The sequence below is a fragment of the Oncorhynchus mykiss genome, chromosome 11 (genome assembly GCF_013265735.2).
Source record: "Oncorhynchus mykiss isolate Arlee chromosome 11, USDA_OmykA_1.1, whole genome shotgun sequence".
NCBI lineage: Eukaryota > Metazoa > Chordata > Actinopteri > Salmoniformes > Salmonidae > Oncorhynchus > Oncorhynchus mykiss.
Window position 1 is genome coordinate 39,609,058 of NC_048575.1, and position 60,948 is coordinate 39,670,005.

At 42.1% G+C, this 60,948-nt stretch overlaps 2 long non-coding RNA genes and 2 pseudogenes across 2 annotated transcripts; 3 read left to right on the forward strand and 1 right to left on the reverse strand.

Annotated features, from left to right (window-relative positions):
* Positions 1 to 17,911: 17,911 nt before the first annotated feature.
* LOC110535016 lies at positions 17,912 to 24,095 on the forward strand (annotated as a pseudogene).
* A 6,897-nt stretch (positions 24,096 to 30,992) lies between these two features.
* Positions 30,993 to 41,398, reverse strand: LOC110535017 (annotated as a pseudogene).
* Positions 41,399 to 46,573: 5,175 nt separating this feature from the next.
* On the forward strand, positions 46,574 to 47,940 carry LOC118937442. Its single transcript, XR_005034792.1, has 3 exons — positions 46,574 to 46,726; positions 47,033 to 47,220; positions 47,737 to 47,940. It is a non-coding gene; the product is annotated as an uncharacterized LOC118937442 (long non-coding RNA).
* Positions 47,941 to 48,552: 612 nt separating this feature from the next.
* Positions 48,553 to 51,193, forward strand: LOC118937443. The gene is made up of 3 exons (XR_005034793.1): positions 48,553 to 49,194; positions 49,282 to 49,377; positions 50,360 to 51,193. It is a non-coding gene; the product is annotated as an uncharacterized LOC118937443 (long non-coding RNA).
* Positions 51,194 to 60,948: the final 9,755 nt, after the last annotated feature.

Genomic DNA, 60,948 nt, shown 5'->3' on the forward strand with positions numbered 1-60,948 from the left:
TCAGTCAATCCAGAAAATTTCAAGACATTTTCTTCAAGTGCAGTCGCAAAAACCATCAAGCACTATGATTAAACTGTCTCTAATGAGGACCACAAGAAAGGAAGACCCCGAGTTACCTCTGCTACAGACTTTGAATAATCTAAAATATATTTATTTCTTTAACACTTTTTTGGTTACTACTGGATTCCATATGTGTTATTTCATAGTTTTGATGTCTTCACTTTTATTCTACAATGTATAAAATTGTAAAAAAAAGAAAACCCCTTGAATGAGCAGTTGTGTTAAGTTACATCATTATTCTAAAATTGAATTAAAAATAGTTTTTTTTAGAAAGTTTTGCATATTTATAAAAAAAACAACAACTGAAATGTCAAATTTACATACAGTGCCTTGCGAAAGTATTCGGCCCCCTTGAACTTTGCGACCTTTTGCCACATTTCAGGCTTCAAACATAAAGATATAAAACTGTATTTTTTGTGAAGAATCAACAACAAGTGGGACACAATCATGAAGTGGAACGACATTTATTGGATATTTCAAACTTTTGTAACAAATCAAAAACTGAAAAATTGGGCGTGCAAAAATTATTCAGCCCCCTTTTCTTTCAGTGCAGCAAACTCTCTCCAGAAGTTCAGTGAGGATCTCTGAATGATCCAATGTTGACCTAAATTACTAATGATGATAAATACAATCCACCTGTGTGTAATCAAGTCTCCGTATAAATGCACCTGCACTGTGATAGTCTCAGAGGTCCGTTAAAAGCGCAGAGGGCATCATGAAGAACAAGGAACACACCAGGTAGGTCCGAGATACTGTTGTGAAGAAGTTTAAAGTAGTAAGTGTTGTGTAGTAAGCTGTTAGTAGCCCATGTGCCTCATCCCAATAATTTGGTCTCCTTTCCCCTCCTAATTTCACCTATATTCTGACTTGGTGGTGCACATGTAGCCTATAGCCTGTTTTAGAGAAATATAAACACTGAATATTGTAAGAGCTTTCATTGTCTGCTCATATTCCCCCTTTATTTATCCTACGGTTCTCATTGGCTCTCATTTTGACTGTAGTCTTGTGGCGCGTGTGGATGAGGGCACACACCTAGTTATTTATCTCCGGTATTGAACATACTACATTCCGTCTTAAATGTTGTTGTTTATTTACATATTAGGGTACCTGAGGATTGATTAGAAATGTTGTTTGAATTGTTTGGACGAAGTTTATTGGTAACTTTTTGGATTCCTTTGTATGCATGTTGAACTAGTGGAATGAGTGGATTACTGAATCAAACGCGTCAACTAAACTGACTTTGGGGATATAAAGAAGGACTTTTGTTGTGTAGCTGGGACCCTTGGGATTTCAAACTGAGGAAGATCTTCAAAGGTAAGTGATTTATTTTATCGCTATTTCTGACTTTTGTGAAGCCTCTGCTGGTTAAGAAAATGTTTTTAATGCTTTTGTATGTGGTGCACTGTCCTCAGATATTCGCATGGTATGCTTTCGCCTTAAAGCCTTTTTGAAATCTGACAAAGCTGTTCGATTAACAAGAAGTTAAGCTTTTAAATGATGTAGGACACTTGTATGTTCATGAATGTTTAATATTACAATTTTGTCACTTGAATTTGGCTTGCTCCAGCTTCACCGGATGTTGTCGATTTTGATCCCGTTAACAGCATCTGTGCGCTAAGAGTTAACTGCTGGCTACTCTTCTTCCATGGCTTAACCCAACCAGAAAAGGTCACAAGTGTTTCCCTAAAAGCTGTCTGGGTTTAAACATATTCTACTGTACAGAAAGTTCATATCTTAATCAATTGATAGTGACAGAATTAAATTACTTCACAATTAAAGTCAATTTTTGGTTTCCTCGGCTATAGAAGGTTGTAGCTCAGCCTCGGTGTCAAATAAATGAAACAATGATATCCCCATTTGAATTGTTGTCACGTCTTCCCTGGGTATTTTACAGCTTGTTTCTAGCATAAAGCATCATGGACCAAAGCGCTATAAATAGTCGGATCTGTTTTGCCATTTTCTTTAATAAAAGGTAGGCCTATGGCATACTCTCTCAAACCTCCTCAATTCGAGTCCTGATTTTAACTTCACAGCCCTTTACTGACACAGAGGCAGGCTCTTTTAAAGGAATTGGCCGGAAAATCTATGGATCTAGCAGCCTATATCCTAATTCCGTCTGTCAAACAGGTATGCCTATCTCTTATTTCTTAGGAATAAATATACCTCAACACAAAGCCCTCTTGTTCGTTGTTAGTAAAGTCTCATTTAAATGAAGAAGGTTTAAATGAATTATGCCTAGGCTACTCCAATTTGCCTACTTTCAGCACCATGAGCTTTCCATTTCTGATTGATTGTTCCGCGGCTGATGCTTCAAATTTCAGCACCACAAAACAAGTTACTCGAATCTGGCTTATTGTGAAGTCAATAACTCTCTGAATATATGATGTGCAAGAAACATATCGTTTTTATTCAAATACACCATAGTAGTAGCAAGCTATCAAAGTTGACTCATTTTCATCTTTGCGCTCTCCTTCTCAAATGGAATAAAACATAGGCTATAGGCTAGTCCAAGGCAAGATATTGTTTTTTTGGAATAGGCATAATCCCCCAAAATGTGTGGAAGAATTATTTGACTCCTCCTGAACTGCCACGGTTGGGCTACTCAGCACAACATTGGGTATGCGGCACATAAAAAAGTTTTGATCAGCAGGCCGGGGCTCAGGGTTGCAATATCCACTGCAGTGAACAATGCAGCATAGTTTAATTTACACCATTGCAGCAGCTATCTTAGAAATATAACTTTGTGCTTCTCCGAGCCTGCACTTCATAGCCTATAGGCTATGGATCATTTGATTGAGACCACACTAAATAGCCCATAGCCACACTTGATTTTCGCGCCCTGCTGAAAATCAGAGATGAGGGACGGCATCGGGCACAACTAATTCTAAAATAATGAGAAATATCAAAATTGTATCAATTACAGATTACATGACCCTCCTCTGGTCTAGATAATATATATATTAAACCCTACCATTGACTGAAATTTTAAAAGTATGACCCTTCTCCATTTTCCTCAAATTAAACATTCTGTACATTTTGATCCATCGTTGAACATATAATTATTACAGTTTACAGTTATAACGAAGGTGAAATCTTATAGTTAGTCGTTTTTATAATTGTATTATAGTATATTTAGAAAGCATATAAGTTATTTCAAGCCATTTTCATAGGATGTATTTCCTATTAAAGAAAACTATTTACCATACAGTATTTGTACTGTGCCCTTGAGCCTTTCTTGAAGTATAAAGCATTAGGGTTTAGTATTTTTTTTAAATTTAGTCCAGGGGAGGGTCATGCCACTTATAATCGATTAAATGTCCTATTGCTCAGTGTTTGATAATTAATTGCTTATTATATCTCGATGTGTGTCCGATGCTGCCCCTCATCCCTAACTCTCTGCTGGGCGCTAATATCAAGTGTGCCTAGTATGGTCTCAATCAAATGATCTATAGCCTCAGGGCCGGATTAATGCAGGTGTTTACCGGGGCTGAAGCTCCTGTGCCCAGGCTTGTGAGGGAACCAAGAGGCATAAAAAGGATTAATAATAATCATTAAGGAAATATATATTGTATATTATATATTACATACGGTACCAGTCAAAAGTTTGGACACACTTACTCATTCAAGAGTTTTTCTATATTTTTACTATTTTCTACGTTGTAGAATAATAATGAAGGCATTAAAACTATGAAATAACACATATGGAATCATGTATTAACCAAAAAAGTGTTAAACAAATCAAAAATATATGTTATATCTGAGATTCTCCAAATAGTCACCCTTTGCCTTGATGACAGCTTTGCACATTCTTGGCATTCTCTCAACCAGCTTCATGAGGTAGTCACCTGGAATGCATTTCAATGAACAGGTGTGCCTTGTTAAGTGAATTTGTGGAATTTCAGGACGACTGATCCGTGTAAAGGAAAGAATGAATGGGGCCATGTATCGTGAGATTTTGAGTGAAAACCTCCTTCCATCAGCAAGGGCATTGAAGATGAAACGTGGCTGGGTCTTTCAGCATGACAATGATCCCAAACACACCGCCCGGGCAACGAAGGATGGTTTCGAAATAAGCATTTCAAGGTCCTGGAGTGGCCTAGCCAGTCTCCAGATCTCAACCCCATAGAACATCTTTGGAGGGAGTTGAAAGTCTGTTGCCCAGCAACAGCCCCAAAACATCACTGCTCTAGAGGAGATCTGCATGGAGGAATGGGCCAAAATACCAGCAAGTGTGTGAAAACCTTGTGAAGATTTACAGAAAACATTTGACGTCTGTCATTACCAACAAAGGGTATATAACAAAGTATTGAGAAACTTTTGTTATTGACCAAATACTTATTTTCCACCATAATTTGCAAATAAATTCATTAAAAATCCTACAATGTGATTTTCTGGATTTTTTTCTCTCTCATTTTGTCTGTCATAGTTGAAGTGTACCTATGATGAAAATTACAGGCCTCTCTCGTCTTTTTAAGTGGGACAACTTGCATAATTAGTGGCTGACTAAATACTTTTTTGCTACACTGTGTGTGTGTGTGTATATATATATATATATATTATTGCCTCCTAATATTGTACAGTATGTGTGTCCCTTCATTGGCCTGGGCTATTGTTTGTTTGAATTCAAGACCAGATTGATCTCAGTATGACAATAACCAGGTGTCCATCCAACCTTTTTACGCGAGTAAAGTACATGTCGGGAAAAAAATGTGATGACAGGCATGATGGAAACAAACATTTTCGGTAAACTTTCCAAATGTGAACAAAACTAAGTACTCTAGACAAGGTGACATCTTTTTAAATGGGTAAAATGAATTATATGAGAAATGTCAATGGAAACACTTATGCACAAATATTGATACAATAGCCATCATATCGAAGTGTGTGTCATCCTGAGATGATATGTTGTGTGGTCCTACCACTATGACTCGGGAAAGCATTAAGTTTATCTGGCTACAGATTATGGACGTTACATGATTGTGAATGTTCAAGATGATGAGCTTGATGGCCCTTTCCAATAAATATCGAGGGTCTTATTCTGGTGACATCAACATTGATGCTTGTCTGTTTGACAATACAAATAATCTCGCTGTAGGCTGGGCCGTCCTAAGAGTGAGTGTAAATGGTAGGCATGTCCTCTGCTATCCATTTGATGTAAAAATTATTATTTTGGGTATAGGGGAGGGTCACCTTTTTTTTTGCAAGCGTTCACGGAGGGTAAAAATATTGTTGGAGGAAAAATGCATAGTCTGGAGACCGCCTTGAATTGTACATATTGTTTCATACAATAATTTGTTCCTGTAGGTGCTGGGAAGCGATATGAGGGGGAGACGGTCATGACTCCCTCCTCAGACCCTTTGGCAGAACGCCCAGAAGATGTTGTATAAATTAAGAACGGAGACGTGCTAGAGACATGCTGGAACCAACCCTAGGAACCATTCCTATGTAGCTTGTCTATGTAAGCAGTATATAAGATAACTAACGGGACTGCCTCGGGAGAGCTCGCTTTAGACTGGTATTTTATGCATTTAAGTTCTCCTACGACCTCTCCAGCTTGCTGATAATAAAGAATGATTAATTTAATATTGACCTGTGTTGAATTTCCATGACAATATTGTGATGGAACATTTTATGTTTGTGCTTTTCTAATAACCGTTTTCTGTGTTCATGCAAGTGACTGACTGAGCGAAACCTCACTATCAGTATCTGCAATTTGGCAGTACGCTCAGACCCTTGTTTTGAGAATGAAAGATATCTCAAGTTTCAAGTTCTCAGCTTAGAGAGAAGAAGCCTCATGAAGTATTGGTCTGTCACATGCATGAACAAAACGTTACTGATAAATTATTATGAATAATGAATAAGCTAAATCATGCAAATATCACTTTCTGTGTAAGTATATAAGATAACTAATAGGACTGCCCCATTAGAGCTCCTGACAGACATTCACTATGGTGCATCAAGTTTGTTGGAATGTTTCCTGCGTGCTAACAATAAACAATGATTGATTGAAGATTGACGTCGAGTGTCCCTGTGTAAGAAAATCCACATCAATATATTTCACTGAAGGGAGGGCCATACATGTTCATTTCAGAGAGGTCAGATTTTCTCCAGGTATCCCTCATTATAAACAGTGGTGTAAAGTTCTTAAGTAAAAATACTTCAAAGTAATACTTAAGTCGTTTTTTAGGGTATCTGTACTTTACTATTTATATTTTTGACAACTTTTACTTCACTGCATTCCTAAAGAAAATAATTAAATGTTTACTTCATACATTTTCCTTGACACCCAAAAGTACTTGTTACATTTTGACAGGAAAATGGTACAATTCACACACTTATCAAGAGAACATCCCTTGGTCATTCCTACTGCCTCTGATCTGGCAGACTCACGAAACACATGCTTTGTTTGTAAATTAATGTTGTAGTGTACCCCTGGCTATCCGTAAATAAAATAAAAAACAATATAATTGTTCTGTCTGGTTTGCATAATATACGGAATTTGAAATTATTAGTACTTTTACTTTGACTTTTGATACTTAAATACATTTTAGCAATTCCATTTACTTTTGATACTTGAGTATATTTAAAACGAAATACTTTTAGACTTTTACTCAAGTAGTATTTTACTGGGTGACTTACTGGGTCACTTCTACTTGAGACCTTATTAGAAAAGGAATTATTAGAAAAGGTACTTTTTACACCACTGATTATAATAAAATGTACAGTCTTTTAGTGTTAGAGAAAATGTGCATATCTCTCGATCAAAACGTCTGCCCCCATAGCTGTGGACTTCTTTCTCACAGAGCTCTACTAAGCTATATGGAATTGCTACTAAGGCTATATGGAATTGTTTTAAGAATAGCATACCAAGGATCATGTTGCTATTTGATTTTTAATTTTAAGACCCCTTGAAGTATCAAGAAAATATATAAAATAATTTCACTGAACAAAAATGTTCAGCAAGTGCTAGTCCCATGTTTCATGAGCTGAAATAAAAGATCCCAGAAAAGTTCCATCTGCATAAAAATATGATTTCTCTAAAATTTTGTGCATACATTTGTTTACATCCCTGTTAGTGAGCATTTTTTCCTTTGTCAAGATCATCCATCCAACTGACAGATGTGGCATATCAAGAAGCGGATTAAATATCATGATCATTACACAGGTGCACCTAATGCTGGAGACAATAAAAGGCCACTCTAAAATGTGCAGTTTTGTCACACAACACAATGCCAAAGATGTCTTAAGTTTTGAGGGAGAGTGCAATTGACATGGTGACTGCAGGAATGTCCACCAGAGCTGTTGCCAGATAATTTAACATTAATTTCTCTACCATTTGCCTTGATACATTTATCTAGCATCTCACATGTAGGGTTTTCCACAATGTTTGTTTTAGAGAATTGCTGATGTCAACGATGTGAACAGAGTGGCAGTGCGATTATGGTATGGGCAGGCATAAACTATGGGCAATGAACACAATTTGTGTTTTGTCGATGGCAATTTGAATGCACAGAAATACAGTGATGAGATCCTGAGGTCCATTTGTTTTATAAAGGTATCTGCTCCCTTTGTTGTGAGCGACATTTGGGATTTGTCTTGTGGGAACGTAACAAAATGGGGGCTCATCCGGGATTTTGTTTCCCATGAGTATGATAGTCGCTCTAATCACCTACTTAGAAGCTCTCCTGTACCCAGATATTTGAGTGTTCAAAATACACTCTTGTGGTAGTTTTCTGTCAAACAAAATCACAAAGCCATGTTGAGTTCGCAAGGGAGGGTCAGTTAAGAACAAATTCTTATTTACATTGACTTACCAAAAGGCAAAAGGCCTCCTGGAGGGACAGGGGCTGGGAATAAAAATAAATTAAAAATAAATATAGGACGAAACACACATAACGACAAGAGACAACACAACACTACATAAAGAGAGACCTAAGACGACAACATAGCATGGCAGCAACACAACATGACAACAAGATGGTAGCAACACAAGAACAGGGTTCAAACATTGTTGGGCACAGACAACAGCACAAAGGGCAAGAATGTACAGACAACATTAAATCACGCAAAGCAGACTGGGTCTTTGAATGAAGAGATTGAGATAAAACTGTCCAGTTTGAGTGTTTGTTGCAGTCCGTTCCAGTTGCTAGCTGCATCCTTACGGCAAAGCAATCCAGAAAAGTCACCTCCGACTATGAGGATTCAGTCTTTATCTACACTGCCCAAAGATAAACTGAACTGTTTTTTAAATATCTGCCAGTTTGTCGTTACTGCCGTGAGAAAGGACATATTTTCTCTCAGTGGCCGAAGTTGAAACAGAAAAATGAGAGAGAAAAATATGTTTTTCTGACAGGTGTATAAAATCGAGCCCACAGCAATCTCCATTTCTACTTTTAAACTCGGAAAAAACAGAGATGCTTGTTCTAGGTCCCAACAAACAAAGATCTTATGTTGAATCTGACAATTAATCTTGGTTGTACAGTCGTCTCAAATAAAACTGTGAAGGACCTCGGCGTTACTCTGGACCCTGATCTCTCTTTTGACGAACATATCAAGACTGTTTCAAGGACAGCTTTTTTCCATCTACGTAACATTGCAAAAATCCAAAACTTTCTGTCCAAAAATGATACAGAAAAATGTATCCATGCTTTTGTTACTTCTAGGTTAGACTACTGCAATGCTCTACTTTCCGGCTACCCGGATAAAGCACTAAATAAACTTCAGTTAGTGATAAATACGGCTGCTATCCTGACTAGAACCAAAAAATGTGATCATATTACTCCTGTGCTAGCCTCCCTACACTGGCTTCCTGTTAAGGAAAGGGCTGATTTCAAAGGTTTACTGCTAACCTACAAAGCATTACATGGGCTTGCTCCTACCTATCCTTCTGATTAGGTCCTGCCGTACATACCTACACGTACGCCGGTCACAAGACGCAGAATTTCTAAGCAAACAGCTGGAGGCAGGGCTTTCTCCTATAGAGCTCCATTTTTATGGAATGGTCTGCCTACCCATGTGAGAGACGCAGACTCGGTCTCAACCTTTAAGTCTTTACTGAAGACTCATCTCTTCAGTGGGTCAAATGATTAAGTGTAGTCTGGCCCAGGAGTGTGAAGGTGAACGGAAAGGCTCTGGAGCAACGAACTGCCCTTGCTGCCTGGCCGGTTCCCCTCTCTCCACTGGGATTCTCTGCCTCTAACCCTATCCCTATTACAGGGGCTGAGTCACTGGCTTACTGGTGCTCTTTCGTGCCGTCCTTAGGAGGGGTGCGTCATTTGAGTGGGTTGAGTCACTGACGTGATATTCCTGTCTGGGTTGGCGCCCCCCCCTTGGGTTGTGCCGTGGTGGAGATATTTGTGGGCTATACTCGGCCTTGTCTCAGGATGGTAAGTTGGTGGTTGAAGATATCCCTCTAGTGGTGTGGGGGCTGTGCTTTGGCAAAGTGGGTGAGGTTATGTCCTGCCTGTTTGGCCCTGTCCGGGGGTATCATCGGATGGGGCCACAGTGTCTCCTGACCCCTCCTGTCTCAGCCTCCACTATTTATGCTGCAGTAGTTTGTGTCAGGGGGCTAGGGTCAGTCTGTTATATCTGGAGTACTTCTCCTGTATTTTCCTGTGTGAATTTAAGTATGAGCTCTCTAATTCTCTTTCTTTCTCTCTCTCGGACGACCTGAGCCCTAGGACCATGCCTCAGGACTACCTGGCACGATGCCTCCTTGCTGTCCCCAGTCCACCTGGCCGTGCTGCTGCTCCAGTTTCAACTGTTCTGCCTGCGGCTATGGAACCCTGACCTGTTCACCGGACATGCTACCTGTCCCAGACCGGCTGTTTTCAACTCTCTAGAGACAGCAGGAGCGGTAGAAATACTCTTAATGATCGGCTATGAAAAGCAAACTGACATTTACTCCTAAGGTGCTAACTTGTTGCACCCTTGACAACTACTGTGATTACTATTATTTCACCATGCTGGTCATTTATGAACATTTGAACATCTTGGCCATGTTCTGTTATAATCCCCACCCTGCACAGCCTGAAGAGGACTGGACATATTCTGGTTCCTCTCTAGGTTTCTTCCTAGGTTTTGGCCTTTCTAGGGAGTTTTTCCTTGCCACCGTGCTTCTACACCTGCATTGCTTGCTGTTTGGGGTTTTAGGCTGGGTTTCTGTACAGCACTTTGAGATATCTAAACATGGCGGTGTTCGCCTTAGCAATCTCACTAGGATAAAGACCACCTCCATTCCTGTCATTATTGAAAGAGATCATGATACCTCACATCTCAAAATAGGGCTACTTAATGTTAGATCCCTTACTTCAAAGGCAATTATAGTCAATGAACTAATCACTGATCATAATCTTGATGTGATTGGCCTGACTGAAACATGGCTTAAGCCTGATGAATTTACTGTGTTAAATGAGGCCTCACCTCCTGGCTACACTAGTGACCATATCCCCCGTGCATCCCGCAAAGGCGGAGGTGTTGCTAACATTTACGATAGCAAATTTCAATTTACAAAAAAAAAAATGACGTTTTCGTCTTTTGAGCTTCTAGTCATGAAATCTATGCAGCCTACTCAATCACTTTTTATAGCTACTGTTTACAGGCCTCCTGGGCCATATACAGCGTTCCTCACTGAGTTCCCTGAATTCCTATCGGACCTTGTAGTCATAGCGGATAATATTCTAATCTTTGGTGACTTTAATATTCACATGGAAAAGTCCACAGACCCACTCCAAAAGGCTTTCGGAGCCATCATCGACTCAGTGGGTTTTGTCCAACATGTCTCTGGACCCACTCACTGTCACAGTCATACGCTGGACCTAGTTTTGTCCCATGGAATAAATGTTGTGGATCTTAATGTTTTTCCTCATAATCCTGGACTATCGGACCACCATTTTATTACGTTTGCAATTGCAACAAATAATCTGCTCAGACCCCAACCAAGGATCATCAAAAGTCGTGCTATAAATTCACAGACAACACAAAGATTCCTTGATGTCCTTCCAGACTCCTTCTGCCTACCCAAGGACGCCAGAGGACAAAAATCAGTTAACCACCTAACTGAGGAACTCAACTTAACCTTGCGCAATACCCTAGATGCAGTTGCACCCCTAAAAACTAAAAACATTTCTCATAAGAAACTAGCTCCCTGGTACACAGAAAATACCCGAGCTCTGAAGCAAGCTTCCAGAAAATTGGAACGGAAATGGCGCCACACCAAACTGGAAGTCTTCCGACTAGCTTGGAAAGACAGTACTGTGCAGTACCGAAGAGCCCTTACTGCTGCTCGATCATCCTATTTTTCTAATTTAATTGAGGAAAATAAGAACAATCCAAAATTCCTTTTTGATACTGTCGCAAAGCTAACTAAAAAGCAGCATTCCCCAAGAGAGGATGACTTTCACTTTAGCAGTGATAAATTCATGAAGTTCTTTGAGGAAAAGATTATGATTATTAGAAAGCAAATTACGGACTCTTCCTTAAATCTGCGTATTCCTTCAAAGCTCAGTTGTCCTGAGTCTGCACAACTCTGCCAGGACCTAGGATCAAGAGAGACGCTCAAGTGTTTTAGTACTATATCTCTTGACACAATGATGAAAATAATCATGGCCTCTAAACCTTCAAGCTGCATACTGGACCCTATTCCAACTAAACTACTGAAAGAGCTGCTTCCTGTGCTTGGCCCTCCTATGTTGAACATAATAAACAGCTCTCTATCCACCGGATGTGTACCAAACTCACTAAAAGTGGCAGTAATAAAGCCTCTCTTGAAAAAGCCAAACCTTGACCCAGAAAATATAAAAAACTATCGGCCTATATCGAATCTTCCATTCCTCTCAAAAATTTTAGAAAAGGCTGTTGCGCAACAACTCACTGCCTTCCTGAAGACAAACAATGTATACGAAATGCTTCAGTCTGGTTTTAGACCCCATCATAGCACTGAGACGGCACTTGTGAAGGTGGTAAATGACATTTTAATGGCATCGGACCGAGGCTCTGCATCTGTCCTCGTGCTCCTAGACCTTAGTGCTGCTTTTGATACCATCGATCACCACATTCTTTTGGAGAGATTGGAAACCCAAATTGGTCTACACGGACAAGTTCTGGCCTGGTTTAGATCTTATCTGTCGGAAAGATATCAGTTTGTCTCTGTGAATGGTCTGTCCTCTGACAAATCAACTGTAAATGTCGGTGTTCCTCAAGGTTCCGTTTTAGGACCACTATTGTTTTCACTATATATTTTACCTCTTGGGGATGTTATTCGAAAACATAATGTTAACTTTCACTGCTATGCGGATGACACACAGCTGTACATTTCAATTAAACATGGTGAAGCCCCAAAATTGCCCTTGCTAGAAGAATGTGTTTCAGACATAAGGAAGTGGATGGCTGCAAACTTTCTACTTTTAAACTCGGACAAAACAGAGATGCTTGTTCTAGGTCCCAAGAAACAAAGAGATCTTCTGTTGAATCTGACAATTAATCTTAATGGTTGTACAGTCGTCTCAAATAAAACTGTGAAGGACCTCGGCGTTACTCTGGACCCTGATCTCTCTTTTGAAGAACATATCAAGACCATTTCAAGGACAGCTTTTTTCCATCTACGTAACATTGCAAAAATCAGGAACTTTCTGTCCAAAAATGATGCAGAAAAATTAATCCATGCTTTTGTCACTTCCAGGTTAGACTACTGCAATGCTCTACTTTCCGGCTACCCGGATAAAGCACTAAATAAACTTCAGTTAGTGCTAAATACGGCTGCTAGAATCCTGACTAGAACCAAAAAATTTGATCATATTACTCCAGTGCTAGCCTCTCTACACTGGCTTCCTGTCAAAGCAAGGGCTGATTTCAAGGTTTTACTGCTAACCTACAAAGCATTACATGGGCTTGCTCCTATCTATCTCTCTGATTTGGTCCTGCCGTACATACCTACACGTACGCTACGGTCACAAGACGCAGGCCTCCTAATTGTCCCTAGAATTTTTAAGCAAACAGCTGGAGGCAGGGCTTTCTCCTATAGAGCTCCATTTTTATGGAACGGTCTGCCTACCCATGTCAGAGACGCAAACTCGGTCTCAACCTTTAAGTCTCTACTGAAGACTCATCTCTTCAGTGGGTCATATGATTGAGTGTAGTCTGGCCCAGGAGTGGGAGGGTGAACGGAAAGGCTCTGGAGCAACGAACCACCCTTGCTGTCTCTGCCTGGCCGGTTCCCCTCTTTCCACTGGGATTCTCTGCCTCTAACCCTATTACAGGGGCTGAGTCACTGGCTTTACTGGGGCTCTCTCATGCCGTCCCTGGAGGGGGTGCGTCACCTGAGTGGGTTGAGTCACTGATGTGGTCATCCTGTCTGGGTTGGCGCCCCCCCCCCCCCCCCCCCCCCCCCCTTAAGTTGTGCCGTGGCGGAGGTCTTTGTGGGCTATACTCAGCCTTGTCTCAGGATGGTATGTTGGTGGTTGAAGATATCCCTCTAGTGGTGTGGGGGCTGTGCTTTGGCAAAGTGGGTGGGGTTATATCCTTCCTGTTTGGCCCTGTCCGGGGGTGTCCTCGGAGTGGGCCACAGTGTCTCCTGACCCCTCCTGTCTCAGCCTCCAGTATTTATGCTGCAGTAGTTTATGTGTCGGGGGGCTAGGGTCAGTTTGTTATATCTGGAGTACTTCTCCTGTCCTATTCGGTGTCCTGTGTGAATCTAAGTGTGCGTTCTCTAATTCTCTCCTTCTCTCTTTCTCTCTCTCGGAGGACCTGAGCCCTAGGACCATGCCCCAGGACTACCTGACATGATGACTCCTTGCTGTCCCCAGTCCACCTGGCTGTGCTGCTGCTCCAGTTTCAACTGTTCTGCCTTATTATTATTCGACCATGCTGATCATTTATGAACATTTGAACATCTTGGCCATGTTCTGTTATAATCTCCACCCGGCACAGCCAGAAGAGGACTGGCCATCCCACATATGCTCTCTCTAATTCTCTCTTTCTTTCTCTCTCTCGGAGGACCTGAGCCCTAGGACCATGCCCCAGGAATACCTGACATGATGACTCCTTGCTGTCCCCAGTCCACCTGACTGTGCTGCTGCTCCAGTTTCAACTATTCTGCCTTATTATTATTCGACCATGCTGGTCATTTATGAACATTTGAACATCTTGACCATGTTTTGTTATAATCTCCACCCGGCACAGCCAGAAGAGGACTGGCCACCCCACATAGCCTGGTTCCTCTCTAGGTTTCTTCCTAGGTTTTGGCCTTTCTAGGGAGTTTTTCCTAGCCACCGTGCTTCTTCACCTGCATTGCTTGCTGTTTGGGGTTTTAGGCTGGGTTTCTGTACAGCACTTTGAGATATCAGCTGATGTACGAAGGGCTATATAAAATAAATTTGATTGATTGATTGATATCAGCTGATGTAAGAAGGGCTATATAAATACATTTGATTTGACAAACATTGGAAGTAGAATGGGCTTACTAAAGAGCTCAGTGACTTTCAATGTAGCACCGCCATAGGATGCCACCTTTCCAACACGTCAGTTTGTCAGATGTCTGCCCTGCTAGAGCTGCCCCGGTCAACTGTATGTGCTGTTAGAAAAAGGCGACATTGTTGTACTGCTTTTAGAATATCAGGGTTTATTCTCAGATGTGCCAACTCAGACAAATATACTAAAGCATGACATTGACGTTTCAGACTCTGCCCTAATCAAACAACATGCCTATCGAGTGAATCCTAAAAAGAGAGCGAAGCTCTGCAGTGAGGCGGAGTTCATGCTTGAACACGGCATTGCACAACATGGCAACAGTACTTGGAGTTCTCCCTGTATTTTAGTACCTAAGCCGAATGGGTCTCTACGGTTTTGTTTAGATTTTTAGGAAACTCAATACCGTTACTTATTGAATCAAGACATTAAAGCTTTTCATTTGTTATTCATTTCTAAAATGTTCTACAAACCAAATTTCACTTCTGACATGATGGGGTATTGTGTGAAGATCAGTGACTCAAAATGTATATTTAATACATTTTAAATTCAGACTGTAACACAAAATGTGGAAAAAGTAAAGGATTGTGAATGCTTTCTGAAGGTACTCTATTAAAGTCAGCGCCGGTTCCAGGCATAAGCAACATTAGCGGTCGCAATTTACTATTGAGTGTAAGAATATTACACCAGGCGCAAAATTTCTTCTCCACACACGGTTAATGACCTTGGAAGAGATATTAAAGGGGGAGGGAAGCGCTCCGCTGCTGATAAAGTCAATGAAGAGATAAAAGCCAATGGAGGCAAAGCAGTGGCTAACTATGGTGGGTAGTTTGGACCTAGTTATCTTCCTTCATTCGAAATGTTACACATGGTTCAAGATAGTCTCGTGTGGCCATCCTTCTGAATCCTGTTTGGAGGCCTGGAATCTGAGGCTAAGTTCATGGCTATGTAGGCAGTTTGCATGTTTAAGGACAGTATTACAGAGCCTTGATGCAGTCTCAAATTCCATCCTTCCAGTATCCAATTACACCTCCTTATGTTTTTTTTCCACCCTCATTGAAACTACCAGGGCATTGTACTGTAGACCAGGGGTTCCCAAACTTTTTCACTCTGGGCCCCCCTTCCAGCATTGGGGAACATCTCACTCCTCCCCCTGTGAGTGCAAGCATGCGCCACATCTATTTCTATGAGCAGTTCATGGCACAAACTGTTCACTCCCTTTTTGTTGGGGGAGAGAATTTTGCAGGTTTAAAGCTTATTTCTTGCAATTCTACACATTTTGTCATGGTGCAAAGAAAATGTTGCAGTTTTAAATCAAATTGCAATTCTATACACTTTTCCCATGTCTAATGTGTATTCATGTGTGTATTCAGGGGGACACTCTTGACCCAAACTGCTACAGACCTATATCTATCCTACCATGCCTTTCTAAGGTCTTCGAAAGCCAAGTCAACAAACAGATTACCGACCATTTCGAATCTCACCATACCTTCTCTGCTATGCAATCTGGTTTCAGAGCTGGTCATGGGTGCACCTCAGCCACACTCAAGGTCCTAAACGATATCTTAACCGCCATCGATAAGAAACATTACTGTGCAGCCGTATTCATTGATCTGGTCAAGGCTTTCGACTCTGTCAATCACCACATCCTCATCGGCAGACTCAACAGCCTTGGTTTCTCAAATGATTGCCTCGCCTGGTTCACCAACTACTTCTCTGATAGAGTTCAGTGTGTCAAATCGGAGGGTCTGTTGTCCGGACCTCTGGCAGTCTCTATGGGGGTGCCACAGGGTTCAATTCTTGGACCGACTCTCTTCTCTGTATACATCAATGAGGTCGCTCTTGCTGCTGGTGAGTCTCTGATCCACCTCTACGCAAACGACACCATTCTGTATACTTCCGGCCCTTCTTTGGACACTGTGTTAACAACCCTCCAGGCAAGCTTCAATGCCATTCAACTCTCCTTCCGTGGCCTCCAATTGCTCTTAAATACAAGTAAAACTAAATGCATGCTCTTCAACCGATCGCTACCTGCACCTACCTGCCTGTCCAACATCACTACTCTGGACGGCTCTGACTTAGAATACGTGGACAACTACAAATACTTAGGTGTCTGGTTAGACTGTAAACTCTCCTTCCAGACCCATATCAAACATCTCCAATCCAAAGTTAAATCTAGAATTGGCTTCCTATTTCGCAACAAAGCATCCTTCACTCATGCTGCCAAACATACCCTTGTAAAACTGACCATCCTACCAATCCTCGACTTTGGCGATGTCATTTACAAAATAGCCTCCAATACCCTACTCAACAAATTGGATGCAGTCTATCACAGTGCAATCCGTTTTGTCACCAAAGCCCCATATACTACCCACCATTGCGACCTGTACGCTCTCGTTGGCTGGCCCTCGCTTCATACTCGTCACCAAACCCACTGGCTCCATGTCATCTACAAGACCCTGCTAGGTAAAGTCCCCCCTTATCTCAGCTCGCTGGTCACCATAGCATCTCCCACCTGTAGCACACGCTCCAGCAGGTACATCTCTCTAGTCACCCCCAAAACCAATTCTTTCTTTGGCCGCCTCTCTTTCCAGTTCTCTGCTGCCAATGACTGGAACGAACTACAAAAATCTCTGAAACTGGAAACACTTATCTCCCTCACTAGCACCAACTGTCAGAGCAGCTCACAGATTACTGCACCTGTACATAGCCCACCTATAATTTAGCCCAAACAACTACCTCTTTCCCAACTGTATTTAATTTATTTATTTATTTTGCTCCATTGCACCCCATTATTTTTATTTCTACTTTGCACATTCTTCCATTGCAAAACTACCATTCCAGTGTTTTACTTGCTATATTTTATTTACCTTGCCACCATGGCCTTTTTTGCCTTTACCTCCCTTCTCACCTCATTTGCTCACATTGTATATAGACTTGTTTATACTGTATTATTGACTGTATGTTTGTTTTACTCCATGTGTAACTCTGTGGCGTTGTATCTGTCGAACTGCTTTGCTTTATCTTGGCCAGGTCGCAATTGTAAATGAGAACTTGTTCTCAACTTGCCTACCTGGTTAAATAAAGGTAAAATAAATAAATAAATAAATAAATAAAAATGTGATTTTTGAGTGACAAAGAAATTACAACAATATCTATGGGCTAAAAAAACGAAAAAAAAAACTTTAGCTGACATGGGCTAGTTGATCTGGCCATTTCTGACAAGTTATAAATAATTCAATCAAATCAAATGTTATTAGTCACATGCACCGAATACAACAGGTGTAGACCTCACAGTGAAATGCTTACTTACGGGCCCCTAACCAACAGTGTAGCTTCAAATAGAATAGAGAATTGAATGACAAATATAGTTACGGTCTAAGTAGTAATGAGATTGACCAGGTCCTGTATCCATAAAGTGTCTCAGAGTAGGAGTGCTGATCTTTGTTTAGGTCCCCCCTGTCCATATCACCTTATTCATTGGGATCTGAAAGGCAAAACTGATCCTAGATCAAGATAACCACCACATAGTGATCATTACTTTTATTTCTTATTCTTATCTGTATTTTTTAAAACTGCATTGTTGGTTAGGGGCTTGTAAGTACGCATTTCACTGTAAGGTCTACACCTGTTGTGTTCGGCGCATGTGACTAATACAATTTGATTTAATGCAACATTCGTTCCCTGTATTTCAGATCTCCTCCATAGAGTTCACCTGAGAGGCTCCTTCATGGTCACTAGAGCTGCCTGGAACCACATGAAGTAAAGGTCAAGGGTCAGACACAGCACCATGTTGCCTATTTAAAATGAAATAGAGCAGAATCCTCTGCTGAAATCCAAATTACCCCCTAGGCACTCCTGTAGGGATAGGCATAAGCAACATAGCAATTGCTTAATCTTGCCTTCTGATAGCTTGGTTTGAATTCTCACCATATTGCTGCCACCTATTCAATCGAGTGCCTATGGGTTGATTAGCCAGTTAGTACATACTAGCAACACGCATTACAACCAAACCAGACAGGCAAATTCAGGGCAGCTAAGACAACCCAAGCCAAGGACAAATTGCCTTAAATCTAAAGTTTTATATAAACCATAGCTGAATGGATCTCTTTACCAATCCATATTTCCCAGGGAAAAAGTAAATCCACCTTCAAGAAAAAAACAAAAGAACATCTAATGCGATAGACCATATGACTGGACAGGAAATAGAAAGCATCAACTGAATGTTAAATGTGTTTCCTGTCAGGTATTTTGATGGTCTGTATTGTCTACTTGTTGAATGTTTGAAGTCTTGATTTATGGTTGTTTGTAATGTCTTGTTAATTGGTGCTTAACCCCAGGAAGATTAGCTAGCGTTACATCATTAGCTAATTGGGATCCTAATAAAAATTACAAAAATTAGGATGCAGGGTATAGAGCAGGGCTAGGCAATCCTGGTCCTGGAGTGCCGCAGACACGTCATGTTTTTGATTTAACCCGACCTGGAAGACCAGGTGTGTTGAATTTAGGCAATCACTGAAGTGATCAATTAGCTCAGTTGGTCAGGGCTGTGTTCAGTACATTAAAAACGTAATAGAATGTTCAATTGATCGGAAACGGTGCTGTACTGAAGGACCAGTTGAATGGTTGGGTTGTGGGGTCAAAATGCACTGCTGCCCTTTAAATACGTCACACATTGCTTCAAGCCACAACTCGGCACACCCAGCGAACGGCGTAAACGTATCGCCGTTTTTTTTTCAAAAACGTACAAGAGCGTTTTGGGAAAACGTGTCGTTCAGTACAAACCGTACCATAGAGTAGCAATTGTTAAAGCAAACTGAATGCACCCCTGATGTGGTGCTTAGTTGGAACAAAATCCTGCAGTACCTGCGGCACTCCAGGAATAAGGTTGCCTATAGAGCATATAGCTTTGAACATCTGTTGCAGGTTTTAGCACAGGTGGGCCCTTCCTTTAAGTATGTTTTGTTTGTGATCTTTGTTGACTTTTGGCAGGCAGTGAAGTGGTCTGATTTCTTTGCAGTTGCTGTGTCATATTGTGTTTTCTTGTTATTGCTGCGTGACTGCACCAGCCGTGGCACATTGATTCAACACTGTCGCACTGAATTAAACTGACATTTTATGGTGCCTTGTCTGTGCCCAGGATCGTTATGACATTATTGGCTGCTGGCATCTATGGCAATTTTGGGCAGGCGAACTACAGCGCGGCGAAGCTGGGACTGGCCAACACCCTGGCCATCGAGGGTCAAAAGCACAATATCCACTACAACACCATCACCCCGACCGCGGGCTCGTGCCTCAGAGACTGTTATGCCCCCAGGTCAGAGGAGTCCCTGAGAAACGGCTCTAAACACAGGCTGAGCAGCACACATTACTGTCATCTTATTAAGGCTCAATGATTTGAGTTGATCTGTTGCATAATTATGCAATATTACATGTGTTACAATTAATATCGACATGTAAATGTGATACTTGAAGTCACCTGCTATTGTCAAACAAATGCACGCACAAAATGAGTAAATAGAGATGAATCAATCATACACTGAAAAAATGACCTTGTTGATTTGTGGATTGAGCATTTACTGAGGCGTCGTAGATTGTTTTGATGCCTCTGCTTGGCAGACTGGCATCTGTGATTTTCTTCTTGGTATCTGCCACATGATGTCCTGTTATACCCAGTATGAAAGTTGAGTGTGATATTGTCCCATATGTCAGTAACCTTGATTTCCCTAGAGTTTAAGAGACAGATTCAATAACATAATGTTTGATATCAAAACAAAGGGCTAGCTTAACATCATGATTTGTATACTCTGTCATGTCATAACATTAGCAACTAACTACTATACTTTTTCTGTCATAGATCTCTTGGAGTCCTTGAAAGCCGAATACATTTCCCCCTTGTTCTATGGCTGTCTCATGAGCAGTGTCAAGAAAATGGAGGCCTGTTGGAGGTTTGTAAGAGAAATGTATCACATGTTTACTATGCCTTTCATCTTACTCTGAATGTTTACTGATTATTCTTGTGATGTTCTCTCCCTGTTCAGGTTGGGGCTGGCTGGATTGGAAAATGTATGTAGAATTTATTATTCTCCTTTGGGAGTATTTGCATTGTTCTACAATATTCAATTTCCACAAATGTGCGTGTGTGTGTAGTGCGATAAGAGCGTTCCCAGGGCCACATCGTTGGGCACAAGAACCAAAGCATGTCTCCTGAGGCAGTGCGACACCAATGGGACAACATCTGTGACTTCACCAATGCCACCAAACCTGCCAACATCAGTGGTAACAAACTCACACAGCCCATAACACCTACGCCATATTTTGCCTCTGCCAGATATGTTACTGATAATTGCCATTGAATTCAAACCGACATACGTTTTTTCAAACAATAGTGCAAAATGTAGAAAATTAATAGGTAGATTTAGATCAAACATCAGAATAATATTCCGCCTGCAGTGAATGCCAGAACTCTTTTGATGTTGTAACCATTGAGGCACTGTACTGAAACTGATTTCATGGGAGAAGGTCCAAGTTCTAAACAGTATGCTGCAGTGTAAACAAAGATAGAGGAGCATCAGTGCACAAACCGATGAGAGAAAAGAGACAAGCTAGCTTTCCAGTGAACAAACACATTGGCTTGTGCTGCTATGACACGGAATGTAAATTACACCACCACCAGTCCCCCCATCTTTGAACAAAGGGAAAAGTACAGTTTAGTATCTAGCGGTGCAGTGCGCCTTAGGGGTCAGGCAGAGACAAGAACATGGCAAGTGTTCATCATTATTCCCTCTTCTCTCTCCCTCGGCTTGCCCTTGGATGTGCAGCAGCAGCATGGGGGTAGAAGTCTCCCAAAGAGTGCCTCATTACCATGACTTTGTAGTGCTCTTTATTTGTGCCTTTTATAAGAGTACTTTGTTCAATAACAGCTTTATTGAGTGATTGTAATTAGTCTCCTCTCTTCCCTGTTGCCGGTTAAGAGTCACTGGCCACGTTGGTGGAGGTGCGGTCAGGAACCGTCCCCAACTCCATCAGCGCTATTGTCGCCACTGCTGCATCCGGGATCAGTCCTGTGAGTGGAGAGGTCAACCGTACTGGGCTGGAATGAAGTGACATTGTGCCTGTTGGTGACAGATGGCCCCATAATGATGCTCTGTGGTCTCCTACTGTGGACCAATGTCTTCAAAGACACATGTTTGTCTGTTTGGAGTGTCTTTCTGAAGCAAAGTGGCCAAGTCAAACTCTCTCTGGCTGATGTCAGTCAGTGTGTCTCCAGCTGGCCTACAGGGTCTGGTTCTGTCGAAAGGCAATGATGTGTAACATCACTTCATACTGTGCTGATTTTAGCTGTGCTTCCCCTTCAGATGGAGGCAGTGGGACAGAAGCTTCCAGAGTCATCCTTCAGCTACTCCCAAGCTCAGTGCATCCTGTATGACCTGGGAGTGGGCCTGTCCACCAAGGACGACGACCACCTCAAGTTCCTGTGTGAGGGCCACGAGGGCTTCAGCTGTCTGCCTACCTTCGGTGTCATCCCCTCCCAGGCAGCCATGATGTAGGGCTGGGCTCTGTGCCTAGACTCAACTTTGACCTCACCAAAATCTCAAGGAAACACTCATCCGACACAGTATTGGCAACCATCTATTGGTTTAACACACTGAATAACACTAATGGTGTTGCTGTTTGCACACAGTTCATTCAGTGGGTAAATCTGGCATTTTGATAGCTTAAAATGTTCTATTGCTTGAAAAGGAATGGGAAATACTAACTGAAACCACTATGTAATTATCTATGAACTCACCTTTGTTCGTTCTGATATTGTCACTCTCTCGCAGTTGTTGCATGGAGAGCAGTAGCTGGAGCTTTTCCATTACCCACCTTGGGTCTGTCCCAATACAGATTCTAAGTATCTCTAAGCACAACATCATTTTCTGCTGACAAAAGCCTGTGATTTAAAATAGTTTTGTCTGCATTTGCAGGAAATCTGACCTTTCAGGCTGCAGACGCAAGATGTGTTAGGCAAAGGATTTGGAGCAGTCATTCTCCTGGATGGTTAGTTGTGTTACTCTTCCTTTTCCCTGACAATTAGAGTGAAAAATTGTGTTGAGCTTCTGTTGAGGTATATATTGAGAATAACTATTTTTGGTTGATGTTCCACAGGGTTGCATGAGATGAGCAGAGAAATGACTCGGTGGGATTAATTAAACAAATAGCGGAGGAATTTAAGAATTGAAGGTAATCAAATATATGCAATCTAGAGATTGTTTCAGAAAAAGCTGAAATAACATTTTCTCTACTTGTCGTGTGGAAGATCTTTATAATTTCTCATTATTGGTGACTCTGAACAACATAGCTGTCTTTCTCCACAGTCCACACGTACAGTGGGAAAGGGTTGGTGTTCTACAACCAGTACTCACTGTTTATCATGGGGGCTGGTGGATTTGGAGGAAAGAGAACATCTGATAAAGCAATGGTAACTCTTCCAATGGTAACTCTTCCAGACATTTCAGAAGTACCATTATTGTTCTAGAACAAAATGGTTGATACCTACCATCTTCTTTAACTTCTCTTTGGTAGGGGGTAGTATTTTCACGTCCGGATGAAAAGCGTGCCCAAAGTAAACTGCCTGTTACTCAGGCCCAGAAGCTAGGACATGCATATAATTAGTAGTTTTGGATAGAAAACACTAAAGTTTCTGTCTGTGAGTATAACAGAGCTGATATGGCAGGCGAAACCCAGAGGACAAACCATCCAACAAAAAAAAACAATTTCACCTACCAGTGTTTTTCAATGGCTGTCACTTTTATTATAAGGCGAGAACGTTGTTTTTCACGCTCAACAGTTTCCTGTGTGCATCAAGAATGGTCCAACACCCAAAGAACAGCCAGCCAAATTGACAACTGTGGGAGGCATTGGAGTCAACATGGGCCAGCATCCCTGTGGAATGAGGATGACAAATTGAGGCTGTTCTGAGGGCAAATGTGTGGGGGGTGCAACTCAATATTAGGAAGGTGTTCCTAATGTTTGGTATACTCAGTGTATATCACAATATACATTGGCCTAGAATCAATCTATGCAGGGACTTGCTTCCATTCAGCCACAAGAGCATTAGTGAGGTCGGACACTGATGTTGGGCGATTAGGCCTGGCTTTGGAGGCTGTTATAGCAGCAAAAGGGGGACCAACTCCATGTGAATGCCCATTATTTTGGAATGATATGTTCAATGAGCAGGTGTCCACAAACTTTTGGTAATGTAGAATTTGTAGAATTTACTGCATTGTGTTACGCTGTATATCAGTGGTAAAAACAAGGAACCAGAGCAAAGGCACCATGTGCCTCACCACAGCAGCACCTCTCCCCATCTGCAGGCTCCCGAGCCAGGGCATATTGATGGGCATCCCTGGACTGCTGTGGGTGTAGGGGGTGGTGCCGTGGAGGGTGTTGATGTCGTCATGGAAGTCCTCACTTATGCCAGAGAGAGACAAAGTTTGAGAGGACGCTGCCAGACAGAGAACAGTATGAACACAGCGCTGACTGGAGCCAAGGGCTGGGACACGATGCCGTCTCACCATAGATTGTAATACTGTGCATTCAGAAAGTATTCAGACCCCTTGACTTAATCAACATTTTGTTACGTTAGCCTTATTCTAAAATGTATTAAATAAATACAAAAATCCTCAATCTACACAGAATACCCCATAATGACAATGAACAGGTTTTTAGAAATGTTTGTAAAAAAATATAAATATTTTTTATTTTACAAACATTTCTAAAAACCTATTCATTGTCATTATGGGATATTCTGTGTAGATTTTTGTATTTATTTAATACATTTTAGAATAAGGCTAATGTAACAAAATGTTGATTAAGTCAAGGGGTCTGAATACTTTGAATGCACAGTATTATTTATTTATTTATTTAAATATGAAAAAATGTACTCGAAATTGAGCTGTAACGGATTTCCTCTTCGTCTGAGGAGAAGTAAGGATCGGACCAAAACGCAGCGTTTTAAGTGTCCATATTGATTTACTCAAAACCACAACTGAACACTGGAACAAAATAATAAACCTGAAATATACAAAAACCGAAACAGTACCGTGTGGCCCAAACACGGAAACAAACACCCACAACTCAAAAGTGAAACCCAGGCTACCTAAGTATGATTCTCAATCAGAGACAACTAACGACACCTGCCTCTGATTGAGAACCATACTAGGCTGAACTCAAAACCCCAACATAGAAAAACACACAGACTGCCCACCCCAATTCACGCCCTGACCATACTAAATAAAAGGTCAGAACGTGACTTGAGCTCAGGTGCATCCTGTTTCTATTGATCATCCATGAGTGTTTCTACAACTTAATTGGAGTCCACCTGTGGTAAATTTATTTGATTGGACATGATTTGGAAAGGCACATACCTGTCTATATATGGACATGATTTAGAAAGAAACGCCCATATAAGTACTGACAATTGACAGTGCAAGTCAGAGCAGAAACTATACCATGAAGTCCAAGGAACTGTCCACAAATCTTCGAGAGAATTGTGATGAGGCATACAGTACCAGTCAAAAGTTTGGACACACCTACTCATTCAAGGGTTTTTTATTTTTTTGACTATTTTCTACATTGTAGAATAATAGTGAAGACGTCAAAACTATGAAATAACACATACTGTATGGAATCATGTAGTAAGCAACAAATCAAAATATATTCAATATATTGAAACTGGCTCTCATGAGGACCGCCATAGGAAAGGAAGACCCAAAGTTACCGCTGCTGCAGAGGATTCGAGTTCATTAGAGTTACCAGCCTCAGAAATCGACAATTAACTGCACCTCAGACTGCAGCCTAAAAAATGCTTCAGAGTTCAAATAACAGACACATCAACAGTTCAGAGGAGACTACGTGAATCAGGCCTTCATGGTCGAATTGCTGCAAAAAAATATTTACAAATAAAGGACACCAATAATCAGAAGAGACTTGCTTGGGCCAAGATACAAGAGCAATGGTCATTAGACTGGTGGAAATATGTCCTTTGGTCTGATGAATCCAAATTTGAGATTTTTGGTTCCAACCGCTGTGTCTTTGTGAGATGCAGAATAGGTGAACGGATGATCTCCGCATGTGTGCTTCCCACCGTGAAGCATGGAGGAGGACGTGTGATGGTGCTTTGCTGGTGACACTGATTTATTTAGAATTCAAGGCACGCTTAACCAGCATGGCTACCACAGCATTCTGCAGCGATACACCATCACATGTGGTTTGCACTTAGTGGGACTATCATTTGTTTTTCAACAAGACAATGACCCAACACACCTCCAGGCTGTGTAAGGGCTATTTGACCAAGAAGGAAAGTGATGGAGCGTTGCATCAGATGACCTGGCCTCCACAATCACCCGACCTCAACCCAATAAAGATGGTTTGGGATGAGTTGGACCGTAGAGTGAAGGAAAAGCATTCCAGGTCACTACCTCATGAAGCTGGTTTAAGTAAAATGCTGAAGGATGGGGTAGGAGAAATGTAACCACTCTAAAATTCATAGACAGCTATGGATGCTAGGACAGACCATCCATGATATCAAAATTATAGTTTTAAAAGTGTGCAAAGCTGTCATTAAGACAAAGGTTGGCTACTTTAAAGAATTTCAAATATCTTTTGATTTGTTTAATACTTTTTTGGTTATTACATGATTCCATATGTGTTATTTCATAGTGTTGATGTATTCACTATTATTATACAATGTATAAAATAGTAAAAATCAAGAAAAACCCTTGAATGAGTAGGTGTGTCCAAATTTTGACTGGTACTGCATATGGAGCACACTGTAAATGTTTAATCTTATCTGAATGAGGAGAAGTTTTGCACAGCAGATGGCCGGAGGCAAATGTCAAGTGTTGATCCATTTAACACTATTAAATACAAATACAGTGCTGCTCACCCTCTGGTTACAATAAAGAATTCAGAAGCTACAGTATAGATAAAGCGCAGAAGTGTATTCTGACATCAAAGAACCTTCATTAGATATTAAATGAGTTGGGACTGAGATGGAGGCAGAGGAGTTCCATTTCTTACAGGGGGAAAATTGCTAACACTGCTATCCTGAAGGGCCTATTATAGTGCATTGTACCTGCTAAATCCTCTAAGCTTGCATGAAAAGAGCCGTTTGCTGTAACATTACACCGATTTCACAAGTCTACAGGCTTTTTTTTGGTGGACAGAGCAGATTGAATGAACTGTGAAAATGTCTGCGGCGTGACAATATAAAAAGCCCAGCGTACTTCTAACAAAAATGTTCAGATGTTCGCCAGAAGGAATCATCGACTATGGGTTAACTTTAGAGTGAACCTTTTGACAAACCTCTTAACGACTGTTGTGGGTGTATTCGAAAGCATTAGCACGAAGCAAGTGTTACATTAGAAAAAGCTAATTTAGTCTGACTGCATTGCTTCATTGTACACACGAGGGGGAACTGTTGGGCACACTTCAAAACAAAGTACTCACTCATTTACAGATCTGTGAGCTTGAAATGCCAAGGGCAATTCATACAACCGCTGTACATTTTTCTTTAAATGAATGAGGCTGATGCAACAGATCAGAGCCCAGTTTCCTAAAAGCAGCAATCAGCTGTTGAAACAAAGGCCACTCCCGCCCCCCGTTTTTGTAAAGAGCTGAAGGATGGGGTAGGAGAAATGTGCCCACTCTCAAATTCATAGAGCTTTGGATGCAAGGACTGACCATCCATGATATCAAAATTATATATTTTATATCATGATTTACAAACATTGGCGTAAAATAAGCTTATATTTTGGGTTGTGATGGTGTATGACTGTTGAACTAAGCTTATGAGGAATTTCTGGGTTATATTCTTTAAGAATCAATGGGTGTGTGTGTGTCAGTGGGTGTGTCCATAGCTTGCCTGCCCATACCATAACCACACCACGTGGCTCTCTGTCCACAACAATGACATCAGCAAACCACTCACCCACACAACGCCATACACGTGGTCTGCAGTTGTGAGGCCAGTTGGACGTACTGCCAAATTCTGCACAGCTTCTTGATATGCCACACCTGTCAAGTGGATGGATTATCTTTCCAAAGGAGAAATGTTCACTAACAGAGATGTAACACAAATTTGTGCACAAAATTTGAGAGAAATAAGCTTTTTGTGCGTATGGAACATTTCTGGGATCTTTTATTTCAGCTTATGAAACATGGGACCAACACTTTACATGTTGCATTTATATTTTGGTTCAGTGTAGTTTAAAAATGCTGACTGCCTCCACTCAGATTGCAAGGTGGGTGATGTCAATAGGCACTTGTCTTTCTCACCACTCGTGACCATTTGATCTGAACGAAACGTGCCTGGAGTATGTGAACAGAATCAATTCTTTAGACGTTAATGTTAATTATTCTGCATTATTATTGGTCTAACATGACTGGCGTTTAACATATTTATGTAATAAAAAAGTCTCATTCAAGTTTGGCTACATTTTCTGGCATATCCCTTGTGCGCGAGCGTGTGTGTGTGTGTGGACATGAGGCTGTAGCCAATACGCAAGTCAACTAGGCAGTGGAAATTATACTAAATATAATCACGTCACCAAATAATTGATTAAAACACACTATTTTGCCTTGAAGGTCTAAAGCAGCCTCAACAGCGCTCTGTAGGGTTGCATCATGGTGTAGCCGGGGGACAGCTAGTTTCTGTCCTCCTCTGGGTACATTGACTTCAATACATAACCTAGGTTCTCATCTCTTCCATAGACTTACACAGTAATTATGACAATTTCCAGAGGACGTCCTCCAACCTATCAGAGCTCTTGCAGCATGAACTGACATGTTGTCCACCCAGTCAAAGGATCAGAGAATTAAACTAGTACTGAAAGCATAAGCTACATCTAGCTAGCACTGGAGTGCATAAAATATGGTGAGTAGTTGACTCAAGAGAGAAAGACAACAGTTTTGAACAAATACATTTATTATTAAAAATGGAGAAGCAAGAGAGCTAGAATCTTTTAAAACTTTCACATACTTAGCTAACAAATGCAGCTAGCTAGTTTAGCCTACTCTAACAACCAGCTCAAACAGACAGGGATGCTATGTTAGCTAGCTGGCTATACAACACTGGAACTCTTCCAGGTCAAGGTAAGCTTTTGGTTTTATTAATTTCCATCTGGGCACACCGTTGTAACTCCTAGACTGCTTGCTGCTGACTTTACACTGTACTGCACAAAAAGGATTGTAGGGGGTTTACTAACACGTTAGTCAACATAGCTACTAGAACTATGACAGTAATATGGTGACAAAGATGTAGGTTGTGTGTAGTGGTTAGCGGTTATGATATGGTTTGGCTTGCAAGGTTTTTTCGCCTGGTCACAGGAAGCTGATATGTGAGGGAAAAACAAACGGAGGGAAAAAGCGGAGGGAAAAAGTGAGAGGGAAGTGTGTATATGCGAGAAAGAATACAACTATCCAAGGTATCAGGTATCATGAGGCTGCTATTAAAGTGAACTGTGTTTGCATATGATCAAGGGTGCATTCATTCCACCGGTTCTGATGAAAAACTTTCTTAAACGGAAGCAAACGGAACGAAGATAGACATACCGGAATTTGTCCAATAGAAACTCTTGTTTGCAACTGTTGGACTAATGATTACACCCTAGATCAGCTAGATGCAGCCAAGAGTGTTCAAGGCGTTATTGAACGTGTCAACGTCTGTCACCTTGATTACTAAAATGTCTATCGATCTGTACACCTATGTTATAAACGTTCATTCATAGGCTAGGTTGTAGCAACCTCATGATGGGTACAGGGGAAATTTGAGTATCATTGTAGTAGCCTAAACCTATCGATGTAACATTGAGCTGGGTGAATGGAATATGAATGATAGTCATCCAATATGCTGTAATAGAAACAAGGCCATGCAAATGTATGGTTCAGTTGACAGATCTATTTCAGTAGTAGGCTACTCTTATTAGCCTTTTAAACCTATGTCCTAAAGTAGACCCATGTTGGCATATCAAATCATTAAAAAAGGTAAGCATTTTAATTTGGGGTGGTTAAAATCACACTTCTCAAGCCCTGGTCACATGTCATTAGACTGGTCACATGGGCTCGAGCTAAATATAGGTTAAATAAATAAATAACATGGGTCCTATTTCAATAATGTCATTCCAACCACGAGACGAGTAAGAAATAAAGCATCTTCACTAACTTGACACACGTTTTCCTTGTTGAACTGCTGTTCTAGGATCAGATAACAGAACTATATATTTTTATGATAATTATTACATACACTGACAGGTGGATTCTCTTTTTTTTAATAATATGTTTATTATTTTACAATAAAAAATCAAATAAAAAAGACAGCAATACTAACAATGACATTCATTGTACTGTTGAATGGGATGGCCAATTTAGAGGACAAAACAAAACTTAACTCACACATACACAAAATAAAACAAAATCCTATTAGGTGGTACATGTATAAGAAGACAGCATATAGTCATTACAAGCAGTGTAGTTAAGCCAAAAATAGATATTGAGTGGAGTACAGCACAGAGTAGCAGCAGATCGTCAACCCAGTTATGAAGCGGGACTAGACCATTTATCCAGTATCGGCTGCCATATTTTGTAAAACATTGGACTTCTATTAGAGGTATTGTATTGAATCTTTTCCATATGTATTACATTCCCTAAATCCCGTAACCACATTTCAAAGGTGGTTACAGTCTCCAGTTTCCAAAATTGGCTAATAGAGTACAAAGAGAGACAGCTTTCCCTTCGTGGTTATTCCCATCAACTGTACCAAACAGAGCGGTCAATGGGTCTGGGGCTAGAACTCTATCAAAGGCTCTAGATAAGTAACCAAAAATGAGAGCCCAGTAAACATGTAACTTAGGACATGTCCAGAATAAATGGGTCAACGTCCCTTCATCCTGCTTGCACCTCTCACACAGTGGTGAGGTGTCCGGGAATATTTTATGCAGTTTTACTTGAGTAATGTAACCTGTGTATCACCTTAAACTGTACAAGGTTGTGTCTGGCATTCACTGAACTGTGGTTTATATTCCTGAGAGCTTCTACCCAGTCCTCATCTGAGATTTCTGACCCAAGTTCTTGTTCCCAAGCCCTTTTAATGGTGTCTGTGGATACCTCTATGTGGGCCTGTAGCACATCATACAGTCTAGAGACCGACCCTTTTTGAATGGGGTTTGACAAGGATCAAGCTATCTAATGTAGGACTATTTGGCTTCATGCCATACTGTGGGATATGTGTCCTTACGAAATTCCTGATTTGGAGGTATCTGAAAAAATGTGTTGTGACAGGTAGATTCTCAAGATCGGATGCACTGTGTAGCTCAAATGTCTGAAATGTTGCCTAATGTGCATTTCCCAGCATGCTCATGGTTATGTACCGTTCTAGTACAGACATCAAGTGCACAGAGCAAAGATTTGGGTGTTAGGATCTAGACTCACCTGTAGTTGTGGCCATCACAGAGACACTGGTATATGCAGGTAGACAGTGAGGCTGCAAGTGTGCATCACATAGATCTGAAAGAGCAGGAGGAATTCATACATATACATTCATACAGATACATTAAGATCAGTGGAACACTCCCTCCAATCAGCCAACTCACCCAATCACTGATCTTTACATCACAAAATCTAAACTCAAACAATTCCCCCCCCCCCCCCCCCCCCCTGTTCTCATATTTAAAGCACATTACTACCAAAAGGGACAAGACACAATTACTACTCCAATTTACTAACATGATCTTTGTGTGTAGTTCAATAAAGTGCATGATAGCCTTGGGGGGTGTATAGGAATGTGTCTGACCTTGTTGTCTGGGTATGGTGGGGAGTCCAGTGCATTGATGGTGTGCAGGATATCGTGGGTGAGGTTGGTCAGATGGACGATGGGGTTGGTCACCACCGTTTTAGCGCTGGCAGTGCACGCCAGCAGGAGTGGGATGGAGCCGTGGTGGAGGTAGGAGGCTATGGCTTCTGGACATGGTCATCCTGTGGACATAGAGTAGCGTGGTGTGAATGAATGAAGACCATAATGTTACGTCCTGACCTTAGATCCTTTTTTATGTCTCTATTTTAGTTTGGTCAGGGCGTGAGTTGGGGTGGGCATTCTATGTTTTGGTTCTGTGTGTTATATTTCTAGGTGTTTGGCCTGGTATGGTTCCCAATCAGAGGCAGCTGTCAATCGTTGTCTCTGATTTAGAACCATACTTAGGCAGCCTGTTTTCCCACTATGGGATGTGGGTAGTTGTTTTCTGTTTTGTGTGTCTTCACCTTACAGAACGATTTCGTTTTGTTTACGCTCTCTCTTTGTTGTTTTTTGGTTATTGCAGTGTTCAGTTTATTTATTAAAATTAACATGGACACTTACCACGCTGCGTTTTGGTCTGATCCCTCCTGTTCCTAACGATCATTACACATCAGCACACACACACACACTTACAAAGAAAATACATAAACTGAATGAACATCATAAACAACTTGGAAATAAAAATTGCTAATAAATTCCATGCTGGCTACCACACTGCGGTTCACGCATCAGATCAGAGACTTTCTGCTTTGATCTCAAAGAAAAAGTAAGTAATCTCAGACAGTCGAGTCAGAGGAGTTCCTGTCATGGTATGATGTTACGAAGGCTTCCGAGGAGAGCAGTGTGTGTTCCTGGTGTCTGTGACACAAATCATATTTTTCCAAATCTCCCTAAAAGTAGGACGAGGCCTCTCAGAAGGGAAGAGAGCTGAGAATCAGAATCAGCCCCGCCTGTCACACAGCCACACACTGGAGATGTCATTGATGGCACCGATCAGCTACATGAAACCACAGCTACCCTGGAAACCACGGTTTGCTGCTTTAAGGCAAACACCAACCTCAGACTAAACAACACACTTTAGTTTTGTTATGGTTCTTTGCTTTAGTGTTTGTGTAGTTACTCTTCCTCCCTATCCCTCCTCTGACACTTGCTGTCAAGTACTGAGATGCAAGAGCCTCTTTCTTAGTTGTGTTCGTAGTTTTTTGTTTGAAGGGTTTGCAGATATGCAGATACTAGTATGCAGATATGGCATCAATTTGTTCCTATTTATGATACGATTGACAACATGTAGCCTATGTGTAAGAATTACAACATACATTGTGTGTGCTGTACCTGTTGGGACTCCTGCAGTAGCAGGATGAGCTCCATGTGCACAGAGGCCAAGCCTCCCCGTGGGAGCCGTGCAGGCTGCAGTAGCTGAGGAACATGGGCAGGAGAGGCTGGTTGCTCTGGAGCCAGTATCTGCGAGTGTGTTGGACCTCTCCAGGCTGGGCCTGGGCCTCCTCTCTCCCTGGTCCTGCCATGCCCTGGGCCAGCTCCAGCAGGCAGGGCTTGTAGCTGCAACACCTCTGCAGGGCAACCACCACCTTCAGCCACTGGCACAGCTGATAGCGCAGCTTCCCCCTGTCCAGCTCGTACCCCGTGAACTTGGCCAGGATGTCCCCTGAGGGCATGAGTATGTCGTCCTCTTCTAGTGGTGTCTCCGTCAACGGAGAGACTGCGTCCTGGAAGACGCTGCAGTTGTTATTAGTGCTGGTGTTTTTCATGGCCAAACCCTTCGGTTCATAATAATTGTCCTTCCCCTCCTTGTCGCTGTCCCATGGATCTTTTGAGGACTTTGGGCATTTTGGAGAAGACCTCCATAGCCAGCATAGGGCAGCCGGCCTGCATGTGAGAGTAGGCTGCCGTAAAGAACAGCCTCCTCTCCACCAGGCTGATGGAGTGGGCAATGCGGCCCACCGCCATCAGACCAACCTTGGTGAGGCGGTGCAGCAGTAGCGGATGTGTCCGGAGGTAGGTGTAGAAGTTGAAAACCTCAGGGTTACAGGGGGACATGGACGAGGTACCTGCAAACCACAGCTCTATCATTAATTAACCTCAAAATAACTGACAAAATGATTGAACCTCAAATCTGAAAAATATAATTCTCCGACTACCACCAGACTGAGTGGTGTGGCCAGCCTAGGAGGAGCCTGGGTTTAGGGCAGCAGGCTTATCAAGCAGAGTGAGAAGTGGCCGGCTGTAGTCCTCCGCCATGCTGCGCAGGACAGGAAAGTGTCCTGGTGGTCAGGCAGCTGGCGGGCTTGGCCTAGCATGTGCTTCTGCAGGATGCGCTTGTAGATGGAGGACGTCTCAAACTCAGACTCGTATAGCCGGGAGATCACCTTGGCCAGATGCAGTTCCTGCATCTTTTCCAGGCCAACCTGAACAAGGCAAGCCAACCCCAGCATTTGTGTTGAAAGCAATTGCAGTAGCAGAACATCAGGAATATCCAACAAGGTCAGCTCTACCCTTGGCCTGGCCAGACATAATTTGCATAAAATGCTCAAAAACATTTTTTTATTACTATTTAAGAAGAAAAAAAAATACAAAATTATGAAAAAGCACACTACAGATATATCTATCTGCTTACAGCGATATGATGACATTATTACCTCCACAGCATCCTTGAGGGAGCCTGCCAGTAGAAGGAAGGATGCAGAGTGCTGGAAGCGTTGCTTCCCCAGCAGAGAGAAGGCGTTCTTTAAAGAAACCTTCCTCCACCGGTCCTCACTGAAGTTGTTGCTGAAGAAAGCTGTCATTTTGACATTCTTCTTAGACCTTGATAGAACACAAGTTGTCATTAGACTGACTTTCTATAATGTGAAAGAATTGTTCCAATCTTGTCAGGAGTTTTGGGGAATGATATTCAAAATCTTCTCAAAGACATTACCTGAACAGTCCCCAGACCACCACTTTCTTTTACATAGCGAGATAGAATATTGCGGCGTCCAGAGGATCGCTCTGCCTTTGAAAATATGCTTTTGCTATCTGATGAATAACAGAGGTATAAAAAAAAGTATATAGGTCATTCCACACACACGCTCATTTACAATAGTGAATTCAGTAGTGCAGCAAAACCGGACTTTGCCTTATTCTTTGAGATATAAAAGTAGGACAATCAATCAATAATTACATATATAAAGATGTACAATGCATTCAGAAAGTATTCAAACCCCTTGACTTATTCCACATTTTGTTGTGTTACAGCCTGAATTCAAAATGGATTACATTTTTTTCTTCTCTCACACACAATACTCCATAATGACTAATTGAAAACATGCTCAGACATTTCTGCAAATGTATTGAAAATTAAGTATAGAAATCTCTCATTTACATAAGTATTCACACCCCTGAGTGTTAGAATCACCCTTGGCAGCGATTACAGCGGTGAGTCTTTCTGGGTAAGTCAGAAGTTTGCACACCTGGATTGTACAATATTTGCACATTATTGTTTTCAAAATTCTTCAAGCTCTGTCAAGTTGGTTGTTGATCATTGCAAGACAGCCATTTAAGTCTTGCCATAGATATTCAAACCGATTTAATTCAAATGCCGTCTTAGTAAACAACTCCAGTTTATATATTTGGTCTTGTGTTTTAGGTTATTTACCTGCTGAAAAGTGAATGTCTCCCAGTGTTTGTTGGAAAGCAGACTGAACCAGGTTTTCCTCCAGGATTTTGCCTGCGCATAGCTCTATTACCTTTATTTTTATCCTAAAAAACTCCATAGTCCTTGCCGCTGACAAGCATACCCATAACATGATGCAACCACCACCATGCTTGAAAATACAAAAAGTGGCCCCAAACATAATGCTTTTTATTCAGGACATAAAGTTAATTTCTTTGCAGTTTTACTTTAGTACCTTATTGCAAACAGGATGGATGTTTTTGGAATATTTCTTTTTCTGTACAGGCTTCCTTCTTTCCACTCTCATTTACGTTAGTATTGTGGAGTAACTACAATGTTGTTGATCAATCCTCAGTTCTCTCCAATCACAGCCATTAAACGCTAACTGTTGTAAGTTTAAGTCACCATTGGCCTCATGGTGAAATCCCTGAACGGTTTCCTTCCTCTCCGGCAGCTGATTTAGGAAGAACACATGTATCTTTGTCATGACTGGGTGTTTTGATACACCATCCAACGAGTAATTACTAACTTCACCATGCTTAAAGGGATATTCGATGTCTGCTTTTTTATTTTTACCCATCTACCAATAGGTGCCCTTCATTGCGAGGCATTGGAAAAGCTCCCTGGTCTTTGTGGTTGGAAAAGCTCCCTGGTCTTTGTGGGTGCTCGACTGAGGGATCTTACAGATAATTGTATGTGTGAGGTAGTCATTCAAAAATCACGTTAAACACTATTGCACACAGAGTGAGTGCATGCAACTTATTTGACTTAAGCAAATTCTAACTTAAACTTATTTAGGCTTGTCATAACAAAGGGTTGAATACTTACTGACTCAAGACAGTTCAGCTTTTCATTTTAAATTAATTTGTAACATTTAAAAAACATAATTCCACTTTGACATTATGGGGTATTGTGTAGGCCAGTGACACATACATTCAATTTAATCCATTTAAATTGAGGCTGGAACAAAATGTGGAAATTGTCAAGGGGTGTGAATACTTTCTGAAAGCACTTGTGCTCACCCTTTCAATATACCGCCAAAGTTTATTGGTGCTCCTGAGACACCAGCCCACGCCCATGGCGTGTAGTTCAGGCCATGTGGGGTCTCCCTTCTGCAGGGCAGGCAGCATGTTGAGAAGCTCCTCCTCAGCCTCAGAGTTGAAAGCCCAGGCGTATTGATAGGTGGACAAGCCTGGAGAACCAAATACAGGTTATCAGACAATCCATCATCACACAAGTCTACACAGCACCAGGCCCTCAGGAGCTACGGTTGTTTGATTTATCCTGCTACTGGGCACTATTACTCCTGTTACTTGCTTACTTACTTACAAAAAAAGGCACAGCACACCAACATCAAAACCTCATCCCAACTGTAAAGTATGGTGGAGGGAGCATCTGGGTTTGGGGCTGTTTTGCTGTCTCAGGGCCTGGACAGCTTGCTATCATCAACGGAAAAATGAATTCCCAAGTTTACCAAGACATTTTGCAGGAGAATGTTAGGCTATCTGTCCGCCAATTGAAGCACAACAGAAGTTGATGCGATGCAACAGGACAACGACCCAAAACACAGAAGTAAATCAACAACAGAATGACTTCAACAGAAGAAAATACGCCTTCTGGAGTGGCCCAGTCAGAGTCATGACCTCAACCCGATTGTGATGCTGTGGCATGACCTCAAGAGAGCAGTTCACACCAGACATCCCAAGAATGTTGCTGAACTGAAACAGTTTGGTGAAGAGGAATGGTCCAAAATTCCTCCTGACCATTGTGCAGGTCTGATCCGCAACTACAGAAAACATTTGGTTAAGGTTATTGCTGCCAAAAGAGGGTCAACCAGTCATTAAATCTAAGGATTCACATACTTTTCCCACCCTGTACTGTCAATGTTTACACTGTTTGTTAAATAAAGACATCAAAACGTATAATTGTGTGTTATTAGTTTAAGCAGACTGTGTTTGTCTGTTGTTGTGACCTGGATGAAGATCAGATCAAATTATGACCAATTTATGCAGAAATCCAGGTATTTCCAAAGGGTTCACATATTTTTTTCTTGTCATTGTATTTATATACCCACCTCAACTTCTCCAGTTCCCCTGCACATTGAATAAGGTACTGGCACTGACCTGTATATACTTGCATTCTCATGTTTCTTTACCTCTCATTGTTGTTCTTGTGTGGTTTTTATTCTTACTTCTATTTTTTTGTATTCAATTTTCTATTATTATAATTATTATCACTGTATTGTTGGAAAGAGCTCTCAAGGTAAGAATTTCATTGTACTGTTGTACACCCGTCGTATCCTGTGCACGTGACGAATACACTTTGAAACGTGATCATATAATACTATATTATGGTCATTTATCCAAAGTGATTTCAGCTAATACAAATAAATAAAAATAAGCATCCCTATACAGATCCCATTATGGCGTCTGTGCACATGGGCCGCACCTTTGAAGCAATCTCCATTTTGAAGTAGACAATTTTCTTCCTCACGACTGGCTGATTCCTCCTGATGACCCTGTTGGACATGACTCCAATGAAGTTGGAAGTCCCACCCAGTTGACTACATTAAAATGGTTGAAGCCCTCAATGGCACTGCCCATGCTAGAGGCTCTATAATTCTCTATGGGTTGCAGTAACTTTATATTCACACAGCCTCTAAGGTAGTATTTCCCAAACTCGGTCCTGGGGACCTCAAGGGGTGCATATTAAGGTTATTACCCTAGCACTACACAGATGATTCAGATAATCAAAGCGCGATGTGTTCATTATTTGAATCAGCTGTGTAGTGCTAGGCAATGTTGTAAAGTACTTCAGTAGTTTTTTTGGAGTATCTATATTTTTGACAACTTATAAATAATGTACTTTTTACTCCATACATTTTCCCTGACACCCAAAAGTACTCGTTACATTTTGAATGCTTAGCAGGACAGAAATGGTCCAATTCATGCATTTATCAACAGAACATCCATACTGCCTCTGATCTGGCAGACTCACTAAACACATATTACATTTGTAAATTATGTTGGAGTGTGCTCCTGTCTATCTGTAAATTTGAAAAAAAAAAGAAAATTATGCGGTCTGGTTTGCTTAATATAAGTAATTTGAAAATATTTACTTTAACTTTCGATACTTAAGTATATTTAAAACCAAATACTTTTAGACTTTTACTCAAGTAATATTTTATTGGGTGACTCACTTCAGTCATTTTCTATTAAAGGTATCTTTACTTTTACTCAAGCATGACAATTGGGTACTTTTTCCACCACTGGCGCAAGGGCAAAAAACAAAACGTGCACTCCTTGGATTCCCCAGGGCAGAGTTTGGGAAACGATGTTCTAAGGAGATTTCCATAAGGCTAACATACCAAACTTCATGGCCCCATGTCCATCGGGTCAGTTCTTAAAGCCCTTGTGTGATACGGTGCCATCTAGTGGTGTAGCGTGGCAGACTTTGAATGTCGCATCTAACCATTCTCAAATCAATCATTGAGTCCAAATCATTGAGTCATTGAGTCCAAATTATTGAGTCTATATACCAAATCTGAAGTCTATCTGACCCATGGTTCAGGAAAATATTTTTTAAAGTCTTTTTAGTATATTTGACTGAGTCAAGGGAAAACCCCACAATAAATTGGTTAAATCAATATAGGTGGCCCATGCAGGAATCAAACCCACTGTGCTGTATGCAATACTGTTGAGTTCAGCCTTGCCTACCTTGTCGGAGTAGCTGGGCGCAATGGGCAGGGTGGTCAGCAGGAACTTCAGACCGCACTCATCCAAAGTTTCTCCACCTAGTCAATGAAAAGAACATTACCATCTGCAGTACTTCTCCTCACAGGCCTTCTACCAGAGTAAAACAAATACACCACTTTGAGATATGGTTTATATTAGTCTATAAAACAACATTTATTTAGAGAAGGACTGTGGAGGGCAGTTTGTGCACTCGCCCTGATGCTGGTGCTTGTGGTGGTGAGGGTGTTGGCAAGGCCTTTGAGGGACATCTGCTCCATGCGGGTCAGACCCGGCAGGCTGGAGGGGAGCAGGTGGCTGGATAGGACCTGGGCATGCTCGGGCCCAAAGGTGGGACTGTACTGGGACTGGTCTATGACCTTAGCACCACCATCCTCCTGGTCACTGTCCATGGGCTCCAGGTGCTCCACACACACCCCACTGCTCTGGAAAAGTTCATCGTAGGCGTCCGTCTGACTGGACCCGTGGCCACTCAAGCTGGCCACCTTGTCTTTGGGCTTGGGAGAGCAGTCCTCGTCGGCCACCAGCAGCGCGTACAAGGGCAGTGGAGTGATGGACTCAATCTCTGAGTAACTCTCACCCTTGCTGAAGGGCTTGGGGTCCCTGGTGGTGCTGCCGCCGGTGCTGATGGTGCGGAAGCGGAGACGCTCCACCTGGTTAGTGTCATCGTCTTTGAGGGCCACGATCTCTCCAGCGATGCACTTGACCAGGTGGGAGAGGATGGCCTTGGCCCGCAGGACCGTCCCCGGGTCCATGAGCTCCAGCAGCTGTACCGGGTGGTATTGGAGCAGCGTTGGGAACAGGTGGGGCAGCGTTGGGAACAGGTGGTTCCCTGCCTCAAACAGCAGCTGTCCTCTTAGCACTCAGTTTCTGGGTCAGGCTGGTCATGGAAGCATGACCATTTCTGTCGTGATGGTGTTGGGAGCCGTGGACTTGGCCAGGGCAGGAGGCTGCCACTGGGTGTACACATGCATCTTGCAGTCCATGCCCACCACCAGGATGCCATCCTTCTCCCAGGACAGGGAGACGGGGATGGGCAGGGAGCCCTCCACGGAGGAGACAAGGTCCGCGGAGCGCAGTAGAACCAGGTGGGAGGAGCTCTACTCCCTGTGGCCCTCAGAGAGTCCCAGCTCGGGAGGTTTACCAGAGAGCAGGCCATACATGTAGATTTTGGAACCAATCCCCGCAGTGAGAATGTGGTAGCCGTCTTCCCTGGAGACCCAGTCCAGGTGGACCAGACTCTTACCAGAGGTCCCCTGGCAGTCATCGCTGGGCAGGTAGATGTCCAGATTATTATTCTGCAGATTCAGCTTCTTGGTACCACTCTTCATGTTGTTGTCTAGCACCCAGTGGGAGCTGCCTGTGGACTCACACTGGAATATCCCTACGTGGACCAGTGGTTCTTATGGCTTAGGTTGTTAGGGTTAGGTGAGGGCTAGGTTTTTGTCGGTAGGCCACTGCGATGCAGCTGGTGTGACAACAGCTGAGCTCTACTGGTGTGCCCAGCACAGTAATGGCGCGGCTATTGCCTAGCCCCTCTTCCACCAGCAGAGGCCACTCATCTCAGATGTACGTCAGCTCCTGGGCGTCTGGCTCCACTGCAGCCGCCCTGCATCTCCAGAACCTCACCTTCACGTCTGAACAGAACGTGGCCAGGAGATACGGAGCGCCACCGGCCGGCTGCAGGGAGGATGCACTCAGATGACCTGAAACAAGAACAATAATTAGGTAGTTAGTTTAGCCACACTTCATGGGTAAGCTCGTACAAACACTCAATACAATTGACTTGGGCTATATGAACCCGGAAATCTACAGTTAAAACACCAGCCTAGCAATTAAGACCACCCCCAACACTAATCCAATTTCAGTGCAACTGGTTCCATTCAATAGAATTAGCCAACGCCTTGGGAGTTGATTACATTCCCATGGAGGAACAAACTGGACTGTCCCGTTATACAGGAGTGAAGGGCAGTGTGACTATGGTACAGTGCTCTCTCTTACCTGCTGAAGGCGTGACATTGATCACTTTCACACCGTCTGGAAGAGCCAGCTCCTAGCTGTACAGCCTGTGAGTGGTCAGGGTGAGGCGGCAGGCACTCTGCAGGTTGGATGTGCAAGGCTTGTTCTTCTGGGCCTCAGGGGAAGTGAACATGTCAAAGTTAAAGGAGCAATTCAGAGTTGATGAGGTTACATTCGCCCTCTCAGGCGGACCACTGGTCTCATCTGTAAGGACACACAAAAACAGATGGAAGCCAAAAATTGGGAGACAAGATAAAGCTAGCTGACTTGCACACAACACTTTAAGATATAAATTAATCCTTGAGTGTAGTTGTTGGTACACACCCATAATGATTGGGAGAGCTGCCAGTTGCAGATGCCACATATGCAGGAGGGACCTGCCAGTCTGGGTAAACTCTACCACTACCAGGAAGAAGCAGGCAGAGAGGCTGCAGGAGAAAAACAAACACACACATGTTTATTACACTGAATAAGATGGGACACAAGAGCAAAGTGAAGGTTATAGTAGTGTGTGTTTCCTCATCCTACCAGCGTCTGTAGCGGGAGCTTCCTGAGTGGCATCTGTCCGATCACTGCCCAGAATGAGATCCTCCTCAAATACATGTTGCAGCAGAGTCTCCTTCCCCTGCTGCAAAGCACAGAATAGGATAGACTATCTCCCCCAAGGGAAATTTGGTGGTAGTTCCGCCTAATTTAAGGCGTACTGGCTAGGCTACAGTGTAAAACATCTATGGCATGGCTGACCTTTTTATTTAGATCAGTGGAGGCTGCTGAGAGGAGGACGGCTCATAATACTGTCTAGAATGGAGTGTAATGGCTGGAATGGAGTGAATGGAATGGTATCAAACGCATGAAAACCATGTGTTTGATACCCTTCCATTTACTCTATTCTGGACATTATTATGAGCAGTATGTTAACATAGAACAATATGTTAACATAGAATTCAGTATTGAATATCCGAGGGCGCTTGCTATGCCAACATACCCCAAACATGGAGCTGAAAAAGGTCAGTGAAACTCTGCATGTGCTCACATATGAACTTGTTTCCATCTTCCATAGATGTATACCTCTGAGACTATCACAGTGCAGGTGCATTTATACGGAGACTTGATTACACACAGGTGGATTCTATTTATCATCATTAGTCATTTAGGTCAACATTGGATCATTCAGAGATCCTCACTGAACTTCTGGAGAGAGTTTGCTGCACTGAAAGTAAAGGGGCTGAATAATTTTGCACGCCCAATTTTTCAGTTTTGGATTTGTTAAAAAAGTTAGAAATATCCAATAAATGTCGTTCCACTTCATGATTGTGTCCCACTTGTTGTTGACTCTTCAAAAAAATACAGTTTTATATCTTTATGTTTGAAGCCTGAAATGTGGCAAAAGGTCGCAAAGTTCAAGGGGGCCGAATACTTTCGCAAGGCACTGTATTTCCATGACAGAATTCAAATGCAATTTTGGACTGACCAATGTAGATTTTTTTTAAATACTTAAGTTTCATATCACAATTTTATTTTGAAATCATTTGGACATCTGTCACGCCCTCACCTTAGAGATCCTTTTTATGTCTCTATTTTGGTTTGGTCAGGGCGTGAGTTGGGGTGGGCATTCTATGTTTTGTTTTCTATTTCTCTGTGTTTGGCTGGGTGTGGTTCTCAATCAGAGGCAGCTGTCTATCGTTGTCTCTGATTGAGAACCATACTTAGGTAGCCTTTTCCCACCTGTGTTTTGTGAGTAGTTTTTTTTTTTTTGTGTCTGCACCAGACAGAAGTGTTTCGGTCGTTGTCATTCAGTGGTCAGTTCGATTAATAAATTATGAGCACTTACCACGCTGCACTTTGGTCCAATTCTTCCAACAGCCGTTACAACATCAGCGCAATTTTGAGGGAATCCTATTTGAGTCAGAAAATGATATTCATTTGATGGGTAAGATATACAAAACCTTGCAGAGAGGCTATCCAACTGACAACCTCTTAGAAAAAAAATATGAACTATTGGAACCAAGACTTAAAAATAACTGATTGGCACAAGATGGGGGGGGGAGAATGTTGGAACATAACTATTGAAATAATGTACAGTTTAAACTGGATTAAATATGTATAGAATGTATTATACAAGAAACAAAATGCACACATTTTACAGCATAACGACAGTCTTGTCTTAAGTGTAAACTAACAGTAACTATCTATGCCTTCTGGGAATGCTATAAAGGCAACGTTATCGGCGGAGTTAGGAAGTTGGCTGTCAGTGTTTCAATGTAAATGCTCTTTTTAATCATTTGTCTGCAGATTTCAAGACATGTCATATGAGTGTGCAGAGAGACCCGATGGGTTGGATGATACTCATCAACTATCTTGAGAAAATGTATACCTAACTGGAAATCAACCAATCCTCCATTGTTAAGGCAATGGAGAAATGTGGTGCTTCATTATCTAAATATTGACAGAGTGGGCAACAGGAACAAAATGGTGCACTTTGAGGAAGTGGTTATAGAGTAGTGTAGGCACTGGAGATGGGGGTGAGAACAGGTGGGGCTGTGCAGGTGTAATGTCGTTGATGTTTCTGTACATCTGCACACTGAGTATATGAAATATTAACACCTCTTTCCATGACAGACTGACCAGGTGAAAGCTATGATTGCTTATTGATGTCACTTGTTAAATCCACTTCAATCAGTGTAGCTGAAGGGGAGACAGGTTAAAGAAGGATTTTTAAGCCTCGAGATATATTCTTTCGACACCTTGTAGAGTCCATGCCCTGACGATTTTGAGGCTGTTCCGAGGACAAAAGGGGAGGTGCAACTCAATATTAGGAAGGTGTTCCTATTGTATGGTATACTCGGTGTATGTTTTTTTTTGTATGTATTTAAAAAATAAATAGTTTGTCCATTGTGCTTTCCTCCTAGGTTAACAATACATTTTCAGTTATGTACTAGTCATTGAGCTTGGCAGTCTACGCTGACAATAGATGTCAATGTTTGTTTGAAAGGAAATGAAGGAACAGAAGCAAACCCAGCCAGTGACTAAAGACGGCGTAAAAGGTCCTGATATGTCATTTTGTCCCATGAGCCTTAATCTGTCATTGTAGCAATAAATAGACAAACAACTGACTCAGACTCAATACTCTATGACATTTAGTCTTCCTGACAGTTGGAATATTGTGTTAGACAACCTATATTCTCTAAGCAAGTAAGCATTTGCCTGTAGTTAATTTTGTGCATAGCCATGGAAATACCTCATTTGGATCAGTCATTAGTTAGGCCAACATATCTGTGTGACTTATTTGGTCAGATTTCAAATTATGCTGAGTAGACAACATTTAGCATGTGGTAAAATGCTTAAAGTACAATTACAACATTTCTAAGGTCCCAATACATTCTTCTGCTTTTTGGATATTTGTTCCTTGGGTAGGATTTTATTATGTTCTGTTCCCTGAACATGTGGCTAAAAACAATCTGTGAGGATTCCTTAACAATTGGGCTAGTTTATGTACTAATTTCTTTGATGCATATTTCAGTACTGTCGTCTTTGATCATCTTCATGCTCCACATTGGTCTGCAACTCAGTTCTCTCAAAAGTCACAAGTATGTGCATAGTACTTGTTATAATCAGTGACAATGTCTTCACGTTGATTAAAATGTCCCCCCTCTTCATTGTTGCTGACGGATTGCAGCTTAATATGGAACCAGAAAGACCGGGCATCAGCTCTAAGTGCTAATTGTATTGCTTCTAAAGAAGTAATTGATTCTTAATGACTCCACTATTAGTTCAAATACTACATATGCAAGGAAATGACACATCTATTGTTCCGAATGAGTTGATATTAACATTTGGATTTGATTGTTCTAATGCTTGTGCGCGTATAGAAACTGAGCTACCAGTGGCAGACGATTGGACAGTTTGTTTTGCAGTTTAGAACGCAACCTGGCCTGGGACCCCACAGGTCAAACCATTTTGATAAGTGTATTTTGTATCTTTTCGAATAAGAACGTGTTTTTCACATTTTTAATTGAACCTTTAACTAGGCAAGTCAGTTAATAACAAATTCTTATTTACAATGACTGCCTAGAACAGTGGGTTAACTGCCAGATTTTTACCTTGTCAACTCATGGATTCGATCTAGCAACCTTTCAGTTACTGGCCCAACACTAACCACTAGGCTACCTTGCTGCCCCAATATGTTTTTATTTTATTGTCTGTTTTTTTGTTGTTGATGCGCACAGGCATTCATCTCCTAATTGGGGCCTCCAGCTGTGGTCTAATATCAGTGATGGTTTGGATGAGGAAGGAGAACTTGCAGAAATAACCCTTGGTGACCCTCAGTGTCCCTGGATGTGTATCTGGCACTACAAGTAGGAACTGCACTTTTTTATTTTTTATTCCCAAAAACCTTTTCATGCATTACTGATATGCTGTCGTTTCCCCCTCAGCTGCTTAGATTGAACCGCTTCCCTAATTCAGTTCATGAAGTTCTCTCCAGATGGAGAATTCTTTGCAACTGCCAGGGTGGCCTTTGGTGTCCATATTTTTTTTAATTTTATTTAGTTAACCTTTATTAAAGATAAGAACAAATTCTTATTTTACAATGACTGCCTACCCCAGCCAACAACATCCCCTAACTTTGACGACGCTGGGCCAATTGTGCGCCACCCTATGGGACTCCCGGTCACGGCCGGTTGTGATATAGCCTGGGATTGAACCAGGGTCTGTAGTGACGCCTCTAGCACTGAGATGCAGTGCCTTAGACTGCTGCGCCACTCGGTTTGTTTTAAAGGAAAGACATGAGAAACACATGACTCATTAAGTGCACACTCAAATAGCCATTAGCCTTTGTAGTAAATGTGTAATTAATCCCAGTGGGAGCTGGACTTCTCATTTGTCTACCTGGCCCACCCACGATCTGTGACAGGCTTCTTCTGGAGAAAGACCAGCAAGTACATGCCACAGTAATACCCATCATTAAAGGTTTTAGAAGCACTGATATTGTCCTTGTTTGTCCATACCTGATCTGACAAAGCTCTATTCTCTGTTTCCCTTCCCTCCAGGGCTTCTGTGGGTAATATGCTACTGACCTGTTGTAAGGACAGTGCGTGTCGCCTGTGGGCCGAGACCCTGCTTCCCAGTGCCACCTTGCTGTCCGGACACACGCTCAGACATGTTAATAACAGCCAGAACAGCGACATGCTCAAATCGACAAGACTCCCTCTCATATCAAAAATGCAGGGCAGGAACACCTTGGAGGTAGGAAAAGTGTCTCCAGCGCAGCTTCTTAGTCCATCAGGCTGGTGAGAAGATGTGAGAGCAGCTTGCTTAGAGCTAAAGGGCATAATGAATTGGATATCTGTCAGGAAGATTGTTTTCCAGGATTTGCAGCCCTTGAGAACTTCATTAAGAAAATTGTCCTTGTTTCTGTACAGTACACCCTTGAATTACTGTACCTCCGCTCTTTTTTCTTAATGTATTTTGGCCTTTGTTGAGGTGACCTAGTAACTAGTTGTATGATCGGATGCACTCTCCTCATTACTTCTAGTGTACAAAACTTGAAGGTGGTCATTACATGGTTATGCGTCTCGCCAGAAATGCAGACACACATAAGCAAGAGACACATTACATTGGGGAAAATTTTTTATATGTAAATGTGATGAAAGTTTGACATTTGCAGAATCATTTATTAAAATCACTGACTGCGATATCAGAGCTACTATTTTAGTTCGTCTGGCTTTCCAAAGAGAGGGAGCCCTACTTAGGAGCCATTTTGTTTCTTGCCTCAGTTGAACCTGCAGGAGTTGTGCAGAGCCCTGTTGAGGTGTGGCTCAGCCCTCCCTGACGGCTGCCTCCCGTACCAGCAGAGCACACACTACAACAGCATGCTCCATGCCAACTCTCTCTGCCACTTCCACATCGCTGCCAGCATCAACCCTGCCACAGGTATTCAAGACACAAACCAACTGTCACCATTCATAAAGAGGTTCAGTAGCATTGTTTACATTGCATAACAGTTCATTTTAGGATAAAACGTATCTTTAACAGCCTCTTTCAAACTCTACTGTACTTAATGGTTAAGAATAGGATTAGACTCGGTCTTACAAGCACATCTGACGGATCAGTCATCGTTGCACATATTGAGGGTCTAAAGTGTTTCCTGGCAATGTAACCTGACCAGGGTTAACACTGGGCCCTACACACACACACATTACTGTACAGAGTTAGTGATGATATGTGTGTCTGGTGCAGATATCCTCCTGCTGCCCTCCATCACGTCACTGTGGGTGGGATGACGAGGAGCCTGGCGGGCCCTTCACCGTGCACTGGCTCAACAACCAGGAGCTGTACCTCACCCTAACCATGGAGGTGTTCCTGCAGCAGCTCAGGGGCAGCATGGAGCAGCACAACTAAAAAAACAAAACAAAACTCCCAGGAGGGTAGGTAGCGTGCAGCGGTGTATTCATTAGTGCAAAACGTTATGCAATAGAAAACATTTTTGTAATGAAAAACGTTTCGCAATTAAAACGTTTTGGAATAAAATGTAGCATTTTCTTATTGGAAAAATTCAGGTTAGTACCTCACTGTTTTTGGCTGTTTGCTTCCGCTTGGTTCCTAGGGAACACACCCCAGTGCTCTAAATGACTGCATTGTCACACTTGACCAGATTGCACAACATGTCGTTCAAAAAGGCATTGGCCAATATGATTAACTTTTAACCTTGAAATGAAAGTGCAATTTTTGTTGTGGTGTAATATACCTCTTTTGATAAATTGTTTGACAATGACAAGAAGTTATCCGTAACTCTATTCTAACTAAACAGTTTTAGAATTCTAGAGCAGTTTGATTTCTACCAAAATGAAAGCGAAAGCCTATCATGTATTTACCCTTTAGTGGTGTGGATATGAGGACTAGGCTGTGAGCTTTCTCCTGTGTGTATGTCTGATTATGAGCAGGAGGTAGAGGAGGCTGCTAGACGTGCGGCAGAACGAGGACCCAACGTGGCGTCCGTCCAGCTGCCTCCTGCAGCGGTGAAGGACCAGGTGCAGATTCTACTAGATAACTGGAACAGAGGGGCAGACATGCTGTTCAGTATACACCCCATGGACGGCTCTGCTGGAGTGGCACGTTGACATGCTGGATGAGTATCACCCCGGCAGGTCCAGGTACGTTACCTTCATTAGGAAAGCAACCTGACTGACATTTCTGTTTTACATTACAATAGAACGATGCATTTCATCTTTGACTGATGCACTCTGTCAAAATGTTGTATTTGCATCAGCAAACGAGCAAAACTGACGACATCTATGGTTTCTCCATCATAATAGAAGATAAATTAGATGTAGTGTATGTGGTGTGACTGATTGTGCCCTGTGACCGATTGACCAATTTCTGTTTTGCGTGTCTTTTTATACATGCAATGTTGAAAACAACACTAGCTGTCTCTGTAACACTGATTTCATTTTAACAGTTGCATTGTACAACTTCCATTTTAATGGATTCTCACTGACGCTGGGTTAATTACTGTATATTTGAATTAAGTGTTACATTATATGAAATTGGAAATTCCCTTGATGCATTTCTCTGCAGTATAAAACGCTGCTTATGGAATCTCTATTTAAGTGACATACAGGTTTATTAAGGCTGGCTGCCTTAATATTTCTTAATTTTTTACAGAGGAAAACGCAGTGCATAATAATGCTAAGGAATTTTTGTGAGGAACTAAAGTAGCACTGACTGGCAAATGTGTTTCCATTGGCCCGTGACAGGTGTCCTTTGTCTCGGATTCCTGTGGCCTTCCCACGGTCGAAGCCAACTCTCTGAGCCGCAGCTTGGTCATGTATGCCTGCAACAAGAATGTGGAACTGGCCATCCACTCCTCCTCGGTGCTCATCACCAACAGCCAGAGCAAGGCAGCCTCCAGCACCCTGATCCTCAGCATCTTCACCCCCAATGCGCTCATGATCGCCATGCACGCAAACGGCTCCCTGAACCAGTGGGCGGTCAGCTTCGCCTGCCTTCTCAACCGTTCTGCCTTCTCAACCGTTCTTAGCGTGTCGCACAAGTAGCGCTACTGCGGCCACTGCTTCCACCTCAACAACCTGGCCTGCCACTCCCTGTTGCCCCTGCTCCTCACCACCTCGCACCACAATGCCATGCGCACCCCCGACGTGGACAGTGTCATGGCCGCCCTCTCCCAGCCCATCAGGGGCAGGCCCTGCCGGGTGTCCCTGGGTGCCATGTCGAAGTACCCAAATGCCATTTACAGCAAGCTCATCCTGTGGAAGGTGGACCCTGGTGGAGCCCTTGTCCTTCTCTGGAGGGGTATCTGAGCTAGCCAGGAAAAACCTTCTCCACTCCTACGCCTTCTCCAACAGCCTGGCTGCCCACACTCATCCCTAGCAACTGCCTTGGTAAGGAAGGAGGCAGTCAGTGGATTGACCTTTGAAAACCCTGTAGCTACAATTACTGTCAGGTTGTAATTGTTTTTTCCACTGCAGGTGTCTACTGCAACTCACCCAGTGCCTGCTTCGTGGCCAGTGATGGTCATTGAAGCCAAGAAACTACTCAATGAGCTCTACAACCCTGAGATATCAGTAAGTCGACAACCAGTACAATCACAATATATTTTAAAATCTCAGATGCTCTATTTTTACCTGCTCTAATCTTGATATCTAACTATAATTAACTGATTTTGTAAAATGATTTATTATTAGAAATATGTTGCCGAAGTTTTTAACATTATCAGCCAGCAATCAACCGCCAAACCAGGCTGTATCACTCCTGCCCTTTGTGTTGTTGTTTGACGAACTAGTCATAGTTACAAGTTACTGCGACCTGTTGCTACCCATGCTTGATTACAGAGGCGTAATTTATAGAACAGCAGGTAAGGGTGCTCTCGAGCTTCTAGATGGTCTTTACCATTCGGCCATCAGATTTGCCACCAATGTATGGAATGCCATTTGGGTCTTTGCGTGTCAAAAAGATACACGTCAAATAACACTTTGACACGTCAAATAAGCTTCTTGACCAATCAGGACCTGAATATGAGCACATCACATAATTAACACTCTCATTCATTTTTTTACGTAGTTATTACACATTGATTACACTATCACTCGTATTTCATGTCACAACGATTCACCGATACTAACATTAACATTAAGTTAACATTACCTGGCTATTGATGGTTGCAGTCCATCTCTTCTGTCCGTGGTCAGCAGTCTGGTGCAATCAGAGATGGCAGATTTACCATTTCGAGAAATTAGGCAGCCATTGTTAACTAGCTAGATTAATTTTACCTCGGAAGAACAGAAGTTGAGTGAACGTCTTTCATCAGTACCTGAGAAATGGGAAAGAGTCCAAACGATCTTAATGCAAATGTGATCATCAGTGACAATCTTGACTCGTATGAGTACCGATGAAAGACGTTCACTCAACTTCTGTACAGATTTATGACTAGAGTTGACTTACTGCTCCAAGGCCACCTGCATGCTCCCTTGGACAAATTGTTGAGCCACCAATTCAACCACACCATCTCTGTCCTCCATTGTCTTGACAACAATCCTTTTTTTGTAGGGGAACGAGTCTTCTCCTGTCTGTCTTAAAGGCCTCCACATTTGGATTCATTTGGGGGAATGTTTCCGACAACCTTCAAGAAGCTGCTCTCCTCCTGACCATAGGGCACTTTGATCTGCCTCACAGGATACTCTAAAGATACTGAGATATGGAAACATTATTTAAATCTAATAAATTATCCTAATATAGAACAGGGACAGTCCATGATCTTTAAATCAGTAAAATAACCTTCAATAAGTCTGTTTAATCTCAAGACAGATTCACACCTAGCTTACTTACAAAGCAAGCACTGTCCTCATGCATATAGGGAAAATGTACCTATCCTGTTCAGCTGCAGGATGTTAGGGTCAGCGATGCTTCTCCCGGTTTGCCGCCTTTGGACTCCAGCAATATTCCATCTCCTGAACGATTGAAATCTGACATGTGCAAACGTTATAAAAGTTACAATAATGACACTCAGCATAGTCGACGCCGCCCATACTCGCGCACCCCACGGTAACGTTAGCTGTTGCAATCATTAGCTAGCTAACGTTACTAGGTAGTTGTGCCGGTTAATGTTGACTTTTGTCAGGTATTACCTAACCTTCCAGAATTAATCCTACCTTTGAACCACCCGATCCTCCTGGGGTGGTTGTAAAGGTGGTTTCACTTCGCTGGCAAAATGTAAAAAGCAGTCATGTTTTCAAGGTTCGACATGACTTGGTCATTTGTTGGTGATGATGAATGAGAAGTTTTTCATATAGTGATTGGCCAACATTTGCATATAGTTTACATATTGTTATTTGATGTGTCAAATAGTGTTATTTGACATGTATCTTTTTGACACACAATGACCCAAACAGCGTTCCATGCCAATGCTCCTGATAGGACACATCACTGCACTCTATACTCCTCTGTAAACTGGTCATCTCTGTATACCCATCGCAAGACCCACTGGTTGAAGCTTTTTTATAAAACCCTCTTAGGTCTCACTCCCAGTTATCTGAGATATCTACTGAGGCCCTCATCCTCCACATACAACACATGGTCTGCCAGTCACATTCTGTTAAAGGTCCCCAAAGCGCACACATCCCTGGGTAGCTCCTCTTTCAGTTCACTGCAGCTAGCAACTGGAACAAGCTGCAACAAACACTCAAACTAGACAGTTATATCTCAATCATGGACACTCTTACTGACAGTTGTGGCTTCTTTGTGTGATGTATTGTTGTCTCTATCTTCTTGCCCTTTGTGCTGTTGTCTGTGCTCAATAATGTTTGTACCATGTTTTGTGCTGCTACCATGTTGTGTGGCTGCCATGCTACATTGTCTTAGGTCTCTCTTTATGTAGTATTGTGTTGTCTCGTCATGATGTATGTTTTGTCCTATATTTTTGATCCCAGACCCCGTAGGAGACCTTTTTGGAAGGGCGTCATTGTAAATAAGAATGTTCTTAACTGACTTGCCTAGTTAAATAAAATATGGTACAGGAAAGGTATGGAAATCTGGATCAAATGCGCCGTATACAACAGTATATTTTGAATCCCAGACCCCGTAAGAGACCTTTTGGAAGGGCGTCATTGTAATTTACGAGCTTAAGAGCCCCTAACCGACAGTGCAGCTTAAAAATAATATGGCAAGAATAAGAGATAAAAGTAACAAGTATTAAAGAGGAGCAGTAAAAAATAACTATATATGGTGGGGTGCCGGTACAGAGTCAATGTGTGGGGGCACCGGTTAGTTGAGGTACTATGTACATGTAGGTAGAGTTAATTAACGTGACTATGCATAGATGACAAGGATGCCGCCCAACCATAGTTTCAGGCAATATGGCATTACAATAAAAACAAAAAGCCACTGTGCTGTAATTCGTTCCAGCTCGTTAAAATGTACCCGAATTTGGGAGACCATACAGCGTTTGTAATTGCTTCATGACGCACATGTTTTGCTGCTTAGCTACAATATAGCCTAGCAAATGGCTGGTCAATATTGCTTAGCTACAATATAGCCTAAAGCAAATAGGCCTAGATTAGGGGTGTCAAACTAATTCAATGGAGGGCCTAGTGTCGGCAAGTTTGAGTTTTTCCTTACAATTAGGCCCTAGACAACCAGGTGTGAGGAGTTCCTTACTAATTAGTGACCTTAATTAAGTACAAGTGAGGAGCAAAAACCCTTAGACACAGTCCTCTGTAGAATGAGTTTGACACCTGTGATCCTAGATCGTCAATATTGATACAAAGCAACGCCATGTAAACAATGACATGGATGGATCCACAAGTAGGGTAATAGTAGCATGCAAACTCAACTAGTGCTTTACCAAACAGCAATAGGCCTATAAATTGCTGTTCCGGCCAAATTACACCAGACACATAATATATGCAAGCGTTTCTAAACTGGAAGAGGTGATTCAAATCCGGGTGCCAACTCACGTGACGCCACCAATTGGAAATAGATGACAACACAGCTAGCCAACTGCTTGCCATGCTAGCAACATAAATACATAGATTACATATACGTAACTAGCTTATAACAGCAAGCCTGGATAGCTTGTCTTGTAAAAATGCACTTCTCGTCGGTTTATCATGGCATACATGCATTGCCACCTCGCGACCTGCTAGCAAATGACTGCTAGCACAAGCAGTCTCTTTCAGTCACGTTGGTATAGTGCCTAGCTAGTTTTCTTGCAAAATGTCAAATAAAGGGACAATTTAAAGTGATATGCTGAAAACGTTTAAACATTTAACTAACTGTGCTCAAATAGTATCGCCAACAGTAATTGTGCTGATGAAACCGTGCTATGCATTCTGATCATTGTAGTTGATGGCGCATAAAGGATGATGCTTTTTGCAGAATGGATTGCCCTGTATGGATGGAGGATGCCCTTTAACTGGGAGATGCTCTACGACTTGCCAGGAGCCTCATTTATAACCGTTGCATAATTAATTAATGTCACAGTACATTTCTGCGTGCGCCATTTCTGACAAGTCTGCGCACGTACAAAAATATAGAGATTTATAAACTTGGCGCACGCCACACATACGCATGTTTGTGCGCGCGTGAGCGAGCATTAAAGCCATACCTTATAAAACTCCGCCTTGAAAACGCCCTCCGTTCACCTTCCATGGTGACAATAATGCCTTTCATTTGCTGTATAGGTTTGAACTATTGGTATTAGACCAAGGCATGCAAAATATTGTTTATCAATATATTATTGTCTTTATATGTCCTGCCTTGATATAGGCTCTGAGATTAAATAGGGAATGATGTCGGGATCCTATCGCACATCAATCCTATAGACTATCATTCAGTCAGTCTATCACCCATACTCTAAATTATTTTACATAATACATAACTACCGGTCTATTTAATGTTTACATTTTTTTGCAGAAATGTATACTGAATCTGGAATAGGACTGCCAGTTTCTGAACGAGAAATCTATGGAAAATCGCTGTGAACCTGTCAGCATAACGTTTGAATTCAGTAATGTTTTGCAATGGACTTTTCCCCAAACCTAAATATGATGGACTACCCGCAATTTTAAAACATTGTAGGGCAGGCACAATTTTTATTACAGTACTTACAAAAGCATACATAGGTCTACTTTAATGTAAAATATCAGCTGTTAAAATCGACTGTATACCGGTATTATAAACCGCGCTGCCTATGATATTGCAGGACTTGAAAGGCAAGGTCTATTTGTATATCTATTTACAAGGCTACTAGGTCCAATTCAATGAGATGATAATGGTAATTTGTTGTAGAATATGGCTTCTTTGGAAATATGAACCCATCACACCCAGAAAATGTGAGGAATATATTATGCAATGGTTATGAAAATAAAATGTTCTACAAATAAAACCCATCTCACTAAATGGATGCATTCTTGTTAATATTTTGTTCTTTGTTTTAATGAATAAGCTGTTCATCTTCCCCCTTTTGCACAAAATACTTGCCAGCTTGCAATACAATATTTCAACCGTTTGGTCTAAAGTTTGCGGGGAGGTGAGCAAATTCGTGTCAAGTTCAATTATTAGAAATGCTGACCTTTGATTGAAAACTGGCACATGCACATGTTGGGGTATATTTTGTAATTATGCCTGGTTTATAAATGAGGCACCTGGGGCCTTGTTCAAAATCATTGTGTAAATGGAACACTAAATATCTGCGTGTGCCATTCTGAAAAGACTACACACACACAAAAACCATTGAGATTTTTAAAACCTGGCGCACGCCATACACATAGGCATGTTTCCCATTATAAATCAGACCTGTCGTGAAACTCTGCGCGTGAACAAGCGTCATAACTTTGCCTGAAACGCGCCCATTGTTCATCTTTTATGGTGACAACAACGCCTTTATTTGCTGTATATTTTGGAATTATGACAAGACAGTATCTAAGGAATTTACAAATAATGGCAAACTTGATCAAATGTCTATGGAGGGGTTGGCAAAATGTTTTATTTTGCAGTGACATTTGTCCTATTTAAACGTCAGACAGACACAAACAATTGCACATTGTTGTGAACCTGTAAACAGATCGTTTGAATTCAATAATGTTTTGCATTTACTTTTTCTCGAACCTAGAGTATATAGGCTATGCTGCACTGCCCGCTAATTCTCGTTAAAAAAAGTAAATCTACAGTAGGCCTACTTACAGTGGGAGTCTACACACTTCAATGCAAAATATCAACTGTCTGTTCACCTGTTAAATTCTACTGAATGTTATAAACCGCGCTCTCTGTCAGATGCAATGCAAAAAAATCTAATAGGTACATGTGCATGGTAAGGAAAAGGTGAGGAATTTATTCTGCAGTGATCATTGAAATGAAATCAATAATAGGAAATATATGCCTATTTGTTTCAGAATGCAAATATACAATAAATTGTTTTTCGCTCTTCTCATTAACAGCAAATGATTGCTCTTGTTATGTTATATTTAGTTACCAGATTTTTTTGTTACTAATATGAGCATATATCATATTTTCCTGCACAAGGCTACTACACTGAATAAAAATATGAACTCAACATGCAAGGTCAAATATTTTAAAGTTACAGGTCATATAAGGAAATCAGTCAATATGAGGAAAGCAGTCATACTCATTAGGCCCTAATTTCACATGACTAGGAATACAGATATGCATCTGTTGGAAACGGATAGCTTTAAAAATTGTAGGGATGTGGATCATAAAACCAGTCAGTATCTGGTGTGACCACCATTTGCCTCATGCAGTATGACACATCTCCTTCGCATTGAGTTGATCAAGCTGTTGATTGTGAATGTTGTCCCACTCCTCTTTAATGGCTGTGAGAAGTTGCTGGATATTTGGCCGGAACTGGAACACGCTGTCGTACACATCCATCCAGAGCATTCTAAACATGCTCAATGTGTGACATGTCTGGTGAGTATGCAGACCATGAATGAAGTGGGACATTTTCAGCTTCCAGGAATTGTGTACAGATCCTTGCTACATGGGGCCGTGCATTATCATGCTGAAACATGAGATGATGGCAGCGGATGAATGGCATGACAGTGGGCCTCAGCATCTCGTCACGGTATCTCTGTGCATTCAAATTGCCAACGATAAAATACAATTGTGTTTATTGTCTGTAGTTTATGCCTGCCCATACCTTAATCCCACCGCCAACATGGGGCACTCTGTTCACAACATTGACATCAGCAAACCCACACCATGCCACATACATCTGCCATCTGCCCGGTGCAGTTGAAACCGGGATTCATCCGTGAAGAGCACACTTCTCCAGCGTGCCAGTGGCCATTGAAGGTGAGCATTTGCCCACTGAAGTTGGTTAGGACACCGAACTGCAGTCACGCCAAGACCCTGGTGAGGACAACGAGCACGCAGATGAGCTTCCCTGAGACTGTTTCTGACAGTTTGTGCAGAAATTCTTTGGTTGTGCAAAACAACAGGTGTCCGGTTGGCTGGTCTTAGACCATCCCGCAGGTGGAAGTCAGAAGTGGAGGTCCTGGGCTGGTGTGGTTACACGTGGTCTGCGGTTGTGAGGCTGGTTGGACATACTGACAAATTCTCTAAAACGACATTGAGGCGGTTTATGGTAGAGAAATGAACAGATCTGGTGGACATTCCTGCAGTCAAATCTCGTATTTCTGTTTTTAGCCCTTTCCAACGAGCTAGTTTATGCTAGTGGCTAGAAACTTCAGTGGAAATTGAGACTTGCCTGCTGAAGTTGGGACTTGGGAGTGTTCAGAATCAATACAGTTTTTTATCTGAGTAATTATTTGTTATTTTTTTAACAAACATATGGTTGTACATTTTCTGTGAAAATAACATTAAAATGTGCTTTTGCTGCCAACCTGGCTTGATATTGGATAGACTCATAACTGCGGGAAGTAGGGGTTGAGGGGGCTGCAGCACCCCCTGAAAAATCTGAATATAAAAAAAATCACAAAAGTAGTTCACTTGGCCTTTACTAGTCCTGTATTAGCAGACTGATATAATGTCGCGCATGCCCCAAAAATGTGGAGCATGCCCCAAAAAAATCTTATTTTACCATTCAGACACACATCGCATGTCTAGGAATCAGATTTGGATCTGACTTCAAACCACCTACGAAGGTGGGGTGAAATGTGGCTTGAAATATCCATTTCCATGTGCTTTTTGGCTGTTCTCCCTGCAGGAAAGATGCAAACAAATTGCATTTGAGTCACTTTAAATGAGCCAATGTGAACCTATGTGAACAAGGCTTTATAGACCCTAGCTTGTCTACACTCAGAGAGAAAAGTGCTATCTAAAACCCAAAAACTGTTCTTTGGCTATCTCCATAGGAAAACTCTTTGAAGAACCCCTTTTGGTTCCAGGTAGAACCCTTTTGGGTTCCATGCACAGAATCCTTTCCACAGAGGGTTCTACCTGAAACGAGAAAGGGATCTCCTATGGGGACAGACACATAACACTTTTGGAATGCTTTTTATTCTGAGTGTAGCTATCTTAGCTGGCATGCCTGTGTGACAAAGTGAAAATGTAGAGTTTCCATCAACCTGTAGATATCAAAGAACACACCAGTTCGTGGGTAGAGTAGTGGGTGAAACCATTCACTTCAGGAAAAGGTGTGACATAAATAAAGATTCCTTTCATTATGTGTTGTCGAATTCATAAAAATATTTGCTGCCGTTGGCAATACGAGAGGTCCATCGGATTATTTTCCTTGAAAGAACAACTAGCGGGTTTCAAGTTAGTCTGCCTGCTCTTCAGTCTGAGAGAGATATTCTGAGAGCAGGTTCGTGTCTACATTAAAAACGGTTTAAAAATCTATACGGGTTCATATTCAATAGTGAATGTGACTATGTATATATTTATCTTACCATTAATGTATTTAAGGCCTATTTCGATAAGTTAACCAAGTTTTTACTGGCTTTGCTAGCCATGTTAATGACGAGCTGACTAGCACTGTCAATCAGTGCACTGTAATGTCACGCTAGCTATTGCTATCAGGTGATTGATCAAAATATTAAGTGAATGTTTATTTTCTTACTACCTTAATTGCATTGCAGTGCTAGCTGTGCCACCAGAGATTCTGGGTTTGAGCCAAGGCTCTGTCGCAGCCAGCCGCGACCGGGAGGCCCATGGGGCGGCGCACAATTTGCCTAGCGTCGTCCGGGTTTGACCGGCAGGAATATCCTTGTCTCATCGCGCACTAGCGACTCCTGTGTAGGTGCAGTGCACGCTGAACAGGTCGCCAGGTGTACAGTGTTTCCCCCGACACATTGGTGCGGCTGGCTTCCAGGTTGGATGTGCATTGTGTCAAGAAGCAGTGTGGCTTGGTTTTGTTGTGTTTCGGAGGACGCATGGCTCTTGACCTTCGCCTCTCCCGAGTCCGTATTGGATTTGCAGCGATGAGACAAGACTGTAACTACTATCAATTGGGAAGAAAAAAGGGGTAAAAAAACAAAGGGTTGTACTTGTGCTCTGTATTTATGGATTATAATATCACTTCACATTGAGGGCATGTATCATTACTGTTGCTCCTATCTAAAAATATATCTTGTGTACTACCTAACCAGTGAGTGTGTGGCTGTGACCGTCCTGTCAATGCCTGTCATCACCGTTTGATATCTTTTACTGCAGGTATGCTTTTCTGTATTTTTGTTATTTTCTAAACACAATGCATTTATATTATACGATCACTTTGTGGATATATTCTGAGAGCAGTGAACATGTGGCTGGGACCGTCCTGTCAATGCCTGTCATCACTGTTTGATATATTTTTCTGCAGATAAAAACCAAGTCAAACTGAAGTGTCGGTGTCCGTGTGCCTTCCTTCTGGGGGGCTATGTGAAGTTGGTTACAAAATTGGTGCCAAGATCAGTTGTCGCCGATCATCTCCTCCAGAGAGGAGGACCACAACTCCCGTCAACTTCAAGAGACAGTCGATTTAAATATTTGTCATGAATAACATGTCCACACCAAAAATCCAGGTACTTTGGTCAAGCCCAATGGTGATCCACCACTTTTAATGGTGACTGAGGACTTACAACCTAGGGGAGTTAACTGTTATATTGTTACCCCCAGTATTGGTAGGGGGGCTCAGATAGCTAGAATGGTATAGCATAGCTTTTCTGGGAGTGCTGGTGTAACGTCAGTAAATGAACAAGACGATGTTATTGATCAAACAACCGGTCAGAGTGATGGAGATGATAATCACTCCAATGATGATGAATACCATACGCAGCAGTGTTATGTTTGATTTGGTCAAACAGATGGGTCAAGAGATTGGTAACAGTATTGTTTCAAGTCTGTCAGTAATATCACTCCATCCAAGGTCGCCGCCGACACCATCCCAGTGTGCATGCCAGACTGGTCCAAGGTAAACTTTGTCATGAAATCTGACATGTGTGAGCCACCCACTTTCAGAGGTGATGGAACAGAAATATGTACTGTGTATGAGTGGCAGGAAATGATGAAGACTTACTTGGTAAAGAAAGGTTACAAAACGCCAGAGCAAGGTCATGAAATCATGGAACGGTTAATGGGGAGGGCCAAGAATTTAGTCAAGATAGGAATCCGCAGTAACCCCCTTGTAAACATCAGCAGAGACCCTGAGGTTATTTTCAGTATTTTGAAACAGCATTATGGTGAGGCCATCTCCTCTAATACGCTGCTTCAAGATTTTTATGAAACGAAACCTTATCACAGGGAGAGTAGCTTAGACTACTGGGTGCGCCTTAACCGAGTAGCAGATCTAGCTAATGAATGTCTACAAAAACAGGGCAGACGGATGGATGACGTGGGTCATGCGGTCGCCATGATGTTTGTGAAGCACTGCCCCAATCATGAACTGTACACAAAATTCGGATGCAAGCCTAGGGAGAAATGGACAGTGGGTGAAGTTCAGGAATTGATAGACAGCCACCAAAATGACAGATGTGCTACAAGGAGGAAACAAAACATTGACACTACAGGAAGACATCCAAAAAACAGAGGAGAGCTCAGAGCGCCCCATCCTTACCTCAGCGGTTCAAGGAGTTGAGTAGCAATGATCAGTTGACAATGACAACTTGTAACACTGCTAGAACAGTTTATTATTAACCAAAACTCTGCTCACCCCACCACAAGAGAGCCCCGCAGAACTGCACAGCTGTCTCCCTCCTTCCCATGTGCTATATGTGAAGATGTGGCTCACTCCACTCGGTCTCACTGTCTTAATGACAGCATGTGCTTCAAATGTCACAATCCTGGCCATCAAACCATAGACTTCCCACAAAGCAGTAGGTTAGAAGAGAGGCACCAGTTGGGCAGCGGCCATAAAATCAAGTTCCAGCTTTAAACTAATAGGTCTGCACCTTGAGGGGAAAGGTGCAGCTAAAAACTCAGCCCCTATAAATGAATGATCCTGAAATAGAACTGTCTTCATAATCTCAGCAAAAAAATAAATGTCCCTTTTTCAGGACCCTGTCTTTCAAAGATAATTTGTAAAAATCCAAATAACTTCACAGATCTTCATTTTAAAGGATTTAAAAACTGTTTCCCATGCTTGTTCAATGAACCATAAACAATTAATGAACATGCACCTTACAGATGGTAGGCAATTAAGGTCACAGTAATGAAAACTTAGGACACCAATGAGGCCTGTCTACTGACTCTGACAAACACCAAAAGATAGATGCCCAGGGTCCCTGCTCATCTGCGTGAACATGCCTTAGGCATGCTGCAAGGAGGCATGAGGAATGCAGATGTGGCCAGGACAATAAATTGCCATGTCCGTACTGTGAGACACCTAAGACAGTGCTACAGGGAGACAGGATGGACAGCTGATCATCCTCGCAGTGGCAGACCACATGTAACAACACCTGCACAGGATCAGTACATCCAAACATCACACCTGCGGCACAGGTACAGTCTTGCAACAACATCTGCCCGAGTTACACCAGGAATGCGCAACGCCTCCATCAGTGCTCAGACTGTCCGCAATAGGCTGAGAGAGGCTGTACTGAGGGCTTGTAGGCCTGTTGTAAGGGATGTCCTCACCAGACATCACCAAAAACAACGTCACCTATGGGCACAAACCCACCGTCGCTGGACTAGATAGGACTGGCAAAAAGTGCTCTCCACTGACTATTCGCGGTTTGTCTCAC